Genomic DNA, 60,519 nt, shown 5'->3' with positions numbered 1-60,519 from the left:
TTCACCGTTGAGTAAATTTGCACTTTACAACTTGTATCTGTTTAAAAAAAAAACGTTTATTGTGAAGCTACAACTACAGTTTCTCAGTCTTTGTATATTTAAACATCTATATCAGCTTTTTTATTGTACTAAAAATAAATGTGGCCAATATTTTATACTTTACCTGTGCTGCGTTACTGGGTTTTATTATAGATTTTAAACTGGCCCTTGTTCACCACCATCATCATCATGTAGCCAAAACCTCAGCGCTGTCCCTTCCACTGAGACACTTCACCTCCCTAGTCCATTTCCCTTCTGCCTCCCCAGCAGTGGTATCGGGGTCCCGCAGCTGAGATCCATTTAAATTTAGCAGCTCACTGTTACATGAAGGTGGATATGAGCTGTGGACTGAAATGCCAAATAACATGCATGACCCTGCTACTCCCCACCTATTGATACTGGTTGCCAGCTTTATGGCCGCCGATCATGGCTCTGCTAGGCTGGAAATTCTGGAGCTGGGAAATCTCACCTTGTTGCTCACCTGCCCCGAAGACTGGGCTGTTGATCTTGTTGTCCAAGCTCAACCCCAGCTTGTCCATCTCGAGCTTGTGCTGTTGATGATGTGCTTCTGGATGTTCTTCAGGTCACATGCCACCATTAATGGGTAGGAGAAAGTGAGCCATGGGACCCACAATGAACCCTATCACGAAGAACTGTGGAATCCCAAGGAGAAGGCTCACGAGGGCCAGCTGGTAGCATAGGGGTTAGGGGTGCTGCCTTTGGATGCAAAGGTTACAGGTGTGAATCTCACCTCTGGCTGTGGTACCCATGAGCATGGTACTTATCCTAAATTGCTCCACCAAAAGTTACCCACCTCTATAAACTGGTAAATAATTGTACACTAGGTTAACACTGGAAGTTGCTTTGGGGAAAAGTGTCAGCTCAATGAATAAACATAACTGGGTGGGGCTACCAGTTACCCTTCAAGCACAATCATTTACCATCCTAATACAACAATCACCCATTACACAAATGTCCCTCAGAGAGACACTTATCTGTACTTGAAGAACGTGTACGATTCACCATTACCTGTGTCAAGACGGACCATGCTTAGACCCCGGCTCAGCTCAAGTTTGATGAAATGCTGCGCTATGGTTTAATGTGCAAACCCTTACTGTTGGAGCTAAAGCACATCGAGAGAAACAAAGTTATGAAAATACTATGATTGCCATAAGAAGGAGGGTGGAACCCGTTTTTTTCTTGTTTCCATCGTAGACAAAGCCCTCGCCGCAGAGATTGATAAACAGCTGTTACCTCTGTTGTGTTGTGCTGTTCTTGACTTTTATGTATCAGTGTATCTGAAACCAGTGTAAAAGCGTTTTGTTAATAAAACATTTGTTTTGTTTTGAAGGCACAATGAGAGGAACAAGTGAAGAATTGTGTTTCTATGTTAATATGAATTTCCCTTCGGGGACTCGTATTATCCTACCCTTCCCTTAAAGGTACCACCCATTAGTTTACTGGGTTTCAGTCCAGTCAAACCACTTTTAGGGATTTTAATAGTCGGGCAGGAGAGGAGAAAAAAAAAACTGAAATTTCCCCTGGCAAAATCCCCTGTTAAAACGTTATTCTTAAAAAAAAAAAAGAAAATTGTAGGAAGGTTATCAGGATTCATCTATCCTGTGGTTTGTACACCCACTCGAGCGATGAACATCGGTGTATCAAGTGGAAGGTAACAAACTAGGTTTACTTAAGAATCACATGTCTGCAGCCATGTCTCTTTCTCTTAATGTAATGCATAAATTGTATTTTTGCTGAGATGTACGTCGCTTTGGACAAAAGCGTCAGCTAAATGAATACACGTAAATGTAAAATCACTGTCAAGACCCAAGGAAGGCTCCAAAATTTCATAATTTCTGTTTAAATCATAGCTATGTAAATGAAAAACGCCATCAACTCAAAATGCCAAGATACATTTATCTCTTAATTAATACCCGTTGTAGAAAAAGTACCCATAAATAATGCGGAATAAGTCTAAAAATAGACTGCATCACGCTAGGAAATCGAAATGTACCCTCAGCCTTTGGCAAAAGGGGTCCTGCACAATAAGAAAAAGACAACTTATACATAAAATATAGAATCTTTTTTTTTTATATATAATGAGCCTATTATTCACTGCAGTGATATTTTTGCCTGATTTCATGGTCATTTTACTCCCACAACAAGTATTTTTTACTTTCTGCTATGTCTCGCTGCAAAGTATGCAGACACAGCGCGTCTGCTGTAACAAAAGCAACTACTGCATATAATTTTTTTAAAAGACAACATAGCACCTTGGTGATGCGAGAGGACGTGGGTTTAATACTCACTCAGTCTGTGTGGAGTTTGCATTTTTTCCCTGTGTGTGTGTGTGTGTGTGTGTTTCCTCTGGGTGCTCTGGTTTCCTCCCACAGTCCAAAGAGATGCTGTTCAGGTTCACCCATAGTGTGTGAATGACACAGAGAGAGTGTGTTTCACTGATGCGTGAATGAGTGACCCAGTGTAAGTAGTGTATCTAGCAGGGTAAGTCACCTTGGTGAATAAGGTGTGTGGGCTGATAACACTACATAGAGTTCATTGGAAGTTGCTTTGGAGAAAAGCATCTGCTAAATAAATAAATGGAAAAGTATAAACATAAACTTCTGATCACTCTGATAACCTTAGCCAATCATAACTATTGATTAAGGTAAATATAAATCACAACTGAAATTGCAATTAGGATATTATTATCCATCCACATACCCTGGGCAGGATGTCAGTGCATTATAAGGGACCCTAAGCAGGGCTCGAACCGCAGAACCTCCACACAGGAGGCACTGGCTGAACCTGCTGCACCACCATGCCCCAACCATTATTATTATTATTATTATTGTTGTTTTATTATTTAATTTATTATTTAATTATTGTTATTGTTGTTGATGATGATGATGATGATAATAATAATAATAATAATAATAAATATCTCCATCAGAGAAGTTCCCATTTATGTGGATCACCTCAACTATGAGTCCATGTAAAATATGAAGGCAAGACTGATAGCACTGAGTCCAATGTAAGGACTATTTAGAAGCCAAGAATGAATTGAGTCATATTCACGTACTGCAAGGAATTTTTCTGTTTCACTCACTAGTCCTCATGAGAGTTCATTTTCAACGTCACATTTGAGTCCTCAGTCTTGGCCAAACACATCAAATATGACGAATTTCTTGTCTGGGGCTTTTCTATTCTTTTGTTTATTTAGTTTAAATGGAGATACATTCTGGACATTTAGGTCATGAATTTTGGTTTCGTACTTGAGTTTGTGATTGTTCTGGTGGTCTCAGGATTTTTTTATGTGGGTGGGGAATGTCCTTAGCCAGTTCATCAAAAATTTTTGGCCTAAGGGACTCTGACAGTACAGCTACTGCCATGCTGCCTCCCACGATGATCAGGTGTGATGATCAAGCATCTTTGTTCAGTTCTCCCCAAACTGAGAGCTTGAGGTTTGGGCAAGAGATGTATAGAGTCTGATCCTTCTGACGACATTGACGTTCCACCTCCCTTTTCCTAAGGCTGTTCATAATGATCAAAGCCCCACCTTCCAGTACTTCCAAAGTTAGTTTACAATCACAACTCCACACTTAAATTCCACTTCAGTTCAATACTCCATCTGCTAGATACTTCAGACTTTGAATTACATTCCTTCAGTTTTCACATAGCCACCATCACTCCAGTGAAGCGCAATGGTTAAGGCTCTTGTCTTGCGCTCTGAAGGCTTCTGCTTGGAATCCCACACGTGCTGTTGTACTCGAGTCCGGCACATACCCTGAATTGAACCACCGGTATGAACAAGTAAAGATCTGTAAGCTGCTTCATATACAAAACAAACCTTAGAAGATGTCTTGAGCAAAGGTGTTGACTAAAATGAAGAATAATAATCAGTTTAAGAGCAGTTTGCACCACAGCCACCAGTACCGCGATCTAGTTGATGCATCAGAACCAAGTTGTGACAATGAGTTTGGTTCTGTTTTTTCACTGCTTTCTGTGGCAGCGCTGAGTGAACTTGCCGATTTTAAGAACTCGGTACGTATTTGCGTCTTGTCTCTAGTTAAGCGTTACTGACCCGCATGCAGCTGGCAGTCAATTGCTCTTGTCGACCAACTTGATTGCTGCATAGTCTCCACAGGACATTAAAATTTCACTAGTTCCTCCCATCCCAGCAAACACTTGAGATTTTGTCAGTCATCTGAGAAAAAAAGAGCTGCAGACAGCAAACACTAATTCCTTGTCATAAATCACAAGCATTTGTAGTTATATTGCTGCATAGCTAAGTCGTAGATGACAGATGACTAGATAGTAACACAAGATGACTCAACTGGGATGAACATACATTCTCATACATTGTGTTTATCTCCAAGTTGTTCTCATTCTATCAGAGTGATTAAATGTTAAACAGCTGAAAAATACGCTGGCTGGTTCTCTTCGAATTCATGGGGCGGCTAAAAGAACGAGGGCAACACCATGCTCTGCTGGATCAGTGGTTCTCACCTGGTGGGGGATGGGATGCAAACCCCTAGTGGTACCTCTGGGCCTGGATATAGTAAAGCACTTTTTTGATTAACTCAATTTACATTTACACAATGTAAATGTTTAAAAAATAAAAATCAATCAATCAATCAATTAATTAATTAATTAATTAATTAAGTGATTACACCATATTTGACTTGCAACAGAGTACTTTGGACCAAAAATTGAAGAACCACAAAGACAGGCATCTGAGATGCTCTGTGCAAAGTAACGGCAAGACATTTCGGTGCATTTTGACATTTGTGCTGCTGCTCCGTGCAAAATCGCACTAAAATCTTGGAAAAAAAAAAACCTTAAACTTCGACTTTATCGATTTAACTGGAAAAGATTAACAGCCCATAAGTAGCCAACAAATCTTACTGTTGACTGTATGTGCAACTTAACTCTTCTAAATGTTTATAAATGATAATTTCTAAGTTGAACATTTAGTGCAGTTCTCGGTTTATTGAATATGTTATTTAAAAAAAAAAAAAAAACATTGTCTGCTATCTACAAAGTTGAAGGCCTAGAACTCCACTAGGTACCGTTATAGCACAGCAGTCAATATAGTCAACCCCATACAATAATACACAAGGTAAGATGTTAAAACCCTTGTGCTAAGATTATGGGGGCTCAACACAAACTGGTAACCAAACCAACAGTCCTTCTCAATACCTATTCCAACTACCTCAATTCACCAAAAATCAAATTTAACCTTAACTAACTATCCTTACTACCCAAACCTCTGCAAAATACCTATACACACCTGCACACTAGCACATAGTAGCCATGGACGCTACCCATCTCACCATGGTTCACCATGAGGACGTCGCCGAGGTTGTCAAGCGGGCACCTTCGTCGGTGTTTCGTTGAATTGAGTCTACGACACTTTCAGAAGGCTCAACAGCGAGATCTAGCGTCCCAGACCCACTCCCTTCCATGTTTGCAGCGCAGTCCTAGTGTCAAAAGCCTCACTGGTCCCGCCCCAGGTGATTCAGTGCCTCTGGTTCCTTATAAGATCCAACTAAACTTCAACCAACTTACATTTAAATCACCCACTGACCACCCTCCAACATGCATACAACCAACCCACAACATAAGTGCATGGAGGTGACAATAAGATCTAACATTCAAAATTCGCATAAGCGAACACCCACAAACTTAGGTCTGCTTCCCCCAAGCATTCTGCTGCCTCCTGAGCCACAACCACTGGCTAGATTTTTCCGCTCCCTCAGACAAGTCTTTTAACTTTATCCTTAATGACCGATCCCTAAAACTGAATTCCAGCAATAGCGATGTGGTTGATTTAGCAACAAACGTTCTTGCACCTGCCTCCACCGGTCTAATAAAGGACCGCCAACCTCACTTTCTCACCTCAGCAGCTAAGTCAGCAACTTCTTCCTCTCGAAGGCATCTTCCACTGCGTCTTCAAAAGGTATCGTTAACTCGATGAAATATACTACTCGCGCGCTCTTGGTGTACAGTACAAGATTGGGTCTCAGTGCCATAATTGCAATGCACTGAGGCACCCACCTGAAGCTGTTTTCCCACGTCCGCTACCGTCTTCCGATCTCGCACTTCACCCCATTTAGAACCCAAACCACCGCATCCACGCACTTGGCACGTAGAACTCCTCCGCCTGCATGAAAGAAATTGCACCGTTTCTCTCGCACTGCAGGAAAGAGTAAATCTCAACTCGCTTTGCTTGCTCGCACCCGTGATTCAAATTTTTCACTCAGAGATTCAGAGAAATTACATACCTTTAAGCTAATATGTTTTTCATATTTCACTATGGTGTGTGAGTGACAGAGAGTGTGTTCCGCTGATGTGTGGATGAGTGACCCATTGTAAGTAGTGTATCTAGCAGCGTAAGTCTTTGGGTGCTCTGGTTTCCTCCCATAGTCCAAAGGCATGCTGTTCAGGTCCCCCATAGTGTGTGAGTGACAGAGAGAGCGTGTTTCACTGATTTATGGATGAGTGACTCAGTGTAAGTAAGTGTATCTAGCAGTGTAAGTCACCACGGTGAATAACGTGTGTGAGCAGATAACACTAGAGTTCAACGGAAGCCGCTTTGGGGAAAAGCATCTGCTAAATAAATATATGTACATATAATAAAAATTGCTCATAAACTAATTCTTTTAGTTCCAAGGATATGGGGCGAAATTACTGACACCCTCCAAAAAAAAAAAACTGAAAGTAAAGAAACTGGTACCCTTGACAAAATTCATGATTACCTGCACTGTACAGTGTTCCATGTTTGGCGCTTCTACCGGATCAGCACCAGGTTTCATCTCAGCCATTTCCATGACATGAGCAAGTGTGATACAGGCTTGGTCTTTTCCGAGGAGGGGAGAATGATTCCTCGGACACACCCGGACTGGGAACTGTGCTGACAGCTTTTTAGTTCTTGTGCAAATACAGATCTCAGTTGCATCACTTGGTTTTTTCATAACAAAAGGCTTAGGCAGAAGTAGTTTCTGCAATAGAAAAGGTCCAACAATTAAACAGCTGGATTTGGGGCATGATGGTATGGGGAAGGAACATCTTCCTTCTGTGGGTGACAAGTTACTAATGCCCGATCACTCGCTCTGCCAATGTTAGCCACACACACACATCATGGGGCTCAAAGTGGGTCCATAGGGACATGTTCAAAGGTTCCTTCCCACACTTGAGAACTGTGCTTCAGGTGACCCTGTGACTAAGTTGTCTGCAGTGTGTATGTGTGAGTAAATGTGTGTGGGACTGCCTTGCGCTGCAGTGGTATCCTGTAATTTCAGGATAGGGTCTCTACCACTGGGACCCTGTACTGGATGGATTGATGGGACTCTTCAGGACTGAACCAGAGAGCTCTAAAGTAGAGGACAGAGTCTCCTATGAGGTGTTTCAAATTTGAAAGAAGCCTCACAACCACAACTGGTACTTTTCCCAATGGTACAAACATACTTTAATATACAATTAAATAGTTGGCAAAAAAAAAAAAAAAAAAAAAAAACGACCACCAAAATAATTTAAAAAATAAAATTGAGCAACTGTTCACTTTTTTTTGCTTCCTTTCAGCAAGCACCAGAATGTCCACAAAAGACGTGGCCAAGATGAACTTTCAAAAACACACAAAAAAGTTTTTTTTTTTTTTTTTTTTTTTGTTCCAGTCTGTGAGTCCATTGCTCTCTTTAGGGAAAGAAAAAACAGTTTGAGTTGCCACAGTCTGTACAGTGATTCATTATTTATATACTCATATGTGCATGTACACCACCTGGATCTTCAGATTATCAACATTTACTCAGCGGTCCCATGTGGAACATGAACAAATGCAGTATCATTTTGCATCACCGTTACATCTTCAGTTAAATTAAAAAAAAAAAAAAAAAAAAAAGAAAAAAAGAAAAAAAAAATTGTTCAACTGCTGTAGTTTCAAGTTTTATTTTCAAAAATAAAATTAAATAATATATCTATATATAAAAGTTTTTTCGTTTAGAAAATAAGTCTCAAGCCATATTGCCACTGTTTTCATCGTGTGGTGCTCGCCACCCCAAGCTATAGGCTGAACCTGTAGTGTGTGTCTGTTCCCGTTTGTGCCGACAGACCGGAACCTTCCACCGAGAGCCACCTTTGTTGGTCTGCACTCTTCTGGAACTCAAACTCATCAACCCCCCCACCTTTTTATTGAGAATTTATTCATTACTTTCAAGGGAGAGGGCTAAACCAAAATAATCTCTCTCTTGTCTTTCTTAACGCCTCTACGAATTGAGATCTTAAGATTCATTTGATTACGACAAAAAGGCATTCGTAAGTCCGTTGTTTGTTTTTTTTGAAACTCTAAAATAGTTGCAATGTTCTGGGCCTTGGAAAAACCGAGTCGTGGGTGCAGGGGGCACAACTGCATCTTTGCAGGGTTCCGCTTTTCAGAAGCCCCACGCGTAGTGAGGGCCTGCGATTTTGGGGGGGGGGGCTCATCTTTAGCACACATCCCATTTTCTCTGGGGGCTACGGAGAGCACGGCCCATGCCAGAGCTCCAACAGCACAGCCTGCTGATCTTAAAACTCCCAGAATGCAGTGGGAGGACCCTGGTTCTGTAAGTCCACAGTCACATGACAGAAAAAGACATTCATAGGGACGCTGTCCACTCTGGGGAGTGCTGAAGGAAAACCAACATCCAATTATCTACCAACACTGTTTTATTTGAATCCCCTTCTAGCAAAACTCTAATATTTCATTTTAAAAAAAAAACCTCCCCTTGCAACCCTCCCATTCCATTTTAACGGCAATTTAAAAATATATATAATCTTCTGTGAGTTATAGCAGTCTCAAATTATACATGCCAAGAAACCACTGGAAAAAAAAATAAAGCAAACTAATTTTAAAGGAAGAAATGCAGTGATGTTCAGAATAATAAAAAAAACTAATAATATCAACCTCACGCTTTAAATCAGATACAATCGTGACTGGTTCAAAGATGAAAAAAGAAAATATAATTAAGTCCTTTGTGTTAATTAACTCTGTCCTTTAATTTATTTGCCACATTTAAAATCTTAAAAATATGTATTAAAAAGGTAAATACCCACCCCACACCCCAAAAATACTACCTGTGTGTCATTCTCTGAAGGAGTGATACACTGCCTTATTCTCCCCACCCACCTCTGTACACAATTTGCAAAAAAATATATTAACAGCAATAACTTACCATTCATGTACTTTATTCATTCATTCATTCATTGACTTATGTATTAGTGCATCTCCCATAGGAAGTGCAGTTCTTAATTATATCGAAAACAGTTTTAAATAGTAAATGAGAGATCGGAACTAGGCATCCTTCTGTGCTACATCATGCCTAAGGTACTGTGATTCATGTTGGGCCGAAGCTCCTCTGAGCTCCCTGACATCAGGTCCGACCCCCCAGCGCCATGCAGCCCCCCCATCCCGGTCAGCTGGGACAGCATGGCGCTCGGGTCAGCCCCGAAAGTGCCTGGGTCCATGGAGTTTTGTTGTTGGGGCGGGGGCACCGTCAGGCCTGGGTGGTGCTGGGCAAGGTGCCCTGGGTGTGGGGAACCTGTCTGGGTCTGGGGCGAGATGTGGTGGGGTGAAGGCTGGGGCTGCATGCGAGGCGAGGGGCTGGAGTGGGGCGGCTGCGACTGGGGCCGTGGCGATGGCTGCGGAGAGCGCACCTGGCTGCTCAGCGATGTAAGCGCTGGGCCCTGCAGGAGGGGCGATGGCGCCATCGGCTGCTGCTGCTGTTGTGTCTGCGGCTGCTGAGGGCTCATGGGGCTGCTGTGTTGGGCTGGCGAGCCGCCACCCAGATGTTGCTGCTGCTGTTGCTGCTGCTGCTGCTGCTGCTGCTGCTGCTGGAGAATGCGCTGGTGCAGGGCCTGCTGGAACAAAGCCTGGGACTGCGGAGGCTGGGGACCGCTCTGCGGAGGGGGCTGCTGTTGCGGCTGCTGCTGGAGAGGACCTCCATTGCCTCCTGCTGGACCTGGGTCAACCCCCGGGAGGGCAGCCATGGCGTTCTGCTGCTGCTGCATCTGCTGCTGCTGCATCTGCTGCTGCTGCTGCATCTGCTGCTGCTGCATCTGGAGGTGGTGCTGGTGCTGCTGGAGCCTCTGCTGGAGGGCGGCAGCGACCTTCTGATGGGACACAGGCCCTTGGTAGACTTGATGCTGTCCCGGCTGGCCTCCCTGCTGCTGCACTTGCTGCTGCTGCGGTGATGGGCCACCTGCCTGGGGCTGGCCGAGATAGCCTTGCTGCTGGGGGGGCTGGGGCTGTTGGAACTGGGTGTGGTTACCCATTTGTTGCTGCTGCTGCTGCTGTTGTTGTTGCTGCTGCTGCTGCTGCTGTTGCTGGAGTTGTCTCCTCAGCAGAATCTCTCGGAACTGGTTGCTGATATTGGGCTGCTGCTGCAAGGCCGCTATTTGCTGCTGTGGAGCCATGGAAGGCACACCCCCTCCCTGGCCCACCTGCATGCCTGCTGAAGGCACTGCCCCAGGGTTCACGCTGACTGCCTGGCCGTCTGAACCTGCCAGGGGCGCACCTGGGGCTCCACTCGCTGAAGCGCCCTGGTATTTGGCAGCTCGTTGCTTGATGAAGGCAGCCATGAGCTGTGGGTGGAGCCGCAGGATGTTAAGCACCTGCTGCTGCTGCATGGGAGAGGTGGGAGAGCGCAGGGTGCGGAGGAGCTCTTGAAGGGCGGCTTGAGGCAGGTTGCCCCCACCTGTAGGTGGTGCTGGGCCCCCGGGCATGCCCATGACCCCACCGCGGCTCACCTGCTGCTGCTGCTGCTGGCTGCCAGCCATTCCTGGGTGGCCCATTTGGCCCATCATGCCCGGCCTGGGCTGGGGCTGCATGCCTGGGCCTCCCCACCCCTGCTGTTGCTGCTGCTGGGGATGCTGAAGTTGGGGCATCTGGGACTGCTGCTGCAAACCTGGACCCCCCACCATGCCCTGCTGTGGCTGTTCCAGGTGAGTGCAGGCCGCTGCTGTCGCCTGAGGGGGGAGCCCTTGGGCCCCCATAATCCCTCCGACAGGATGGCTCATGCCCATGCCCTGTGGTGGTGGGGGCTGATGGTGCGGGTTGGGAGGCATCATGCCGGCTGCTTGAACCGCTTGGCGCTGCAGCATCTGCGGATGTGCCATTTGCCTCTGAGTTTCTGCCACGCGCTGGATCTTCATGGCAATCTCCACAGCCGCTGGCGGGGGCCCCGAAGGTGGTTGCTGCTGGGGTTGTTGAGGGGGCGCTGCTGGAAAGAGGCTTGGTTTCCCCAAGTAGGTGCGGGGAGAGGAACTTGGGGGCCGGGGGCCATACTGGTGCAAGCCGTTGCCTTGCGGGGGATGTTGGTCAGAGCCCTGCTGAGGAAGCTGCTGCTGTGGGGGCTGTTGGACCTGGGGAACCATCTGTTGCTGCTGCTGCTGCTGTTGTTGCTGATGATGCTGATGCTGATGCTGAGGTGAGCTCATCATGCCCCCTCCTGACATTGGCTGGAGGTGTGGGTGAAGCTGCTGAGGTGGGATGCTCCCTGCCCCGGCCTGGGGCACTGGGGGCAGGCTGCCTTGGGTAGGCGTTTGTGGTGTCGGAGGCTGGGTACCACCAGATGTGGGCGTGCTGGGAGCAGTGGTGCTATTATTACCTGGGGAGGGCAGGCCCCCACCCGCTCCACCGATGGCAGGCTGGCCCGTTCGCTGCATGCTAGCCACCCGGCGCCGTAGTAAATGTGCCTGCTGTAGGCGGTGCTGCAACTGCTGCTGCCGTAGCTTGTGCTTGATGTTGAGGCAGAAGGGCACAGGACACTTGTTCTCCTGGCAGTGCTTGGCGTGGTAACAGCAGAGTGCAATCAGCTGCTTGCAGATGGGGCAGCCTCCGTTGGTCTTGCGCTTGCAGCCCTTGGTGTGCTGCACCACACGCTTCATCTTCTGGCAGGAAGGCAGCGAGCAGTTGGCATTACGGCACTGGCAGGCGTGCACCAGAGACTGGATGCAGCGCTGGATGCTCAGGCGCCGCGAATCTCCAGGGCTTTGAGTGGCTGCTCCTGCCTGGCTATTGCTCTCGTCATCCAGGCCCAGACCCAGCTTCTCCATCTTGTGCTCGTGACCTTTGGTGTTGTAACAGCTGATGCACAGATCGTAGTCCTGCAGACAAGAAAACATAAAGTTAGACTGGCCTGGGTGGATTAGTTTAATTATTAAATGAACGCCGATGACGGCACTTTCTTTGTCAATGTTTTGTCACCAATCATGGCGACACCATTTTTGGAACGCTGATGATGTCACCTTGATTAGTTAGAAACCGTTCACAAAGAAAATGCCAAGCTCAGAACCTAATGCCCTCTAAACCCCAGCAGAGCTTGCCTCGCAGACGGTACAGTGCCAGCGTGTCTCCACGTGGTGCTTGCACTCATTGCAAGTGTAGACAAAGCGGTCTTGGCTCTGGTTGTGAAGCTCTACCAACATGCACATGGAGCTCCACTTAGCACGCCGCAGCGAAGAAAACTCCCAGTGTTTGTCTCGCGCCAGTGTCAGGAAGGCATCCCTCCCATCCATCAGGTCACAGGCCATCAGGGGATCCAGCTCCAGAATGGGTGGCAGAGAGTTGGCTGTGGGGCCCGCGATGAGTCGAATCACAAAGAACACCTGCAGAGTCGCAAAAGAAGGAAACACACAGGAGAGGTTGGAAATGACCCATAATGACTTTCATTTACTATACACCAACACAAGTAAAGGGCATCCCTGCACACAGCCTCCGTGACCTGGTGCCGATGCTACAGCTACAGCATTCTTAAATCTCACTTTACAGAACAATGGAAAACACGTTCCACCACAAACCCAGCAGACATCATTAGCTTGTTGGTTTGAGCAAGCCTTCCCAGCTCATGTTACAGCCTCAAGAGATAAGAAAGGAAGTTGAGACTGATTTAGACCACTGTTCTACCCAGAAAAAAAAGTCAGCACCTCAGCATCATAACTGAACAGCCCTGGATTAAAGGCTAACAGACAACAAGTGTTCTCAGTATTTAATGAGTAATTCCTACAAAGTGCTACATCACTATTCAGAGCGTATCAATGCCCATCTCTACTACAGCGGATAGTGTGATTGCATGTGCTACAGCACTTTTTTTTAGATCTTGAAGCAAAACACCAACATTAACAAGGGTCCCCAAAGTCAGGACAAGGTTTAAAAAAAGCAGCGTCCCAAGAACAGCTGTGAACCCTGACCTCCTTGTGCTTCTCCATGGTGGCGTACAGCTTCTGCGACAGATCATTAGACACACTGGGCATGCCCGGCTTCTTTTTGTTGGCTCGACTCAGGCTGCTCTTGTTCTTGCTTGTCTTCTTGTTGTTCTTCTTTTTGGCATTCTTGCTGTCACCTTTTGAGGCCTATGGGGAGACAGAAGATCTGAGTACAATGCTTGTCAATTTAACAATTAGTCCCTTTAGACACTTCCTACATTTAGTAAAAATGGAATTTAAATGGCATCAGGTTCACCATAATAGCCACTGGTTCTTATTTTACCCTGAAGCAGTTCAAGTTCAGGTTCACTGTAGAAAAAGATTAAACAAAAAACAGGACTGGAACATGAAACGTTCTTGAAATATCCAATATCCCCTCCTTTCTCGCATTTGTATTTATTCATTTAGCAGACACTTTTTTACAAAGCGACGTACAACTCAGAACAATAACAGTGAGTGCATTACATCAACAGAATAAGAGACTTGGATGCAGACAGGTGATTCCTGAGTACAGTCAGTTTGTCAAATTCCGCCATATGATGCAGTGCATGTTACATGAGCAGCTGCATAAAAGTTTAGCCATTATCCAACAATTTCTTGTAGAGAAAAATTAAACATGTACAAGTTTATCGTGCACTTAAGAGATCAGCGAAGAACTGAGCCCAAAAGAGTTGAATTCTGAGACCTTTCTTAAATGTAAAGAGAGATTCAGCAGTGAGAGGAGGAAGTGTTCCACCACACTGGGGGACTAGCAAGGAGGCAGAGGTTGAGGAATGTAGCGGTCTAGTTGGGGAGTGGCGAGTGATCAGGTTCCTGACACTTACATCAATGCTCTCACTTGAGGTGTTGTTCTCCTCCCGCTTGCGTTCTTCTTCTTCCTGCTCCAGCTCCTTGATGCTCTCCTCCAGCACATTGGGCCAGAAGTCCCCCTCAAAGTAGGGTAGCTCCTTGGCACTGGTCAGCCGGTCCTCCGTTGCTTGCTTGAAGATATCCTACAAGGTTTGGGGGGATAAAAACATTTAAACATAGAAAGCAGAAGGGGACAACTACAATGGAGCAAGTGTTCAATTACAATGACTTAGGGACACTCCATAAAACATCTTCCCCTTTGTTCTGGAGGTACAATGCAGGCTGACCTCCAAAGGATACTCTGCTACCCACCTTGTAGTCGTGAACAATGCGTTCTGCTACTGCCTTGTCAAGCATTTTCTTGTACCACTCCTGCAGTCTCTTGGGTTTAGGGATCTTCTGGTCTGCCGGGTGGCAGTGGAAAATATAGTCATCCCCCTCACTGGGTGGACAGGCCCAGATGTGGCCAGTTGTAAACCTGGAGTGCAGCAGCACAGACGCAAGATTGTTAGGAACACATACAATTCAGTCAGGAACAAGAGAAGACGACGACACAAATGCAAACTCACAATGAATAGAGGGGAAAGCCACATACAATTAATAACTTGAAGATCTTTAGCATGATAAATACTGACACCACAGTAACAATGCTTGAACAAAACTGTGTGCTATATCCCTCGTTTGCTTGATTATTTTGTTATTAGCCAACATCCTCATGGATCACAACCTTGCTGCTGTGAAGAGGCTTTAGAGCTAAGCTGTCTAAAGTACTGTGCCTGTGTTGTACAGTAGGAGCTGGACAAGACGTCCTCATGGACAGGAGCGGCCTCAAACCAGCTGCAAGTCATACCGTGGAGAACTCTGGACAGTTGGGCACTTATACACTAAACAGTTGTGCAGAGTATAGAGTCTTCCTGGACAATGAGGACGACATTGTGTTAGAGCATACGAACTCAAGGGACATCCAACTGGAAGAAGGTGTACATGCTGGAGAGACTATAGGTTGAGGTCAACATGCTGGTATTTTGTATAGTGTGATGAAGGACCTTACCCTAGTTTCTTGACGTACTCCAGGTATCCAATGAGGATCTCGTGGTACACGGCTGTCCGAAGGCATCTTGGCTGGAAAAAGTGAACACTATCCAGGTAGGAGATGTACACGCGTCTGGAGTGGGACAGCAGAGAAACAGTCATACAAAGGAATACTGAGTGGAAAATAAGTGATAGCATAACACTGTTTTAAAAGAGACAGAAGAGGAAGGTTGTTGTCTAGGAGTTTGAAACCACAGGCCACAAGAGAGGCTCTACAGCTGTATCAAAGTACCAGTCATGAATTTAACCTTTAATCAGACCGATTAAATGAGTCAGATGGTATGAGCAAGTCACTTTTAAACATCTGTAGAGCACATGTATTAAAGCAACACAGATGAGAACTTCAACTAAACAGTAAATGAAAATTAAAGAAGTTGCTCATTAAGGAAAAGGCTAATTAAAGAAAAATATTATGCAGAGAAAGGGTTCTTTTCCTCACCTCTGATTGGGCGGCGGGCAGTCTGAGCCGTACTCCTGCACGTGCATCCCAAAAAAGCAGACATCAGCCCCATCGATGTCCTCAAAGGCAAAGAGAGCCTTGGTCCGATACGGGAAGGAATCTGCCATCTCACCACTGTCCACAAACCTGCAAGCACAGGACAGCACGGGAATGAGCACATCCTTACACCGCGGATCTGCTGTTATAGCAACATTCACCATGTAGTGGGCACATACCATACATGGTCCCGGGGAATTCTGAGCCTCTCAAAACACACATCTCCTGAAATATCTCCACAAACATCAAGAACTGTCCTGTATTTACACTCATCTTGTTTGCAGCACACTGCAGAACATGTTATATGTGGCACGGGAGTCCAAAGAGAAACAAAATTTTGTTCTCCTGTATGTGTGTCTCACCTATAGGTGGAATGACAAAGCTGACTTTGAAGAACACAGAAACAAACTCATGGTTTGTTACTGGTTACTCTGTAACTGTTGTTAGCCTGCATGTGACAAAACCCCACTTCTTCACTTCACATTGCAATTTCCCCTTCAAACCACTGACCCCTCTCACAGGGAATCTCACCTGGCCTTCATGCCTGGCTTGACCTCCACCACCTTGTCAGAGACGTGGACCACGCGGATGGTGACCTCTCCGGACTCTGGGTGGTCCTGCCGTCTCAGGAAGTCATTGACTCTTGTTTCCAGGAAGCTGCCCAGCTTGGTCTGGGGAAGCCCTATGAAAGTGGCAGGAGAGTGGTATATAAGGTATAGGAGAACTGCGAATGGGCAGAACAGGTTACAGAAGGTAGAAGGTAGATTGGGGTGCCAGAAATAGTAGTAACTGGTTAGAGCTGAAGGGGGTGTAATATACTCCAGCTCAATCTCAGGGCCATTGGCCGCTAAAAAAGTCATAGAGCAGAAAACCAATGATCAAAGCTTGTACTGTATTTGCGCCAAAAGAAAAGGAATGATATCTGCAGCATTGCACTAATGCTGCCCCTGCTCAGAGGATGCTTATGTCACTAACGATAGCCCCCTGCATCACTTCAACCCAGACTGCATTTCCTAAAGTAACCTAAAACAACAAATAGACTTCCTTCATCTGCACCTTGTCTACCCGAAGCAGTTAAGACCTCACACAACAACCACTGCATCTGCAAAGCCACTAGCATTGTGGACGACCCCCCTCACCCTTCTCATTGACTCTTCGCCCTTTTGCCATCTGGCAGAAGGTACAGGAGCATCCGTGCCACCACCGGCAGACTCCGCAAAAGTTTCTTCCCTGAGGCAGTCAGATTACCCAACACTCTGCTGGCTCCAAACGCTTACCTGGCAGAGTCAAACAGCTAACCCAGCATGGCTCCATACACTACAAACTGCCTTCAGAACAGCCCTTTTTTGTTTTGACCTGTGCATTTATTGTCCTGTACTCCTGCTCTGTGTTGCACCACGGCATCTCCCATCCATCCATTCATCCATTTTCTTTCCCGTTTGTCCTAGTAGGGATATACGTTACCTTTAAAACATATCTGCCCTACATTCCCTAAAGTTATGCATCTTGGGGAGAGAGAAAATAATTAATAGGATAATTCTTTGTCCATTTAGCAAATGTGCCCGTTGTTGGTTAAAATGAATATCAATGTATATGGAGCTGACATAAAATGTTGACAAAGCTATAGAAACTGATGTTTTTTTAAAATGTGTACCTGATTAATAGCTGATTTACATATCACTATATGTGCACGTCTGTCTGAAAGTTAGAAGAAGTGTATCCCCAGTCCCAGTGCTAGAACTTAATGAACCTAACAGGTTGTCCCTTAGCTGTGAATAACTATACTTACTTTTAGCTGCATATTTATTCTCCTTACGTGACTTATTGGCTTTCTTCAGACAGCCATCGCACACAAACCTGCAGAAAGAGGAGAAGGCACAGTTGTGAAAGTAGGTGGGATAAAAAGGGCAGAGATGCTGCTTGAACAAAATCAAAGGAAGCAAAAAGGTAGTCCAAAAAGACCTTTATAATTCAGATGGCCAGGTCAGAGTTTAGTTGTCTCCATATATGGAGAGTGTTTTATTTTTATTTTTTTAATACAAAGTAGCCCATGCCAACAGACAAAACAAACATGGAACCCTAGAGATTTGAAAAAGATGTCACATTTTTCTCAGTTCAGACAGAGTGGGACAGAGAATAAAAAAGAATGACAGAAAACAAAAATGTACACTGGCTCACCCTGATGGCCATATGGTTTCATTGTGCAGCACACAGATCTGATGCATCTTGCGACCACAGTCAATACATTCCACAAACCTGCAGGATGGAAGGAAGTTGATAAACAGTTAATTTCCATTTTCTTGCACTGAATTTTTCCGCTTTTTAAGCTCTTCTTTCCAATTGATTGAGCCTGATTAACCAATTCCTTTATCTCCCCCTCAAAGCACATCACTGTCAACTCAGGAGGCACATATCTCATCCCATGTGACTACAATATCACCTCCTGTTCACACTGTTACAAGCCCTTGGTGATACTGGTAGATGGAGCAGACTTTGAGGAGAGCACTATTTAATTCCACTGCAGCCCCGAAGGCACTCAACCAACTAGAGATGTTACTATGAGTAACAAGGAAGACAGGATGCCAACCAATGTAACCCATGCAGTGGACCACAGGGCAATTTCTCATCCCCAGACTATTTACCACATATTGCTACTGTAGCTCAGCAAGGGACTCTGTAACATGTATAAGGTCTGCAGATTTACTACCATGGGTAAAAGGTGCGGCAGTCTTTACATTCCAAAATACCAGACAAGACGTTGTTAATCTATGGTCCAATATTAACTTGTACAGGTTTAAATCACTTCTGCACAACTCATATCAACCTTGGCTCCCCACCCAGCTCTGGACAGAGTAATCATAAAAATGGCTTCAGAGTCCCCTTTTTGGGGCAAAAGTACTGAAAGAATAAAGAAATCTGAAAAGGCAACGTACAGTTCAGGGTCTAGCATGTCATTCTTTTTCTTCTCAAACTGATCTTTACTGATGGACCTGAAATGAAAGAAAACGGGTTCAGCGGAAACAGATGAGGGGTTCTGGTCATTACTCCATGTCAACAATCCCTGAGCTCAGCTTACTACATCACCTTTCTGTCTCAGGGTTAGCATTCTAAAGACAAGCTATTGTAATGATGGATGACCTAATGATCTAGTGATTCTCCTCAAGCCATCCAGTCTTTTCCAAAAACGAGTTCAACCCCACTCGTGATGACATACAAAAACTTTTTGTTCTCTCTTAAAATTTCATGGGTGACAAAGTAGAACAGACTTTTAGTTAATCAAAAATAGTTTGAAGGCTGACAATAAACCAAGGAAGGTAGACTAATTTCAGCAATAGAGGGAAAACCAAAGGACGTGGACAGAAATAAAGACATTTCAAAGAAAATGTTGAAATAAAGCAGATAGCACTCGCAAAAAAGGAAACATTAATTTATCCAAAACACCAGTAGAAAAGATGTGACAAGAAGGAAAGTGGATGGAAATAATTTAGTCTGACACATCAAGAGGATGCAATTTTTTGACTGGTTATAAGTTCCAACTTCCATCAGACAGACATCCAGACGCGTAGACGGGAATAATGCTAAGGCGTGTCAACGCCAACGTATACTTACGTCTGTGGCTGGGAGGGGTCATCCCCCAGGGACACACTCTCGCCCTGGATTTCGTTGAAACACTTCTCACAGAAGTGGTACCTGTCAGCAAGAAGCCCATATTGTGGTGAACTACACCGTTCCGCACAGCACAGCCAATCACAGAGAGGGCACGATGGAGCAGCCACCAATCAGGGCAGGCCAAGGGAGGGAGCAGGCACACGGGAGGAGCAGAGGGCAGGGTCGTCGTCGTGCAGCCAATCGTGATGCAGCATTATTTTGGTTTGGGGATTTTTGGATTGGTCAGGCGAAAGCAGGCCAATGCAGACACCACAAGCGTTAAAAAAGGGAGAGAGAGGGAGAAGGGGTAATGGGGGCAGGGATAAATTAATATTAAAAAGTGCAAAAATAAACTGTACAGACAAAGACAAGCATGAGTCAGATGGCAAAGACTTGAGGGTTACGACAAAGATGACCAAAGCACAAAGCCAAAGCAAAGCACAGATCATCCTCCAGCAAGTCACAACATGGCTACACAACAGGAGGCTTAGTTTGCAATTAGGGGACATGGGGAGGGGTGTCTTGTACAAAGATGATCGATTATTATTCTCTGCATCCATTCAAAGCAAGAAGAATGTTAATTCTGGGTGGGGGGGGGGGGAAACACAGTAAAAACAAACCCAATAAAGCTGTGCAGTACCAGTGAAAAGTCTGAGTACACTTGGAGGAAACTGGCGTTTGTTCATGAGCCATTCTGGTAACAAGTTGGATAGGAAATAAGGCGCCATGTGTTCTTCAGCTGCTGAGTTGTAGGACACTTGGGTGTTGCTTTGCTTTCACTCTTCTGTCCAGTTCTTCTCATACAAGTATTGGCCAGGTGGGCTTACACTTTTCAGTGGTACTGTACACATCCCCAGCAGAACTACATAAGATACTATATCTGATGAATGTGCAAAAATCTGATAAATGCTAATGAGGTGGTAAGGATATAAAAATGTGCTCAAAGTTATTTTAGTGCTATCCGGTACGGCATACTGTGGCATTCAGAACATAAAAATGGACCTACTTCAAGCTTTAGAAAACTGTTACAATTAATCCAAGAATAACTGCAGTGTAAAATTCTCATTCTCAGAATTCTCCATCATTCATGTATTTGTGTTAATAATACACATTAGTCATTATTTTAAAGTTCAAAAACTACCCTGAAGTCTTGCTAGGGCATGAAGGTGGTGAAAATGAGCACTCAAATTTGAGAGTTACAGAAGCACATATCCTTTGTCAGCACACACAAGCTCAGTGATGTCTTCCAACAATCTCAGACATACACACATACGCAATCATTAATATTGCCTAGTTCCAGTTTGAGAATGAAAAAATTGTTACGTTTTTACATTGAATTGTGGACACTCCAGTGTTTTGTGTGTGTGTCTGTACATGCATACACCTGAACAGACTGATAAATGCCACTACGTTACAGTAGTTGTTAGGTGCCGTCGAGTCAATGTCGACTCACGATGACTCTATGGATAGTTGTCCTTTGCTACTACTACACTAGTAGTGTTAGCTTTACTATAGGCCCCAGTTTTCAGTCTTAGCAGTAACAGTGGTTCTGGATCAAACAGGATACTAGGAAGTTGAGCAGTTTAGACTAATAATCTGATGACTGCTAGTCAACTCCCGCAAAGTCACAATGGATGAAAGCATCATTTGAGCAACCCTGTACATTCAAGTTTAAGAGTCTGTGCCCCAGACAGAGCCAAGCACAGATTATGTCATGGGACACGTGGAGTCTCTGCTTCTCTCCCAATCCAGAAGATCCCTCATGGGTTGGGTGGCCCCTTCCTTACCTGTTCTGGTAACTGAAGTAGGCTGCATCACGAGGTATTGTACACAGCTGCTTTCCATAGCAGCAAAGTGTTTGGGGGGAGAATTCCAGCTGTTGGACAAAACATACACAAAATAAATTATCTATAAAAAGACAATCATGGCAAACAAATGGTGAAAAAAACACAGAATTGTGTGAGTTAAGTCACACCTTGCAACTATACTCCACTGAATTAAACAATTCTCTTTAGCAGTGCAGAGATAACGTGATACATTAATAAAATTCACTTCAGAAACCCTCCTCGAGCTATAAAGTGATAAGCAGAACTTTTTACAAAGAGAACTTTATTCAAAAAGCACCATCTGATTCAAACTGCCAAACTGTTTCCAGGGCACACTAGGGCTGCTCTACACATACACACAGGCATCACCTTTGGTCCCAGTCACCCACCTTCCTGCCACAGCAGTAGCCCAGGGTTCGCATGACTGGATCAATCTCCTGCTCAAACACCTCGGCCAGCTTGGAGCAGTACTTGTAGACACGCGAGGTTTTGCGGTTGTAGAGCCAGGCGTTGTTAAACATGAGCCAAATGTCGTCCACATACTGCCAGGGCTCTTGGTACTGGCCCGTGTCCAGTTTCCGCTTGATGGTGGACAAATCCATGGGGTTCTTCACAATGTCAAAATAGTCCTAGGAAAAGGAGAACATGGTTTGGAAAGCCATCAAGAACCTTACAGAATTTTTTGCAAATTTTGGCTCTTTCCAGAAGAGTCCCAAGGCTGATAACACAGATCGAACGAGCATGACAAAAAGCACACTTTAAAGCTTTGCCCATTGGACTGGTGTTACACTTTGTGTAGTGTATGGATAGATGGAAGCGCTACAGTGTTGAGTGACTTACAGTGACCACTCGCATGGTTTCTAAGGTAAGAGGAGAACAGAAGTGGTCTACCAGATAGTGTATGGACAAACTAAAATAATATCAGAATTCTAAGATTGAGACCAAGTTCAACTGGTTCCAGTTTAATTATGAAAAAAAATGCTAATTATGATTTAAAAAAAAATCTCTGTGGAACATAGCACTAACTATTTCTGGGTTCAAACCCCTCCATGGGTCTCTGCAACTGCAAGTCTGCTGTGAGGAAGGCTTCATCCGGACCTACACTTCTTACCTCTCACTGGACCTCCTGGCCCTGACAGAAACCTGGATTAACCCTGAAAAAATACAGCCACACCTGTAGCCCTCTCCACCAACTACTCCTTCTCCCACCCTTCACGTCCCTCTGGCAGAGATGGAGGCACATACCTGTTCATCCTTCCCCAGTGGGAGTATTCGGTTCTCCCTCTAAACCTGCCTGGTCCATCTTCCTTTGAATTCTATGCTGTCTGTATCACTACTTCAACCACACTTGATGTGGTTATTCTCTATTACCCTCCTGGCCCTCCCAACTGCTTCCTGGGTGACCTTAACATTTTGTTGAGCTCTCTCCCAGGGGACAACACTGTTGATTCTCCTGGGTGACTTCAACCTCCATGGTGAGGACATTCAAGCAGCCTTGTGTCACTCCTGTAGTCCTTCAACCTCTCTATGCCCAAGTCCTCTGCTACTCACAAAGCTGGCAATCATCTCGACCTTGTCCTCTCTTAAAATTGTGGCTCTTCTGTCCTCTCCGTTATTCTGCTGCATGTCTCCGATCATTTCTTCATCTCCTTCTAGCCCTGCATCACTACTACTAACCTCTCTCCTGCTTCTGCACCCTCTGCCACTTTCTGCAGCAACCTAAAATCCCTTTTGCCCTCCTCCTTCTACTCTGCTGCACTATCCTCTCTCCCTTCTGTTGCACACTTCTCAAAGCTGTCCACAGACAATGTTACCAATGCCTTCCACTCAGCCCTATCCTTCTCTCTAGACTATCTCTGTCCTCTAGCATCCAGACCAGCACACTCCAGTTCCACCCCATGGCTATTAGATGTACTATGTGCAACAGGACCAAACTCCAGGCTGAAGAACAACAATGGCAAAAATCAAATATTTCAACTTCCTGGAAGTTTACAAGGAACTCCTAGCAACCTTCCACGCTGCTGTTGCCTTGGATAAAACCACCTTCTTCAACAACAAATTGCAGTCTGCAATTAACAATCCATACAAACTATTCTCCACCTTCTCATCCCCTCTCTGCCCTCCTCCTCTTCCTCCATCCTCCCTCATCGCTGTCGATATTGCCTTGTTCTTCAGAGACAAAGTAAACTCCGTTATGGACAAGTTCTCCATATCCACCCTCACCGATCATGCCAGATCTCCCTGCAAAGTCACAAATTCTCTGTTTCAACCCGTCAGAAACTGAAACCTCCAACCTTCTGCTGCCACAGAGAGCCACCTGCTCCCCTGATGCAATCGCTTCAACTCTCCTCCAGGAGATTTCCCCGGAGCTTATGTTCTTTACCTCCAGGATAATGCACTCCTCCTTCTCTTGTAGTTGTTTCGCATTCACAAAACTGCCCTCATTTCACCGCTGTTAAAGAAACTCTCTCTGGATCCTGACTCAGTCCAGAACTACAGGCCAGTCTCCCTTCTCCTTTTCTGTCAATAACCCTTAAACGGGCAACCTGCAATCAGCTCTCTGCATTCCTTGCCCAGAATGATCTCCTCGACCGGTATCAGTCTGGATTCAAAGTTGGACATTCCACTGAGATAGCGCTCCTCGCAGTATCAGATGTCCTCCAGTCGGCTACAGCGGCTTCCCTCTCCTTGGTCCTCATCCTCCTTGACCTGTCTGAAGCATTTGACACGGTCATCCAATGGATTCTACTCTCCTCTCTTGGACAACTTGGCAAAGGAACTGCACTGGAATGGTTTGAGTCCTACCTATCAGACAGATCCTGCCAAGTGACTCGGCAAGGCTCCTAATCATCCCCTCTCAACTGCTGTTCCACAGGGCTCAGTACTGGGTCCCCTAGTGTTTTCAATCTGCACTTCTTCCCACAGTCTTGTTATTGCCTCCCACACATTCTTCTACCACTGCTATGCCAATGACATCCAGCTCTTCCTCTCCTTTCCCCCTGAGCTACAGACATTTCCTCCCACATTGCCACCTGCCTGTTGGACATCACTCCCTGGATGACTGATCATCACCTGCAACTCAACCTCTCCAAAATAGATCTTCACCTCCGACCTGACCCACTGCCTGTCCAGGACTCTTATCAAACTGGACAACTCACTCACCTCATTAGCTAGGAGCCTGGGTGTAATGATAAACTCAAGTCTGTCTTTCTATTAACATATCAAAGCCACACCCTGGTCCAGTAGATACATCCTGCATGACATCTGTAGGATCTGCCCCTGTCTCACAATAAACTCTACACAACTCCCAGTCCAGGCCATGGTGATATCCTGTCTTGCCTTCCAACCTCCACCGTCAAACCACTCAAGCCGACACAGAATGCTGCTGTACATGTCATGTTTGACCTGACAAAACATTCTCATGTATCCCCCCTCCGCCTCTCTCTGCACTGGCTTCCTATAGCTGCTCAGATAAACAGATCTGCCCCCCATTATCTACAAGAGCTGATCACTTGCTACTAGGGATGAGTATCGAGAACCGGTACTAAATTGGTACCGATTCCTGACTGGTCAGTACCGAAATATTGATAAGCTCCTGGACAAACGGTGCTGCTATCGGTTTTTATGCAACATTAATTCACTACCTTCTAGGCAGGACCACATACCAGGTGTTTTGACATTCCTAAGCCCCTAATGACAACGAAACTGCCGGCATCAGACAATTACATTTGACGTTGTGTAACTGCGTGTTTACATTCTGTGCTCTCCAGTCATGGTTGACAGAGCAAAACGTTTGAAAGTGTGGGCTCACTTTATTAAATTTAATGAAAATGCAGCTAAATGCAATATATTCAATTCATTTTTATACATACTTTATATATGTGGAAAGCTAGTTGCATGTAAACAGGGTAACACCAGCAATCATGAAACACAAATACAACATTCTATGAATCTGAAGCAGTGCAGAGTACTTGAACTGCTTTAGCAAAGCGGCTGCTGCACCCAACTCCTCGGTGCGGCCTCCCGGCTCCGATGCTGATGGGATTTTCCAAACTAAAAATGCAAGTGCCTCGACCTCGTCAAGTCAAGGTAACGCTCATTATCGTTATAAAAATAAGTCTGTAGTTATTAACTCAGTCAGGACAGTTAATAGCATTGGTTTTAAGCACTCTATATATATAATCTCTATATTGTTCTGTTTACATATCTTTACACTTCATTAACGTTATTTTCTTTATCTATTTCTGTTAGCTTATGAGAAGCTCAAGGACTATAGTTCTTTGGTAATTGTAACATTGTTTAAGTTTAGCTTCTGGTAGAGAAGCAGTATTACAACACATCACTACCAGACATTTGTTGACCAGACATTTGTAGCAGTTGCTCCTCCCTCATACACAGGAAACAATTTAACTTATTTCTGCAAAAAAGTAATAATAAAGTAACTGCTGAATCTTTTCATATCTTTTTATGTCATCATTACTCTAAATTATGCCCAGTAGTATCAATAAGAGTATCGATAAGTATCGGAATAGATAAGCAGTATCGGTATCGATATCGCTATTGATAAAATCCTAACGATAGCTATCCCTACTCGCTACACCTCAATCAGGCTGCTAGGCTGCTATGCTCCTCCACCTCTATTCACTTGGTGGTCCCCTGCACAAAAGGTCCACAATCAAAAGCAGAAAGGTTTTTGGTTCTGGCTCCGATGTGGTGGAAAGACCTTCTCCTCTCACTCAGAACTGCTGAATCTCCCTCTACATTTAAGAAGGGTCTCAAAACTCATCTCTTTCCGACTCACTTCTCCCCTGATCTCGTAAGTGCTTGAAAAAATAATAATTTTAATAATTTAAAAATATTAGTTTATTTAATAATGGAAAAACCTTTATGCATGTAATGTGTACTGGTTTATATGGTGGTTTGTGACAAATGGACGGTAGTCAAGAATCACGTCTGTATCCAAATTTCTCCTCCTGTTGATGTAATGGACTTTTTGTATTTTTCTCTAAGATGTACGCCACTTTGGAGAAAAGCATCTGCTAACTAAATAAATCTAAACCTAATAACTAGTCATAACCTTTGAATCAGACTTGGGGGCTTCCAGCAGTTGGCACAAAGCCAGCAGGGGAGAGCACTGTAAATGTGTCTCCGTCAAAAGGATCCAGATTATGACAGTCAGTTTAACCAGAGGACAGAAGTACAAAGTCACTGGTCACATGTAGCTGGGCTACGACCTTGAATACATACAGGTATTCCCAGGAGCTGGGGGTCCACTGGCTGTCGGAAGGGGAGGGACTCAGGGTCCTGGCGGTACAGTGCCTCCAGGGTTGGCATTAGGGTTTGTCGCAGCTCCTCAGGCTTGAATACTAGCATAAGGGTATAGGCGGGAGGGGGTTAGGGCAGGATTAAAGCATCACTGCAAGCTCTCTCCAGAAATGTGCAAACCCAGCAGAACCAGTGATCTCCTAAACCAGGCATAGAGCGCCCTGCTGTATGAGAATACTGAAAGAGAACAGGAATAGGAATGCAAGAGGAAAAGAACCAGGCCCTCTTACTTTTCCTCTTGCTCTGTGCGTTTGCTTGAGTGCTGTGCGTTCCTGTGGAACCCAAAACCCCGTCCTCCTCCTTCACTTCTGTCTTTACTTCTGCTTTGCAGTCTTCACTCACCACCCCTACTGATGCTTCCATTGGCTCAGCTTTGTATCCATCATCTTTAGACTCCTCCTTCTTTACCTGTGATATAGCAAAGAGAAAGGACAAAAATGGTAGCCAAAACCCAAGGTGAAACTTAAATATCAAGAAACAGTCAGTATTTGTTGCTGTGGAACTATTTAAGAGGACTTTCAGTTTCAAAAGCAACTAAAGCAGAATCAAGCTGGTAAAACCCTGTTCCTGTGCCCTCTTCTCTGTGCTCACCTCCCCCATGTCCGGCTTTTCCTCAGTTTTGACGTCTGACTGCTTCCCGCGTACACCTCCCCCTGCTGCTGCCAACCCTTCAACCTCCGCATCCTCCTCCTCCTGCTGCTTCACCTCTGGCCGTAAATCTGAAGGAATGGGAGCATCAGAGGAGGCCAGCTGGGAGCCAACATCTGCACTGCCCGTGGAGGCCGGTGTGGAGGCTTGACCATCAGGCGCTAGCGAGGATTTCTGGGATAGCTGGTGGAGGGAAGAAAGATAATAGTGAAAAGTTTATAAGAGAGGGAACCATTGTGGAAAAGGCATATAAAGAAGTGCATACAAATTAACACACACACAAGTACCCAAGACAAGGGACATCAAAAGCCTTCTATTGGAGGAAGGGGGAGGCAAGCCATAAATCTGTAAAGTATCCTGATATACAGTTTCTCCTATTATTTATACAGAGACACGGACTATTCACATATGGAGAGTAAAAATTTTGGGAGTAAAGGTGCCCAATTCCCCTTATTATGTACTCACAGGAGTGCGTGGATGCTGTAGTGCCAACTGGGCACTTGGCGTGGGCCCTGAGGGAGCCAGCCCTGACTGGGTGGGCAGTGTGGACTTGTCCAAGCTCATGCTCTGCCCCACTGGTGGAACCAACTGCTGCTGAGTCTGAGGGGTTGGCAGGGCCAGTTGAGGTGGGTTAGGGGTATGGGGCTGGGGTGTCTGTGCGCCGAGCACTCCAGGGGGCGTGGGGTGTGGGGTGGGTGTACGACTGCGAGCAGGTGAAGGGGAGCTTTGACGGACTGGAGGACAGTGCGGGTGGGAGTTGGGCTGCGAGAGGCCGGAGGCTTGAGGCAAGCTGGAAGGGGGGCCTCCACCAATGCTGCCAGGTGCCATGGACCCAACTGGGGGCACAGTGCCTGATCCTCCTCCCGAGCCAGGGGGTGCTGCAGGACTGCTGACCGGAAGAGAAGGGGGCGTGGATATCTGGGCCTGCCACAGGGAGAAGGTAGAAAGAAGAAAGGGAGGAGGATTCCGCACAGACATTACATCAGTAATTCAGGCCCAAGTGTGAAGAGCGCACAACATACTGGTTACACTGACTCTACATTTTAACTCAGTGCAAGCGTTCTTAAATCCACCAACACCCATACTGCTGATGTTCAAACCCACACTCACATCTTCTCTGCCATCCTTGGTGCAGTCTTGCATAATTCAGTTTAAGCCTTCCACTTAGCAGTGATCCCCTCCCCCACCCACAGCAGCACTGCCACTTTACTGTGGCAATGAAGGAAGGTCGGGCACTCCCCACCTGTGCTATGCTGCCTTGCGTCATAGGCTGTGTCATTCCAACGGGGCCACTCCCATGCACTGGTCCTGACCCAGGGAACTGGCTTGGAGTCAGATACTGGTTCTGGAGCTGAGTCACATTGGGTTGGCCCATTCTTGCTGGCCCCATGCCCAACTGAGGGGGAAAAAGTGGAATGTCATTAAGAAGCAATATGGGGGGAAACAATGGAATGGGGTGGGCCCTGAGGGAGCCTTACCAATAATGCTAAAAGAGCACATGGAGGAGCCCCCCCTCCAATATGAGGGGGACTTTTCCATGTGCTCTATTAGCATTACTGGTAAGGCTATAAACCCAACATGAAAAATGATGATCTTCATAAAAAAAAAGTACTACTAACCTGGTTCATGGGTAAACCTAGCTGGACTCCAGGGGCTGGTTTCTGGCCCAGGGACTGCATTGGCCCAATCTGGTTGAACTGAGTCATACCTGCCACCACAGCAAAAGCAGATGTATCAAACATGCATGGGTGCAGCATACAGTAGTGAAGAAGGGGGTTAAGAGGAAAATGCTGTTCCAAATTTTTGAGCATAGGCAAAACAAAAAACCACATGCTCAGGTCAACACAACGATCAGAGAAAGTCCAACTAATAGCCAATACCAGCCTTTCCATGTTGCAATCCTTTTCCGAATGGATGAGTGCTCACCTGAAGGATTTATCATCCGGTTTGCCATCTGACTAGGGACAGGTGCCCGAAGGGCTGGATCTGAGTGGGGTCCATCTAGAGAATGGCAGGGTGTGGGCAAAAAAGTGAGAAAATGCCACAAAAATGTCAGAAAGCCAATTTCTGGTCCTTGCCTAGCCAAAGGCATGGAGAAAAACCCCTAGGTATTGCTCCCCACCCTGCAGAATTGTACTAGAGTACTTACTAGGGGGTATTGCAGATGGGGGTGGGGTCTGCCCCATGCCAGGTGGGCCCTGTGTCAGTGCCGAGGTGGGCATCATGCCCTGCTTCTGTAGCCGTGTTCTTCGTTTCTCCTCCAGCTCCTTCTGGATTTTATAGATCTTCTCTGCCAGGAGGTGATAGTACTCCGGCTACATAGAGTAAGAGGAAATGCACAGTCACTGAAACAGAGCGAACACTCCAACACAATGTCCAGGTGAAACCATATGTACAGCAGCAGTGCCAGGAAGACAGGGACAGCAGTGTCTCACCCTGCTGTTGGCTGACTCGTACATGTCTCCCTCCACCTTGCGGGCGTAGGCCACCAGGTTCTCCATCCGCCGGTCCTTCAGCGCTGCCGGGTCAGGAGTTGGAAAAATGGCTTGCACACTGTTGAGGAAGGGTAATATGATATTGATGTAACATGGAAGAACAGCTCTGATATACTTTAATCAATTGTAATTGACAAGTGGGTCTCAGTGCACCTTTGTTTCAGACCCACTTCTCTCCTGATCTCCTGACAGCTTCATGAACTTGCATCACATATCAAGTCATGATCATCTTCATATTTTCTGACTCAATTCTATGATCAGTTACTCATGTAAGTCACAGGAAAAAAAAATCTGTCTAGATGTGCTTTGACAATCACTTCTGCATCTATAACTCTGTTTTGTGAAATGTACTTTTTTAGAGTGACTTAAATAATGATTCTGATAAATTAATGAATGTAAGTCAGTGGTTGGTCTCTCCAGACCAACTGTTTCAAGGTCTGCGTCAGTTCTCATAACAGAAGAAGATTATTTCAATCAGAATCAAGACAAACCATGTCTGACATGAAATTTCTAGTTCAATAATTCAACGACCACAGAATATTAGAGTCACAGCCTTTATAATTCAACTTTGCAGAATAGTCCTGAAGACATCCACTTTCAGGGTGTCACATGTAGTGCATACTTACAGTTTGTGCACCAGGTGGTTGCGCAGGTCTTGTGTAATGTCCTCGTGCCAGCTTTTACGGACACCAGTGGAAGAGGGTGGGGTTGCCGTGGGCATGGACCCAAGATTACCAATGGTGCTGCTGTCATTCATCAAACTTAGGGAATTGGGAATGGAGGAGACAAAAACACAGATTGTTTGACCAACCATTATCTGCTAGTTTTGGCAAAAGCAACTCGGAATAAACAAATATTTCAAACATTCCAAGACCCTCTGAGCCAACGGGGTGACAGAGAGACCACAAAGGTGACACTGATGGGCTGAGCAAGAGCGCTGCAATTCTGCACATACCTCTGTGAGTTTATGTTGGTGTGCAACATAGGATCCTGCAGTAGGTTGGGCTGCTGGCTGGTGGACTGAACACCAACACCTCCATTTACGCCCATGGGGTTTCCTCCTGCAGTTGCCAAGGACAGAAAGGGATTAGTATTAGACCTCAGAACAACACAGCCTGCTAAAGGTATTTGTCTGTCTCTTTCTCTCACACACACACACACACACACACACACACACACACACACACAGTCTGAAATCACTTGTCCCGAGCAGGGTCGTGGCAAGCCGGAGCCTAACCCGGCAACACAGCGCACAAGGCTGGAGGGGGAGGGGACGCACCCAGGACAGGATGCCAGTCCGTCGCATGGCACCCCAAGCAGGACTCGAACCCCAGACCCGCCAGAGAGCAGAACTCAGCCAAACCCGCTGCACAGCCCTTGTTAACATACTAATTTCTATTGTTATTGCAATTAACAACAAAACCAGATTGGGTCACAACACAAGATTGGTATTCTGAGGAAAACAGAACTCCTGACACAAATACGACAGCATAAGGGCAGAGGGCACAATAGTTGGTAGAGTGGTCATGTAGCACTGAGAAGCTCCGAAAAGATGACTAAATCTTTAAAAATTCATTTGAATTATTATACCAGTCAAACCTGAATTTCTCTAGGACAAAACTAATTTTTTTCTTATTTATATCCAAAAAATGGTAAAACAAAATTAAATATCTAGTGCCCGCAGAACTTATCCTCATTGTCCTCAAACCCAGTGACCACTTCACGAAGCCTAGAACTCCTGCAGCCTCTCAGCATGTGGCCGCAGGTTGCCTAATTGTTAAGGGACTTTACTATTGATTAGAAGATTTACCTAGGACTTAAAGGACCTACTTCGTTAAATTAAAATAACCAAGAATGCGATTTATCACCTGGGGAGACCCACCTGGGTCTGGCTTAAAGGTATACACAGGTGCAATGTATACATGTCAATTTGGCTGAAAATAATCTTCTAACCAGCAATGAGTACATGAATGAATGAAAGATGCACCGAACCCATTCCTCTCACCCATGGTGCCTAGTGGCCGCAATGTTGGCTGACTCTGCATACCCGAAGTGGGCAGCTGTGGCTGAGGTGGCTGAGGCTGGATCTGGGTGCCCTGATAGGTGAGGCCCAGAGCAGCATAGGCCCGTTCGATGGAGCTGGGGTCAATCTGACTGGGTGGGTTGATGCTGGGGGCAGTTGGCTGCCCACCCTGCACAGCCCCCAGGGAACCGCCAAGGCCAACAGCAGTAGTGCCAAGAAGAGCTGCAATGGGTAGTGAGGAGGGGGAAAAAGAGGGAAGAGAAAAAGTTGGTAAAATAAAAATTAATATCTTTGGAAGCACTATATATTACATTAACTCAGTCATTGAGCCCTTTATCAATTATCACTTGTCCAATGCAGGGTCAGATTCATCCGACGTGTATCCCAGAAGTATAGGGCCTGAGACAGGATTCACCCAGGGCATGATGCCACTCCACTGCAGGGCAATCACACACACTCATTCACTAGCACATATAAACATTAAAGAGAATATAGAGCCAGTCATTTATTCTGAAACATGTTGCAGGACTGTGGGAGGACACCAGAGTACCTATAGGAAATGCACATGCAAACTGTGCACAGACTCTTGGAGACTGGAACCTGCAACTGAACCTATAGCCCAAGAATTGTGCGATACCAGCTGTACCTCTATTAGTACATTTATTATAAATCAGAGAAGGGGGCGAGAAGAGATTTAAGAACACCTGCATTGAGTTAAACGTACAGCCAGTGTAACCAGTAGGTTGTGCACTATTCACACTTGGGCCTGTATTATGAGAAAAATAATGGTAAAATTTTTTACCTTGGCTTCCACATCAGACAAACTAGCATCCTTGTGCACATTTTATGAAGTGAAGCATACTATGCCTACAGATTTGTTATCTACAGATCACCATTATGACGTACAGGATTTAAACCCCGTTCATAGAAATGTGACCTAAACACTCACTCTGCTGACTCCTCTTGTCCCCAGCATTCTTCAGGGGCAGGCAGACAGGGCAGTCGTGTCTTGTGCAGTTCTTCCAGTGGGAGATGATCTGTCGCGATGAGGCACAGTGTGCAACTGGAACGGAGAGTTCGAAGGACTCAGTGAAAAGTTCAGCTCAGAAAGCTCAGACAGTCAAAAATCACATACACACAAGACGACCGCGTTCGCCCCTCATTTCTCACCCTGGCACGACTTGCCAGCCTGGCAGTGGGTCATGTGGTTGAGGACGTTCTTCATGGTGCGGCAGTGGGGCAGGTTGCACTGGCGCACCTCGCCATTGGCCTGCTCACGCCTCTGGCACTTGTGAGCATGTAACAGAAGCACCAGCTGCTGCTGGATCAGCTTGCGCTTCTCTGGGTCAGCCGTGGGGGTCGTAGCCGCTGCTGTTCCTGTGGAGGCAGATGCCAGGCTGCCCTGGGTACCAGACACTATTCCACCAGCCCCTGAGGCTCCAGGTGCCCCTGTGACAACAGCAGAGGACTGGGGAGTGGCCTAGTAAGAAAAGAAGAAAGAATGTGAGTTGTCAGGGCCAAGATCTGTGCCACAGAAGCTACCATGATTCAACCAGGCACATTATTATACAGTTTCAAAGTATTTCAGGGTCGACATCTAAAGAAAGTTTTACAAAACTGAGAAAAAAAACTTGAGAAAATGGAAAAATTACTCCTCATATTGTTAACAGTAGGGGTTGCATGACTTCAGATTTTTTAAAGTCGACAGTTATGTGATGAACGTCGAGTTGATGTCGACTAATGGCTGATGATGTAATGAATAAAAACACAGGAGAAGGGAATGCTTTGCAACAACCGACAATCTGTATTCTCAAACTGATTGCATATGCTCAGAACAGACAGCTCATACAGTACATAGGTTATATATAAAATATACACACAAACACACACACATATCTATATAACAGGTTGCAACTCAGCAGCAACAGTAACCCTTATATGGTTACGCTACATCTCCCATTTAAGTGCAAAAGTAAAATGAGTGATGAAAAATAAATAACGCTATAAAACTTGGGCCGTGTACGTTGCGTTTATGCGTTTTTTAATTTGAAATTGAAACAAAATGGGAATTACGATGCCTTAGCTTTTGTTGAAAATTGAAAAACAAATTATGAATTAACTACTGTATGTTAAAAACCATTTTTTGCTCAAAATGTAAAATACTTAAAATATGCCTCATTTATAGCTTCTTGCCATTTATTTTTTGACTTTGAGTTATTTCGTTTTGTGGTATTCTTGAACAACCCACATGTAAACGAATTGGGTGCTTTTCCAAAGCAGCAAGAGTGTCCTCTTATTACAATGTTGCCCCGCGCACAAAATTTTCAGACACTCATTGTAGAACAACCCCGAGCATCACCATGTTGTACTAGATTGTCTGCGATCTCTGCATATGTTGCTCTAGTTTTTATCATATTATTTATCATTTGCGCAAATGGTTCCAGAGTGGACATTTTTTCCAAGAAAAGAACGCCAATGAAGCTCACTTTTACGTCCAAGTTAAGCTACTTGTTAGACATTTATGTTACTTTGTTTAGCAGATGCTTTTCTCCAAAGTGACTTCCAACAAACTCTATGTAGTGTTATCAGCCCACACACCTTATTCACCAAGGTGACTTACACTGCTAGATACACTACTTACAGTGGGTCACTCATCCATACATCAGTTCAACACACACACTGTCACTCACACACTATGGGGGAAGCTGAACCATGTCTTTGGACTGTGGGAGGAAACCAGAGCACCCAGAGAAAACCCACACAAACACGGGGAGAACAAGCAAACTCCACACAGACTGAGCGGGGATCGAACCCATGCCCTCTCGCACCACCCAGGTGTTGTGAGACCGCAGCACTACTCGATGTGCCGGAAACATTGCGCATTTTAGGGTATTCATCATAATTGGTATTGTGAGATTTTTATTTCTACACTTTGTATGATTAAACAAAATGAGAAAAATAACCAAGTCTTTTTATTTTTTGTGTGTGCTCAGAAACAATAAAATGCTGTTTTTCTCATTTTTCTGCTAGTCAATTTTTAAAATAAAAAAAAAAACGAATGAACGCAACGTACACAGACCGATTTGGATCATTAGTGTTAGCAGCCTGTGTGCATTGCACTTGTACTTGTACTTTTGTTGTACTTCAGGACGGACTTGCATTACTTGCAAGTGACAGTAGCACAGGCTTCATCTTTAGTGAAGTATTTCCACACGCTTGATGAACCGCTGCTGGTTTGCTGCAGTGACCCACCAGGCTCCTCACCTGTTGCTTTCTCGAAGGCGTCCGTGTTGTTAGTGTCATAATCACGTGATCAGCAACTGACTAGTCAACGTCAAGCTTAAAGTGTCATCGCAGAGCATTACAGTCGACTAAGTCTGTGCAACCCCTAGTTAACACTCGAACGTAACTACTCTGACAGCAGTATACATCTGAAATTTAAACATTCACCATGCTGGAAATTCCCTGCACAGGCTGGATCTTCTTGTCTTGGGGGAATTGGGCCAGGCTGTTGGGAAGAGCGGTCTTATTCTGGAGCTGTGGTCCCAGCCCTGCACCTCCCAGGCCCTGGCTGGCTGACTGACCATAGGGGCCGCCATAGGGTCCTGGGTTTCCAATCATACTCATCTGAGAGCAAAGAATGAAAGAGACGATTATGGTAAACATGGAGAGAAAGGGAATGGGAGAATGGGAAAGTAAGAAGAGAACAATTATGAGCTTGCTGATGAAACTGAGCTTTAGAATGCTGGAATTCACATGTAATGATCATAACAAACCAGCAGACAAACGAAGACAGCTCAGAAAAAGAATGAGCAACAGCAGAAGGGGAACCAGACACTGGTTTCATACAATCTGAATACCTTGAAATCTCTACACCTGAGGCTGTCAGACAGACACACAGGCATTCAACTGTAATATTACACACAATGAGTACATTAGTGCTGTGTGCCTCCTGTCAGATTGCTAGCATGTTATGGCCCATTTCACCTGTCACTTCAGTAGAGATTGGCTGCCTGACAAGTCGTCCCCTTCGACCACGCAAACACTTGGCTAATAGATGAGTTTCTGTGGGACACTCTGTAAGTGACAACGGAGGACACTGGGCCTGGGAATGAACATGAAGGGTACTACCAGTACTGTCATGTGTGCATTGCATCTAATTAAAGAGTGGGCAATGCCTTAATCAGCTATTTTACAGAACAAAACAAAAAACAAATGCAGGTGCAGACAACAGTGAATTGTCCAATAGTGAGCTTTTTCCCCAACTACTCCTCTGCAAAAATGTTTTTTAGCATCATGAGCCAAGCTCGTACTCTTTTTGTAACTTCCACTTTGTAAATGACAATGGAAAATACACCACCAGATAAGTTTTAGTGCAACACAGATGTTCTTTAATTCTTTGTTGCACTTCTGTCAAGATTTTTAACTTGTTTGCTCAAAAACATGACTAGCAGAAAACGGACATCTGACTACCTACTCCTGTCCAGACACTTACGTGGACATTGTGTTTTCTTAGTATCGGCGAGCTACTTGATTTACAAATTACAGATAATTACTATAAAATAGCAAACGTGCTGCTGTACTGAGGATTTTAACTCAGCAGGGTACACCAAGCCCACAAGACAACTATCAAGAAGCACAAGTATCTGTGTCAATTTCTTTAAATTTAAATATTTGCTCATAATGGTTATTTAAATGTTTACATCACATCTGAATTACATCTCGCATCTGAATGAAGTGTTAAAGCCGTAATACATCACAGAAACAGCATATTTCACGCAGGTATAATCAGAGATGACAATCTCAAAGTTGGTAATAAGACAAGCTGAATCCTGCTTAAAAGTTCCAAAACAAAAGAGCCCCCTCACTGCAGATTGGGAGATTCAAACTCAATCCACACAGGGCTGTGTGGATGCCTGCTTTGATTTCTACCCATTCCCCGAAGGAACAAATTAACACTGGCAAAAAATAACAACAACCTAAAGTACCACTTATCCAAAAACACAATGCTCATATTAAAAAATAACCGAATGGAACTAAATGATTCCACAGACAACCCTTGTCAATTAAAGCTCCAGAAATTGCCAATATACAAAGACAATTCTACAGGGAAATGAGAATCATTGCAAATTATAAATTGCATTAACCCTGCCCACAGTCACCTGGTATGTTTGTTCATGGCACTATTCTTCCAAAGGTTTCCATCTACACCTTTCCACCACACTCAGACAGTTATTACTGGCAGGCAAATATACAGAGCATTGTTTCATATTTTACCATTGGCATTAACCAATAACAACAAAAGGTAGACATAATTACGGACCAAGAAATAGAAAAACTAACAACTGCAGTGAGCAAATTTTCCGTGACAGTCATGAGCATTCGTAGCAAATTTGCAGTGATTGGTACGACAAAACTCTGCTACGAGTTTACCGGACAGAGTAACAAAATGACTAAATTGGGAATGTACAGTCTCATTCACGTTTATAACTTACATTGTTCTCATTCTTTCAGATAACAAATTTAAAGCAAAAAAAAAATACTGGAAGCAGTAAAAAGAATGAAGGAAAAACCTTGTTCTGCTTCACTAGGGTATTTTTAAGTAAATGTATAATATTTACTAAATCTTAAATCTAAGGTGAGTGTTTGTAGAATTTAATTCTGTAGCATTAAGTAAATTACTCAATTTACAATTAGTAAAATTGTCTCCCCTTTCCATCCTCTACTTAGCAGCTGCAACCTGCTAAGAGCAGACAGTCGGTACAATTACAACACTGCTGGCAACGTTACTACTGCAAAGACATCACAGGATGATTGTACATGCTGTACAGACTCCATTACGGCTGTTTCTGAACTGCATTGTACCTTGTTCTGATTTATACAGGACCATTTGCAAAGCGTACCTTGTTTGTGGCACCTGGCTGCTGTGATGCCCTCATTCCAGACTGTGGTCCTCCTCCAAGTTGCTGCTGCTGCTGCTGTTGTTGTTGTGGCTGCTGCTGCTGCTGTTGTTGTTGTAGTAGAGTTTCTGCCAGCAGGTTACTATTACTCCCCATTGGAGGGTTCGAGTAGGCCATCCTGGGGGAGCCATTCATGACCTGACCTGGCATCATGGCCTGCTGCTGCTGGGGCTGTCCGCTGACCTTCTGAGATCCCATCATGGCTCTGTTCATACTGCTCACCATTCCCTGCTGCTGCTGCATCATACCAGCATGCTGGGGTGAAACATGTTGCTGCTGCTGCTGTCCCATGCCTGGTGTGCCTGGAGATCCCTTCATACTGCCCAGAAGTCCAATGGAACCCCCACTGGGGCTGCCAGCCAATGTTGGCTGCTGGGCTGTGGCAGGGGGGCCCCCTGAGCGCAAGAGCTCCGAAAGCTGTTTGTGCTTGGCTGCAGCATCCTGACCCCCACCTGGCCCAGATCCCACACCCAGACCACTGTGCAGCTGGCTGAGGTCCCCACCATTGGCAAGGCTCAGCTCAGAGGAGCTGATCAGCTCATCGGGGAGGTCATGCTCCAGGTCAAAGAGTGAGCCGAAATCTGTGGACAGCAGATGAAGGGGCGGGTGGGGGAAAGCACTTAGAGATTTGTCCTGACACTGTGATGCAAGGAGATACAAGATGCAGTAGAGCACAGGTTGTACACACGTCTCTTCTGAGGAGAAACCATATCACCCCGGTCCCGGCACCACAAAAAAAAACCTGACAAGTAAAACTGAACATTTATCCAGACCTTAGCAAACTGGGACAAGGGTGATGGAACTGTGGCATTTTCTGAAACACTGGCAGTAGGCCGCCTTCACCGTACCCAAACGAAGAGGAGTCAAGGCAGGTTTCGCTCGGGGATTAACCTCAGGACATTCGCGTTACTGTGCACTAAATACAATATGAAGAATATAAATTTGACACAGCATGATCAAATTCCTCTATGAATGGATTACATGATAAGTTTGTACATCATCTGAAAGGAAGCTCTACTGATGACAAGTAAAAACTGAAAGCAGGTCCATTCGTAATCTCACATTAGAAAAAAACTACACTGAGGACCCAGACAGACGACAGATGAAATAATAATCCAGAGACCCCTGCAATGCGAGGCACCGATGCACAAATAAAAAGTTGATAGTAGAGCATCTTTGTGATAAAGTACAATCGCAAAGGCATCACACAAGGGTGAAAATCTTACTTTCACTAACGCATGCAGATCAGAAATTACATTTTCTGAACTCTGCAGTCAGTTTAACTGTCCCCAAAGCTGGTTCTAAGCATGAAACACAAAGCATAACAGTCCTTTTAGTTCTTGACAGATATGCTCTGTGCCATGTGAGGGACTGACTGCACAGGATGCATTTCTGCTGTACTGTGCCGTAAAGTAAAACACACACACACATACACACACGCACACAAAGTAGATGTCTGATGCAGTAGGTGCACCCGCAGCTACTCACGGACCGGACTTCATGTGATCTCTGATCTTGAAACTCTCACACTGCATTCCTTTCTAACAAAATCACTTCACACTTTTTCCATCAGCTGCACTTAAGTATTCCCTTCCTAAGACAGACTTTGTTTCAGCTTTACCCAATATATGAAACTGAGTGAGTGTCCAATTTCAATGGCTACAAGGGAAGAATTTGTACACACAATACAGTGCTTACGTTGATTCCATTTTACTGAGAAATTGAGAGCGCGACATGAATTTGCACCTCTACGTGTCCCCTGATATCTGAGGACACAATTTCTGATTTACTTCCACAGCCAGCGAGCAGATAATGAAAGCATAAAGCTTGAAAATGTTGCATTTGGACTTTTAAGAGCAGCACAACCATTAGAATCATAAGGGCAGCATGCTCAAACACACAAATCCCATGAAACCAAGAGTATCAAACACAGAGGCTTCACAGCAGGACCGGTGAAAAGTGCAAAGTTTCATAAACACTACATCAACGATGGAAGCCAGTGCTAAACTTGAGAAAACTAAGGAAAACTTCAATACAAGGGAAACAAAACTGACCTGACACAATGACAATCTCAAATTCATCTACCAGATGAAATGAAAAGCTATATTGAGATGTACGTCGCTTTGGACAAAAGCGTCTGATAAATGAATAAATGTAAATATTGCACGCTTTCAGATACAGTCATTACCAGATCTATGCAAAAGCAAACTGCAATACTTTAAGAGCAGCAAGAACTTAAAATCATTATTAAAAATGTTACAGCAATATGAATTCCAGTCTGATACTGAAATATGAGAGAATAGCAACAATAATAATAAATTCATGCACAAATGCAGAGGCCTCTACTGCATCAGTACACAAACACACACAGTAGTTATACTGATATTAGGGGAAAACATTCTCACTACTCACACACCGACTTTAAGAGGAATGAATTATAACAAAATTTCTCACACAAATGTTAGATCTGATTCCTAGATAAGGGTATAACCACTTTTAACTAATGCTTTTTTTTTTTTTAAACTAGCCACACTATGTTTAGCCCACTCGTACATAGTCAGCAGCATACAACTCATTGACCTTAATATTAAGCACTTCAGATGCTCCAAATGTAAACAGCTTTTTCCACGAAAACAGGACATTATGGGACCACTATGCATTACGGACTCACTGTCATTTCAACACACACATATACCTAACGCACTATGATGTGCAATTCGATTCGCCTAAAAAAATTTAAAAGTGGCATAGCTGGTGGGTGTGTCAGATCCCCTCTTTCGACAAACTAACAGTAAGTCACCTCACTTTAGTTTATAGACAGATTACAGATGTTTGAGAAATTTCTACCATGTATATGATCTTTAGTTTGGGTTCAGAGCATGGTTGAGGCCAACTGTAAATGTTGATTTGCACCCTTCTAGTGTACATCTATGACTTTTCACCCTTTAACAGTTTTCAGTTCACCACGAGCAAGGAAAACTACATTTAGTCAGCATGGTTTTAAACGTTTCTGGCAACAGTTAACTACACTAAAATGAGAGCTCAGATGAGATTAAACCTTGTTGTGAAATATGTATCTGATAAAAATCAAAACTAGTCAAGTCAGCCGACTTGTTATTGTTTACAGTAATTTGGCCACTTTGAAAACATAAACCTCAGAGAGTTGTTTCTGTATATTTTAGTGTTATTCTATTTTGGATCTCATTTCTGTTTAGCAACATCTTCAATGTAAGTAATTGCAAAATATCAAGTCAACAAGTTTTGGTATGAATTACTGGCTGCAGACTCACCAGCTTTAAGAAATATACGCTAGAAGGGTGCACGTCAACATTTACAGTTGGCCTCAACCGTGCGCCAAGCCCAAACTAAAGATCATATAGATGGGAGAAATTTCTCAAACATCTGCAGTGATTTAACTGCTACACAACAATTTTGGAATGAGCTTTGGACTTTTGCATATATATTTGGAATCTATCATTGCAAGATTTTTCAGATACATATACTGGAAAGCAGTTACTGTGCCGCTCAAAGTTTCTGATTATTTATGTTACTTTCTTGTGTAGTCATGCTAAGTTTCATTGCTTGTGCAAAAACTGTGTGCACTTCAGGCTTTTAGTCTACTTAAAATGATCCCATTTGTTGAAAACCCAGGGTATTATGCCAGGACACAGGAAAAGGAAATAGTTTATTTTATGTTCCAACCTCTGGATAGTTGTACATCTACCAAGTGTAAATTTACATTTGAAACTATAAATATGATACGGTTCAACAGCTCTTCAGTTTTATTCAGAACCAGGTTATTTGTTACATGATTTGTTTTCATTTTAAAAGCGCCCAGTACAGACCCATTTAAAACTTTATATCATACCACATGAATGACGACACAAGCAGAAAACGTAAACTAAGCATACTCACAAAAATTTGTTCTGGTTATGAAAAGTTCCAGGGGAAAACAAAAAAGCTGATATTCCGCAAGATGTCTCAGCATTTTAATAGCGCTGCTCACCCATAAAACAATCACAGACTGTTTAAGGACACATTTGAGGAATGTGACATTAACTGAGTGGGCAAAACCCATAACAACAGACACATGACACTGGAGCAATAAACAATAAAAGTAATGGGGGGGCAAAAATCAGTGCTTTAAGACACAGGTATGCGTGCAGCCGCCTGACAGGAACATTCTCAACAGTTTGTTGATTCTTTTTTTACTGAAAAGTTTCTCATTATGTCATTAAAAACAGAGCAAACAACAAGCATGCAACCACAGGCACTGAACAAAGAATGAAACGAGAGCGAAAGAGATTTGTGGTTAAGTATGAAAAGCATCAAAAAACATGTATGCAACCTAACCACTGCAAAGTCATCCATCCATCCATCAATAACCGCTTGTCCAGGGTAGCATCACAGCAGTCCGGAACGTCTCCCGGAAACACAGGGTCCGAGACAGGGTAGAGCCTGGACAGAATGCTCATTCGCTTGCAAGGAAATAACACAATTTCACACACTATGGACAATTTACATTTACTCATTGAACTGACGCTTTTCTCTGCAGTGACTTACGATATTAAGACGATTATTTACCCACTTATAAAAGCGGGTATTTTACTGGAGCCCTGTAGGGTAATTACTTGCTGAAGGCTGATGCAGCTGGAAGTGGGATTTGAACCTACAACCTTCACATCCAAAGGCAGCAGCTCTACCCGCTAGGGGCCACCTAATTTCAAGTCACCAATCCACCCAAAACACATGTGTTTGGGTGGCAGGAAGAAACGCACAGCACAAAATGAAGAAAGTCCATTAACATCGCACTTTACGGCAAGGGTCCATCTTCCCTCCATCCCGGAGTACGGATCACCGTTCCACAAGCACCCCGAAAAAAGCGTCGCCTTTCGTGCACGGCTTCCGAGAACGGCACGGCGATACGGTGGCCGCCACCACGACACGCCGGACTCTCCTGGAGGGGTTTTCAGGCGTGCGGAGCTGGTCAGCAAGCCGGGAAGAGCGAACAATGGAGAGGGGCGACAATGGGGAAGGGGGAAGATGTCCGAAGCCCTCCAGGCTCACAGTCCACAATAAGGACCTGCAGGGGGGCCTGTCGCGCAGAGCAGAACCAGGCCTTCGGAGGGTCCAAACTCGGAACAACTTCTCCAAAGGGTGCAGAGAAGGCTAGTGCAGGACACACACACACACACACACACCACAGTACAGGCCTCCCCGCTGCAAATACACACCTAGTACAGCGGCCTTAGTATTTTTCAACACACCGGTTCCGCTGCAAAGCAAAGGCAAAAAAAAAAACAAAACCAAAAAAAAAAGGGGGGGGGGGGTGAAAAACACGGCGCATCGCATATTTACACAGCGAATATGGCCTTTAATGTGCTTTTTGGTGCATCGAAATGCGAGACTGACACGCAAGATATTCGTCGCCTGCGTTTCGTTTCCATTTCAGTTTTTTCGGCTCGTCGCTGTTATTTACCGTCCCGGGTGGTTTAAGGCCCACACCGTTCGGGAAACGAACTCGAGAAATATTTAGTGTTGTTGTGTCGGGTTTAAAGACGAGACCGATGGCGGGCAGAGCGGCCACCCCCGACAAAGACGAGCTGACGAACTGCTGCTGCTGCTTCTTCTTCTTCTCTCTTCAGCGCACGAAACACGGACCGACACAGCGCTCGCCATTAGTCCAAACTTACTGCGAGCGTAGCTACGCGACACTGCAGAGCTCGTCAGAAAGCAAACTCCTAAAGAGACGTATAATAAAATCACTTTACGAAGCCAGGCGCGAGGAAATGATTTGGGGTAAAAGAGAGAGGCGCCCGACTGCCAGCCAGGCTCGCGAACGAAGCTTAGCAAGTCGGAGTCCGTAACGGCGAACGGAGAGAGGCGCTCGCTCGGCGCTCTCCTTCGCTTCGGCCTTAAAGCCGCAAAATAACATGTTTTAACACCAAAACGCAGCCGAGTGTGCGTGAAATGAGACAAAAGCGCATATTTACCGTTCCCATCACTGGCGGAGACCGAGAGCGCTGGGGAGGACAATTTAGGCCTCTTGGCTGAAGACGGGCCGGAGTCCGGAACGTTCTCGGCCATATTTTTCGCCGATAAATATGAATAAATCCAGCAAAAGAGGGACACGTTCCCGTCGTCGGGTCCTTTCCGAGCGTCGCTGGGCCTTCGTCGCGCTCGAAGCGCCGACTCTTCCCCCTCCTTGGTCGAGGAGCGAGAGGGGGGAAGTCCCGCGACACAGAGCGCTGCTTCGCTGCTCGGCTCGGCTGTGGGCTCGGCTGCGGCGCTCAGCCCCGGCGTGCGGACCCCCCTCCCCGGGCCGATTTTTTGTTCTTCACGGGCTTCTGGGAGTCGGGGGGGGTCGCCGAGTGAGGAGAAAAGAGTCGCGCGCGACACACACACACACTTGCTTAACACACGCTCGTCACACACACGAAAACAGGCCCTTGAACACGACTCATGGAGCCTCTTCGGAGACGGGGCCGGAGAGACCGTCCCGGTGGGCGCCGTCCTGCTCGACCGCGGCCGTCGTGTCCGCCATTGTGGACGGGGGATGTGCGCGACGGGCTCGAAGGAGCCGCGAGGGAGGATGGAAGGGAAAGAAAAAAAAAAAAACAAAATACACCCCACCGCATGAAAGTGTTGTATTATTATTATTATTATTATTATTATTATTATTACCGCCCCAAAATATTCAAGGAACACCTTAATTCATACATGGATGGACGTATTTCCATAACAGAAATCACTACTGGATTGGATCTAATTCCGAAAGACCACACCAAATGTTCAAGATTAAATGCGAAATAGTACAGCGGGATGCACTCGTACTGGCAAACGCCACGTTTCCATTCATATGTTCTGAGAAAGAACTCAAAAGCAATCATTTATTGTCCCTTAAGGCGTTACGCAGTGAAAAACGAGGAGTTGTTTAAGTGTTGAAAGTTCAGTGTGCGAGTTGAACAGGTAGAGAATGACGCGGCTGATCTTGTCACCATTCCCTGATACGACACACTGTACACAAGACAAAGTCGAGTTAATTAATCACTTCAGTTTACTAAAAAGCAAAAGATTTTGTGTAGTATTTGTGCTTTGTAACGGAACACACTTCACAAGAAACGTGTAAAACGACGCTCGGTGTGATCTCACTAAAACACTGAGATGAAACCATTCGTGCTTAGAATACCTCAGTGCCCATCCAACCTTTTCAGCCTACAGTCCTGTGCATGTGGTCTGCAAATAGCTACACACGGATTCATATCTTCGTAAGATGCATATTCTGAGCCCTGTTATGGGGTTTTATAAGGGAAACGTACCTTAAAAGTTCTAAAAAATGGGAAACTACAGTTAAAAAAAAATTCTTTAATCACTCCTTTAAATACACTCTCTACTTCGGGGCCATTCAATCGATGAGCAGATGTTTTAATTTCCAGCAGTGTCATTGTTTCTGTTAATGGCTTATAAGTGATAACGAAACGGGTCAACAATTCGTGTCCCTTGAAAATCATCAAGGTGCACGTGGGAAAACATACTGTTTGGAAAAGTGTTAATTATTACAACTATTTAAGTAGAAGAGAAGAGGGTGCGCTGGATGAGATAAAAGCTGGAGCAGTTCGATACTGAGGGATTATATATTAGGTTTAGGTCCTTCCATTCTCTCAGATATTCCTGCTTCTTTAAATTCTTTGGTTCTCCCGTGTATTGCCCCTCAACGCAACCTTTATTTCTGTTTAAATAATACATATTGTGATAGCTTTCCTTCCTTATGGGCTAATGAATTCAACTTTGCTATTTCATTTATGTTTGGTCACGTCACGAGATGTCCTAAGATGACGGTTGGATAAATCCTTCGTTCTTGCTCTATTAATGGGTCTTTTCCTCTGATGCTGAGGAGCACTACTAGAAATTTCCATCACCGTCAAGACGAGATGCCGCTCTGCCACACAGGAGCCCGGCGGCCGCTACGACGAACTGAGAGCTCCGGTCCTGCACAATAATAATACACAGTAAATAAAAAATAAACAAAATGGCGGATTGTTGTTGCGGCTTCCCGGCGGGTCGGTGGGTTGAGGGGCTTATATACGGGTCCACTTGGGACCTAAGGATTTCTGCCTGTCCTCTCACCAAAACGGACAGCGTCACAAAACTAAATGACATGTTTTCTGTACTTTTGTTCTGTTTTTGCTTTTTAAAACATGAAAAGAAACCTGCATCTGACATGAACGAAAAGGCGAACTGTTTTCCAGCTGACTTCCGATAAAAGTGATTAAGTCAATTCATATTTAATTTTTATATGTACTCTAAAGCCACAATTATAAGTTACATCAATGCAATAAACAGCCAATTAGTGAAGGGACGTTTCAGATTTTCTGTTTCCAAAGGTCACTGACAGCATTCTTTGGACATGCCCTGTGTGTATGGACCGCTTCTGAAATGGAGACATGTAGGCTTTGCTTCATAAATAAAAACATATTAAAGTCATAACTGAGGTAGTAGGCATTAGTAGTAGTAGTATGTACAGGGGGCTTTTAGGACAGTGGTGCAGTGGGTAGCAGTGGTGCCTCACAACACCTGGGCTGTGGTTAGACATAGGTTTGAACCCAGCTCAGTCTGTGTACACTGTGTAACCTGTCCTCTCCATATTCACATGGGTTTCCTCCGTGTGCTCTGGTTTCCCAACTCCGCCCAAAGACTTGTGTTTTAAGTGAACCGATGTCTCTGAATTGCACTGTGTGTGTTTGAGTGAATAGTGTGTGCGATTGCCATGTGATAGACTGGGTGTCCATCCAGGGTGTATCCTACTTCATGCCTCAAGTTTCTGGAATAGGCTCTGGACCACGGCACCCCTGTCTTTGGATAAGTGCCTGTGGATAGTGAGCGAACAAGTACACAAGTGTGGGTGCCACCGCCACATATCCATGTGCAACAGTCTTCTTCTTCTGTCTTCCACCCCTCCTGGGACATAGGCTGCCAACAGTGATACTCCAGGTGTCCGTAAGAGCTGAGATATCATGAAGTTTCCTTGTTGGTGTTTCTGTAGCTGACAAGGATTGTACGGTGTGGGGTAGCTAACCCCACGCCCAGTCCTCCTCCTTTCTCAGCCGGGCTTGGGACCATCCATGGTGGAGTTCCCAGAAGCTTCAGTAACAATTTTATTGCTTTCCTTCGCTGACTGCCTGTGACACCCAGCACACTACAGGCCCAATACGGTGGCATCAACCTCCTTTGATGGACACACACCTTGCTCTCCAGCCTTTTGAGTGTCACTGTTCCTCATAAGTAAAGAAGAGTATTTAAAGGACAGATTAAAGAATTTTTTAAACTGTAGTTTCACATATTTACTTAACTTTTAAGGCACGTTTGCCATATGAAACCTCGTATCAGAGCTCAGGATATGCATCTTATGAAGGTATCGACCAATTCTTTGCATTTAATCTTGAACATTTGGTGTGTTCTTTAGGAATTAGATCCAGCAGTGATTGCTGTTATGGAAATACATCCATCCATGTATGAGTTAAAGTGTTCTTTGAATATTTTATGGGGGTAATAATAATAATACGCACACACACACACACACACATTTTCTGAACCGCCTGTCCCATACGGGGTCTTGGATAATAATACACTTTCATGAAGTGGGGTGTATTTTTTTCCTTCCATCCTTCCTCGCAGCTCCTTCGAGGCCACCATGCACATCCCCCATCCACAATGGAGGACAGGACGGCCGCGGTCCAGCAGGACGGCGCCCGCCAGGGCAGTTTCTCCAGCCCTATCTCTGAAGAGGCTCCATGAGTCATGTTCAAGGGCCTGTTTTCATGTGTGTGACATGTTCATCGCAATTCACCATCTTTCTCTCCGCACCCTCTTCCACCTGCTCTTTGCAAGAGTTTTCAGACAGCAGTGTGATGTTTGTCCACAGGGCTCAATGTGTGTCTCAATAGAGTCCTAAACTGCCTTCTTAAGTCAACCATGAACCTCAAGGTACAACCGAGCCACCTGCAGTGAAAACAGCTCCTCATTCAGATGTTCAGGTGTTCGCCGAGCATAGCATTCAGACTGCAAATGTTTCATTACCAGTCAATCACTGATCACTAATCACCTCACCTCAACTGGTGATGAAACGTTTCCAGTCTGAATGCCAACCTCGGCGAACACCTGAACCTCTGAATAAACAACCCAAGCTACGAACACCATCAATCTTCTCTACCATTTCTAAGAGCTCCTCATTCTCTGAATTGCCACAAACTGACAATAAAGGGACTTAATAAACTAGATTACTTTTACATTGCCTTACAGTTCTTATGACTTCAATGCTGTGCTTACAGTTTTCCTCCTGCTCCCGGTCTCCCTTTTGAAACCACTAACCTTTTAAGTCCAGATCTCACATCTCTCATATTTTTCAGCTTTACTCACAAATCACCCAGGCTAAATAGAGCATTTAAGTCCTCACAAGCAAGCACACACCAAGGAATATGCAGAAGAAATGATCAGCAGTGCTGCAGTCATTAAACTTCAAACTCAAATCACTGATTTGAGTTCAATCATCAGACTGTAACTCCAACTCAAGTTAAAAGTCGCTGGTACAGAAATATTACACCTAAGTTTCTTAAGTCAAAGATATTTAACTCTAAGTTGAGATCTACATGTAAGACAACATTTTCAGGTAAATCCAAAGTGTGACATGACAAAATGAGAAGAGTGCAGGCACTTTCAGTATTGGGAACATATTTCATACATGTTGAGAGCAAAAAAATGCAAACTCCACAGGGACTAAGCAGGGTTCAAACCCACCCCGGAGCTGTGAGGTAGCAGCACCACCGTGCCACACTACTTTGTTATCCCAAATATGCAAAATTATCACAGAATTTCTAAGAACAACATTAGACTTATATCAGTACTAGTGCTGATTATAACACCACCTCAGAAGTCTTATAAGCTGCTATTTCATTAAATACAATTTACATTCATCTGATGCTTTTCTTCAAAACAACTTAATGTTAAGGTCACAATTTTTTACCCGTTTGTATAGCTGGGTAATTTTACTGGAGCAATTTTGAGTAAGTACCTTGCTCAAGAGTACTACAACCAGAGGTGGGGAATCAAACCTACAACTTTTGTTTTGGGGCCAAAGGCAGTAGCTCTAACCAATACACTGCCTGTTGATTTGCAGTATAATTCTTAGAGCATAAAAAACCACAAGTGCACAACGTTATTGTGTGTTTAACAAAAATCAAAGGCATCAAGTAACGAAAGCGGATAACGTAAATCAGTCAGTGAAGGGAAGTTAATGTGTTCCGTGAGCTTTGTGACAGTAGAAATGTGATGTCATGTGGTGGCTCTGATGTGGCTGGTGGTGTGATCTCTGCCTCTCTAACCTCTACTGTTATTGAACTCCTTGTGTGCTCCTCAACACCATAAAAGAGGCTCATTTTCAGTTTTAATTCCTTGCCTTCATGACATCCCCTGTAACTGTGGGCATGGTACTTTCACGGTAAATCAAGATTCTAATTTCATTTACAGGCAAATCAGATTCTCATAAAGTGGGCTGAGGATGTATTATGAAAGGAATCTCATTTCAAAAAAGACTTTAATCAAACAATATAATTGCATATAATACAGGCATAAAACACAAAACATCTTTAACACATATTCCAAAATGTTGGATAACTCATTATGTCTCTTTTTCAGGATAATAGCAGAACACATTACTTCCAATGAATGCAAATCGATTAACTGGATGGTTCACATTCACACATTTTTTAAAAACTTTATATATATAATGAATAAAATATATATTTATATACTGTATGTACAAAATATATACAGTAAATTTAAATAAATCCTTCAACGGACGTTATACTGTTGAACCTATTTACCTATTAAATACTGTATGTACTACTTCGCCTCTCAACTAGTTAAAGAAGTCGCTTGCACTTTAAGATCGCCAGACATCGAAAAGGGACTCTACGTTGTGATTGGCGAGTCGTCCATCTGACGCCATCATTACGCGACTGTATTGGTTGAAATATGTTAGGGCCAGTTGTGGGTCGTAAAATTTTCGCTTTCTAACCCAGTGCCTGATAAAAAAAAAAAAAAAAGAAAAAAAAAAAAAAAAGGGCTTGCGTCAACGTGAAGGAGTGGGTCGAGCTTTAGGAGCTGTTCATACACTGCTTGGGAACGCACATCAGGATCTGGTTCCTGTCTGTTCCAGAGCAGCTGCAAGGTATTCGTTGCTTATGTATTTTTATTTAACGTCCGCGAAGTTCTATCTGGCAATGGACGCGCGAGGTCGCACGACGTGCTGTACTTGACTTAGTTTATTCTCGAATTTTCCACACGCGGGTATTTATTTACTCACGACACGTGTTCATTTTACCCGACTTGTCGAAAAGCCTGATTCTTCGTTGTTTCTAATACAATTTTGACTCATTGTGAATTGCCGCGGGTTTTCAAGTATGAAATTCTTCTTGAATGCTTTTCCACACACTATGAGTATGAACAAAAACAATAAATACTGCACAAAACAATAGTGAGTAAATGGTAATAGCAAATACGGTAACAATAACAATAAATAACGATAGACAGCTAGATAACTTCAAAACAGAGAATACTTAAGTGACAGTGTAACGTGCCAATGTGCTTGGAGGGAACAGTCCAACTAGAGTCTCTACTAGAGTCTCTAGGTGGCACATTGGTGAGTGTTGTATACTCTTACAGCACTGGGGTAAAAGCTCTTCCTGTACCTGGCAGTGTGGGTTCGAATAGACCTAAGCTGCTTTCCAGATAGCAGAAAAGAGAAAAGTGCCCGTGTGGGGTGACTGTGATCTTCCATGATGTGCATCGTCTTTCGGCGTGTGGTGCAGGTGTCCTGGACTGCTGGTAGCTGTGTGTGTCGAAGCAAGGAGCTGGTGGAAAGTGTGTATCCTGTGTCCTTGCAGCCTCGTCCGAGTCTGGAGAGATGGACTTCCGCAAAGTCGTAGAACTGAAGGCCTTCGTGCAGCTCTGCTGTGACAATCCCAGTGTGTTGCACCTTCCCGAGCTGAGCTTCTTCCGCGACTGGCTGCAAGGGTGCGTGTCCGTGGGTCCATCCGTCTGTCCCCTTTCACCTGCCACTGGGTGCTTTAACGCATATGCCATGAGTGACACCTGGCATGTCTTTGTGTCACCCACAGCACAGCAACACTCCTTAATTCCACTGTGGAGACCTGCCCACTAGTGCCATGTCAACATATTTGTCACTTGATCGCTGATCTAAGATTACTGCTTGTTTTTACATGTCGCTAGTCATCTTGGGGGGAAAAATTCTGGATTTTAATGGAACTTTATGGATTCTGATGCTTCTTTACTGTCACTTACAGCATGGGAGCTACGATCCCTCCGCCAGCCCAGAAGGAAGAAGCACCTACATCACCTAAAGTACAAAATTTAATTTCTTATAACTAGCATTTTGCTTGCTTGCTTGCTTAATTTATATTACAGCCTGTAACACTTAAGTTTGTAGCCGAGCTCCACGTTTTCTTTCATTTGCTGCATTTGTGAAATATGCTATAATACAAAGAGTGGGAAGGCGGAGCGATGGTGCAGCGGGTTTGGCCGGGTCCTGCTCTCTGGCGGGATTGGGGTTCAAGTCCCGCTTGGGGTGCCTTGTGATGGACTGGCATCCTGTCCTGGGTGTGTCCCTTCCCCCTCCAGCCTTACGCCCTGTGTTGCTGGGTTAGGCTCCGGCTTGCCGTGACCCTGCTCTGGACAAGCGGCTTCAGCAAATTGCGTGTGTGTGCAAAGAGTAACTTTACTTTTTAATACCTCAGTGACTTCTCGGTTGCATCAGTGTGGGGATCTGTTCTCTGTTCAGGAGGAGGAGGCCTCATCTTCAGCAGCCCCAGAGCCCCCGTTGTTGGAGAGCGAGGAGAGTGAGCTGGGTACGTCTGTCTGCACATCCCTATTCTTGTATGAGACGTTCCAGGGTAGAAATGGTCTGTTGCAGGTCAAGGATCAGCTCTGACAGCAGAGTTCTTAACTGGGTTTAGCCTAGTTCTGATGGGTACCTGTGCTTAATAGTTCTCGTTAGTGGCCATGTTACTGAGCAAGATTGACCGTTTCTCTTTTTGTTGCATCTGTGCTGCTCTCCTTACAGATAAGGAGTTGAGTGCTTCTCCCTTCTGTTTCCTGTTTATAGAAATCGATATGGATGGTGTGATTGAACCTGACAACGATGAACCTCAAGAGATAGGAGAGCCAGAGGACATAGAGGTAAATTTGACCTGCGTAAGGGGTTGAAGAACAGTCTATTTGTGTAAGTCAAGGGGTGTCTATGAACTTATTTAAACCCCTTTTCTGTGGCTTTTGTCCCATCGTCTCTCCCCCCTTGTTTTCTAGGTGACTGAGGAAATGATGGACAAGGCTAATGAGAAGAAAATGGAGGCCATTGTTGCTCTTGGGGAAGGTTAGTACCCAGGCTTGTTGCTCTGCAATAAGTAATAGAATGTGTCCCACATTTGCCTGGCTTCAGAACAGGAGTCCCAGGAACCAAAAATTCTACATGGGATTTTATTACATTTGAAACTGGGTATTTTTTTTTCTTTCTCATATTCTTCCAGTAATTGTTAATTGTGCCATCTGTGGCTTCTCCTGTGGTCACTGTGTATATTTCATGTGGTGCAGGAGAGCTTGATAAAGCCTTGGCTCTGTTCACTGAAGCCATTAAGCTAAACCCGAGACTGGCCATTCTGTTTGCCAAGAGAGCCAGGTGAGTGTGAGTGAAATACCTACAAACTGTGGAGTCCATCTGTCTGTGCAGTCTGCTAACAGAACCCTGCGTCGATGTCTAGTGTGTATATTCAGATGCAGAAGCCCAACGCTGCAATTAGAGACTGTAACAGGGCCATTGCCATCAACCCAGATTCTGCACAGCCCTACAAATGGAGAGGCAAGGCACACAGGTTTGAAGTCTCGTTTCCCTTCAAACAAATTTATGAACAAAGGAGAATGGGGGGGGGAAATGGCATCTGAGATTAAATACTTTTGACAGGTATCAGTCTGCGTGAACTAATGGTTATAAACTCACGTTATCCCTCTTGGGCTTCTATCAGGTTGCTTGGACACTGGGAAGAGGCCTCAAAGGATCTTGCCATGGCCTGCAAGCTGGACTATGACGAAGACACTAGTGCTATACTCAAGGAGGTCCAGCCCAAGGTGCTCGGGTGATTTCACCCCAGACTTCTCTCCTGATCTTGTTTTTCCTTGAAGTCTGGTGCACATGCTTCCTTATAGTGCTGTTGGCACAACTTACACGTGGAGCCATCTTCTTGGCAGGCCAATAAGATCATAGAGCATCGGCGGAAATATGAAAGGAAGAGGGAGGAGCGAGAGATCCGTGAGAAGAAGGAGCGGGTGAAGAAGGCTAGGGAGGAACACGAGAGAGCACGGCAGGTAAGGGGGCAGCCTTGGGTCCTGAATGAGGGGAGAGGTGCCACGGTGAATGCTGTCATTTCACGTCACTTCATTCTTGTTTGTGTTCACAGGAGGAGGAGGCTCGGCAACAGGCTAGAGGCGCCCATGGAGGATTCCCAGGTGGGAAGGAGAATGTAGCTCTACAGACAGAGCAATGCCACAAGCACACAAGGGCTTCAAAATGCAGTCTGGTTGGGGTGGCTGATGCAACTTTGTCCACACCACAGGTGGAGCCGGAGCGTTCCCTGGAGGAGCCCCACCATTTGGCATGCCTGGGCTGGGTGACCTTTTCAATGACCCTGAAGTGCTTACAGCTTTGAAGGTACAGCAGTGTGCGCTCACTTCTGCTCCATCCCTGTGAGCCCAACTCATGCTAGAAGCCACACAAGGAGGATGCCAGATAATTCAATTTCACCTTCGGTATTCATGCTCTTATCTTCTCCCGTCCACAGGACCCAGAGGTGATGGCAGCTTTCCAGGATGTGGCTCAGAATCCTGCCAACATCGCCAAGTACCAGAACAACCCCAAGATCATGGCTCTCATCAACCAACTGAGTGCTAAATTTGGGGGCCCTCAGGCTTAGGTGGCAGGGCAGGTGCCGTTACTGCTTAGCGTTCAAAAGTAAGGGCTCAAACTTAGATCTGAGGTGCGGAGTGACAGGAGTCAAGTGCTTTCGGATTAGGTGAGGGGTAGCAGACAGCAGGATGAGAGAAGGAACAAAGATTCTACAAATCAGGGGAAAGTAAAGCTGGGATTTGCTGGCAATTATGGAGGACTTGGGGTTAGGTTTTCAGACAGACTTACAAATCGGGACAAAATCTTACAAGCACTTAATTTGGGGGCTAGGAGATGGGGAGGTTCTATAGCCAGTTACCAATGCTACCCTATGGCTAGCTTTCACACTAAAGGTTTCTTTAGCCCTCGAACAGGGTTAACTGAGTTGTGAGTAAGTAAACACTGGTGTCCACCATTATAGGCCACCTGTGCTACCTTCCAGCTTTGCTCACCACCAGTGCATCACTAATAAATGGGGCTCTTGATTTAACCAGCTACTGCTATTCTATAGATAGGGTGGCAGTCCAGTTTTGGCAGGTGCAGCAATTCTCTCATTAGGGTTCTGTCCCACTAACTGCTGTTTTTTGGAAATTAACATTCATCACACTGTTCATTTCTTTAAACGAAATCACCTGTGTATAATTGTTCTAATTTGTTTGCCATTTGCACTGGAGCATTGTGAATTAAAGTGCAGTTCTTTGTTTCACCTACACTGGTAGCTGATTGTCTATATTTGTATACAAGCACATAAGAACAATTTAGCCTTAACTATACAAGTTTAGACGAATGCAGGGCAGAGAGGAGTGTGGTGCAGTGCTGTTATGTGTTTTGAAAGATTACTTGTATATATTGAGATTTAAGAACCAAAACATACTTTCTTTCCTGTGGCAGCAGTAAAGTTAACTGATTCAGATAGAATTTGTTTGCGTTTGGATTAACTCCCCCATTCTTTAACTGCTTTTATATTACACTTGAGTTGGCAGTGGGTTGTGAAAAGTCATCACCATGAACTTGGAAGAATGCATTTGACTTCCAAGAAAAAGTACATTTTAGCAGCACAACCGGTCCTTTTCTCCTGTCAGTTAATTCCTTGTTTTGTTGACACTAAGTAAAGTCAACTTGAAGTATTTGATTCAAACACCTGGGTGGGATATTTAACACCTGCAGCTAAAGCGCTTTACAAGTTTACATCTATTCACTTGTACGCTTTCCTCCAAAGCGACTTAGAGCGGATACTATGTAGTGTTACTACCCCACACACCTTATTCACCAAGGTGACTTACACTGCTAGATACATCAGTGAAACACACTCTCTCTGGGTCATTATAGTTAATGTTTGGACGGGTGGGTTCAGAAAACCAGTTTTACTACAACTTTCAGAAATCACATTTATTCATTAAGCTGATTTTCCCCCTAAAGCAACTTAGAATGTTAAGCCACTTATATTGATTTACACAGCTGAAAAAACAACCTTTAAAGTCTACATTGTAGTTCAGTATCAGTTTAAATAACGTGCCATAATTTATTCCAATTTTCTACTTTGATCTGATGTTGCTTCAATTATAAAAAAAAGGTTTCCTTAGAGAACCTGCACCTAATCTCTGTATAAGACCTTTCTCTAATTTCATTCAAAATTGTCTTGTAAATTATGGGCACAAAGTAACACTTATTCATATTTTGCAATGACTACAAATATTACATTTTTGAAATAAACCATAGAATGAAAGTAGTACCCACCCCCATATGAGCACAGTTGCTCTAAAAATGAAGACCATCTGTGTGTAAATAAATAAGATACAGGAAGGTTCCCAAGTTATTGAACTCCAGGGGAAGAACAGAGTCCAGTCTTCCACATCTAGTGCCCATACCTGCACAAAGCAAGGAAGATACACCTTTTAAGCCATGCCAAGAAAAACGGTCTTCAACAGAGGCACATTTCTCCAGAGGTGTCTAGTTCCTGTCTTCACTTAACATGCAGTTTCATAAAGGATTTGGATATAATACATGTGTCTGCTCTTAGGATCTGAAAAGCAAATGAATATGAAGAGCTCACAAAGACATCATGTTACTTAATTTCTTGGCTAATGCTTTCATGCAGTCACAGCACTGACATCCTTGCTTTGTTTAACAAACATCAGTAGACATGTTTCTTTGTCCTAAACACCACTAAAAATACATGTGACACCTTGAACTGGAAAAACATTTTGCATTTTTACACACTGCACATTAAAATGTCAGTGTTCCCCTGTAGAAGATTTTTAACACGTACTGTCACATCCATGTAGGTTCTATGAAGGGCCAGATGGGGGAGGGGGCAAACTTTTTTGCAATCAATGATTTACGATGGAACTGAGGATATGTTCCACCTACATACTGTAAAGCAGGTGTACAACGTCTGAATATCTGCCAAATGCCTTTTATTAAGGGAAGTTTTTGTCTAAAGAAATACAATTTAAGCTGAAAGGAAGGAGATCTCATGAAATTCCAAGCATCCATGATAAAGCAAATGCAGTATTTAGGGATCACAGTTGAACACTTCAAGTATAGCTTGCAAACATGACAGGAATGCTGGGACAAACATACTGTGTGGAGAAGATTACTGTGACAGAGAACATAAAAGTGATGGATGTACACGATTTTCTGGAATAAGTCTTAGATCTTTTTGTATCATCATATATTGGTACCTGGTCTATATGATCAAGCAGTTCAAGTTGAACACCCTCTTCTACACAAGTTTCCCCTAGTAGTTTGAACCTGCTAATCTCAGTCACAAGTGGCGTGTCCTCATTCCTCACACCTACACCACCTGCAGCCTTACAGGTGCTCTAACTTCACCCCAGAAATGTACAGGAAAGGAGATACTCACTTCTGAAACTCCCATTCTCTGTTGTCCAGTGGACACACTTGCCTGGTTTTCAGCCAGCGAGAGATGCAGTGGAAATGAAAAGCATGCTGAGACAGGGGAAAGAAAAAATAAATAAATAAATAAATAAATAAAAGCATGTTAGTGACAGATTTACATGGTTTATCTTCTGAATTGTTAACATAATCACCACAAGTGTTGAACAGTTCAGTAGATACACCTGAATTCAATTAATTTTGTGACAAAGACATCAACAATCTGACACAGACACTAACAAAAGAGCACATGTGATTGACAAGAGACAATGAAGAAAACCAAAGAAAACAGAAACAAAGGGCAATATCTAATTTGGCAATGTGTTTCTGATATGCTGTTTTCTTCCTTTTATTTTCAAAGCCTTGAGGATTTTCCATGAATCATATCTATTTTCTCCTTGTTATGGTTTGAATCAGTGCTGTGTTTTAGGGTTTTCAGAAACCCTTTGTGCAAAATTTGTAACCAAGCTGCTCCGGGGTCAATGAAACAAGCTGCAGCCTCCTATTTTGTTGCAACTCCTTTAAGCGTGACGCTCAATCTGCACGTAACCTTGGACAAAGGTTTCGGCTAAACAGACAGAAAATCGTGGCCGATAACAGATTTGAGCAATGTCTTCCAGTAAAATCAAACAAGCAAGCTGTGATCCAGTAATCATGTTTTATATGCAAAGATCTTTGTCAGTGAATGCACTTTAGTTTACTCAGAGCTGTTCTTCGCTTAGGAGAAAACCATCTGCCTCACAAAAATGTGAACACCACAAAAAGCCTAATAAAGCTGGAGGCAACAGTACACAGTGGTCACACTCACATTGCACACTCCCCACGCTACGGTGCATTCCTCACTTGTGGCTGAGGCTTGATTGGCTTGACACTCAATGCCTGTGGAGAGATACCAGTATCTTATAGACACATGCAGGTATGTTCCTGCAGCTTTGTACTGTATCACATGGGTACATGCTTAAAAAGAGCTTTACGCAGCTACTGGTGTGACGTGGGCGGCACGGTGGCACAGTGAGTAGCGCTGCTGTCTCACAGTGCCCGAGTGGTGCGAGAGGACTAAGTTCGATCTCCGCTCAGTCTGTGTGGAGTTTGCATGTTCTCCCCGTGTCTGTGTGGGTTTCCTCCCACAGTCCAAAGACATGCTGCTGAGGTTCCCCCGTAGTGAGTGAGTGACAGAGAGTGTGTGTTCCACTGATGTATGGATGAGTGACCCACTGTAAGTAGTGTATCTAGCAGTGTAAGTCACCTTGGTGAATAAGCTGTGTGGGCTCATAACACTACATAGAGTTCATTGGAAGTCGCTTTGGGGAAAAGCATCAGTGAAATGAATAAGTTCACATTACATGTATTCATTCAGCAGACGCTTCTCTCCAAAGCGACGTGCATCTCATAGAAAATACAATGTGTAGATTAGCAGAAAGAGACACTTAGATGCAGACGTGTGATTCTTAAGTGAAACTTGTTTCTTTCCACCATATGAACCAATGTTCATCACATGAGCAGCTGCATAAAACTTTATCAAGATAAATCAACAATTCTTAATCATGTTTTTATAAAACATTTACATTACAGGAGTAGTTATGTGAAGGTTTATTTTTCATTCAACAGTTATGATCTCAAAAGTTATTGGAACATTTACACATAAGATGAGGCGTACTAAAAGAATGGGGAACTGTAGGTAGATGTGGATGTAAAGAAGGGGCCAAAGGCAGGAGGAGAGCGCTGCTCCCGGCACTCACAGAGGTCCATGATGTGGTTCCGGCAAATGGCACAGTTGTCAACGACGATGTCCCAGGCCCAGAGCGCCACGGCGTTCCACTGTTTCCCAATGGGCAGGAGCACAAAGTGACAAACGGCCCAGGAACTGGGCCAGCTGTCTTGACCTTAAACACCGCCTGCTGTTCTCCATCCCATCCCCATCGGGGCCACATTGTTTACTCTTTCACTCCACTCATATCACAGTTTACTACTCCTGCGACTCTCATTTCACTGCACTCACTCATCACCTTCTGTTTGAATCTTCTAATTCAGAGTGAGTCGCTGTCACCGGTTCTCCGGACTCACTAAGTCCTAAGACAGTATTTTATTCTCAGTATTCTAAGATACACTGATTCTGGTAAATCATGATTATCACATATGTAGATTTAGACGTCACTACAGCAGCGTTGTCATTCATTGACATCATCGGTGACTAAAATTATTTAGATGAATGATTCAATCAATTCCACGAGTACGTACGGTGTACAGGACTAGGGAGTGGTTTAGATAAGAAAACACGGTATTTTGAACGTGTGTTGAACGGGATCATGATCATTCATGTGTAGCGTCGAACACGAGATTACAGTGTTATATATTGATATTTATTCTGCTGCTGTGTTAACTCGATGCAGCGGCACGCGAATTCGTCAGCAACCGTACAAACAAAGTATATTTGATTTTTTTTTTTAAATCTGTTTATTTCTCGTTACCTTCTTAACTTCAAAGCGCTTTTTGCTTGAGCCACTGTTGGCTCCGCTCGGGGAGTCCACATCCATCGCCGCGGCCATTGCCGACCGCCGGTTTGCGTTGCGGGTCGCCTAGTGTGCAGGAAATTACTGCAGCGCATAACGTCTTCAACGCGCTGTTAAAGGTTTTCGTACTCTTGACAATAGGCCCGCTGTAGGGTTTTGAAGAGTCATTCGGAGCAGTAAGATTGCTGCTCGGGAAAGCCGAGGCCCGTGTATTTGTTCCTTTTGAACAGAGGTGAAATGCGTATTTGCTTCTGGTTGTTTATTTGTTTTTTAATAATCAATTGTTCCATCCATTTTCTTTCCCATTTATCCTAGGGTAGCAGTGGCAACAGGGAGAGAAGAGAGGCCCAGCCGCCCCTGTCCGCCGCAATTTTCCTCCAGCTCAGCCTGGGAGATCCCCAGCCATTCCCAGGCCAACTGTGAGATCATAATCCCTCCAGCGGGTCATGGGCCGACCTCAGGGCCTCATCCCAGTTGGCCGTGCCTGGTATACTTCCAAAGGGAAGCGCCCAGGGGGCATCCTTATCAGATGCCCAAACCACCTCAACTGGCTCCTTTCAATGTGGAGGAGTAGCGGCTCCACTCTGAGTTCCTCCTGGATGTCCAAACACCTCACCCTATCACAGAGAGTGAGTCCCAACACCCTGCGGAGAAAACTCATTTCAGCCGCTTGTATCTACGCTCTTATTCTTTCGGTCATTACAGAATCAGAATGAATCAGAATCAGAATGAGCTTTATTGCCAAGTATGTTCACAACATTCAAGGAATTTGTCTTGGTGACAAAAACTTCCACAGCACAGACAGAATGACAGTGACAAGACACAGATAATAAAAATAGAATAAATGAATAAAAAATAAAAATATAGAAAAATATAAAAAAATATACAAAATAGACACTAGACAGTATATGTGTGTACAGGTATGTTATACACAAATGTAGGGGAATGTAAAAAAGGGGTATGGTGTGTTAAATAAATATAAGTAGAAATAGTGTTGTGTATTGCACATGTTTATTGCCCAGTGGGGGCATTTAATAGTTCATGAGGTAAATGGCCTGAGGAAAGAAACTTTTCTTGTGCCTGGCTGTTCTGGTGCTCAGTGCTCTGTAGCGCTGGCCAGACGGCAAAAGTTCAAAGTTCATGACCATAGGTGAGGATAGGGCTATAGATCGACCAGTAAACAGAGAGCTTTGCCTTATGGCTCAGTTCCCCCTTCACCACTACAGTCCGGTACAACAGCCGCATTACTGCTGCCGCTGCTCCCAGTATGCGGTCGATCTCATGCTCCCTTCTCCCCTCACTCATGAACAAGACCCCAGAATACTGAAACTCCTCCACCTGGGGCAAATTCTCTCCCCTTTCCTGGAGGGGGCATACCATTCTTTTCCGTGAGAGAACCATGGACTCAGACTTTGAGGTGCTGATCCTCATCCCAGCCGCTTCACACTCGGCTGCAAACTGTTCC

The 60,519-nt window shown here is 44.5% G+C and overlaps 3 protein-coding genes across 5 annotated transcripts; 1 reads left to right on the top strand and 2 right to left on the bottom strand.

Moving 5' to 3' along the window:
* Positions 1-8,002: 8,002 nt before the first annotated feature.
* ep300a (EP300 lysine acetyltransferase a) lies at positions 8,003-44,266 on the bottom strand. Of its 2 annotated transcripts, none has more exons than XM_029246614.1 (31): positions 43,631-44,266; positions 37,581-38,218; positions 35,128-35,304; positions 32,848-33,157; positions 32,627-32,740; positions 31,660-31,899; positions 30,610-30,715; positions 30,281-30,415; positions 29,595-29,712; positions 29,309-29,474; positions 29,086-29,160; positions 28,779-28,867; positions 28,403-28,555; positions 27,625-28,083; positions 27,103-27,342; positions 26,742-26,919; positions 26,434-26,552; positions 21,576-21,815; positions 21,148-21,236; positions 19,322-19,402; positions 18,646-18,702; positions 17,891-17,968; positions 17,502-17,569; positions 16,244-16,394; positions 15,656-15,802; positions 15,176-15,289; positions 14,437-14,602; positions 14,100-14,267; positions 13,261-13,422; positions 12,397-12,678; positions 8,003-12,177 (listed from the first exon to the last, which is right to left on the bottom strand). In XM_029246614.1, exons 1-31 carry the CDS (start codon positions 43,722-43,724, stop codon positions 9,382-9,384), a joined length of 8,010 nt encoding a protein of 2,669 aa, XP_029102447.1. In that variant the 5' UTR covers positions 43,725-44,266; the 3' UTR covers positions 8,003-9,381. The 2 variants fall into 2 exon arrangements, with proteins under 2 accessions (XP_029102447.1, XP_029102448.1); XM_029246615.1 differs by having other exon boundaries at positions 31,702-31,899.
* A 5,481-nt stretch (positions 44,267-49,747) lies between these two features.
* On the top strand, positions 49,748-54,374 carry LOC108939912 (hsc70-interacting protein-like). Of its 2 annotated transcripts, none has more exons than XM_018761581.2 (13): positions 49,748-49,863; positions 50,579-50,708; positions 50,999-51,056; positions 51,493-51,559; positions 51,817-51,890; positions 52,017-52,083; positions 52,302-52,386; positions 52,469-52,579; positions 52,730-52,832; positions 52,953-53,069; positions 53,162-53,210; positions 53,318-53,412; positions 53,543-54,374. In XM_018761581.2, exons 2-13 carry the CDS (start codon positions 50,599-50,601, stop codon positions 53,672-53,674), a joined length of 1,068 nt encoding a protein of 355 aa, XP_018617097.1. In that variant the 5' UTR covers positions 49,748-49,863; positions 50,579-50,598; the 3' UTR covers positions 53,675-54,374. The 2 variants fall into 2 exon arrangements, with proteins under 2 accessions (XP_018617097.1, XP_018617098.1); XM_018761582.2 differs by lacking the exon at positions 49,748-49,863 and adding an exon at positions 50,010-50,093.
* Positions 54,375-54,950: 576 nt separating this feature from the next.
* Positions 54,951-59,130, bottom strand: LOC108939944 (E3 ubiquitin-protein ligase RBX1-like). Its single transcript, XM_018761638.2, has 5 exons — positions 59,013-59,130; positions 58,284-58,362; positions 57,353-57,423; positions 56,513-56,598; positions 54,951-55,514 (listed from the first exon to the last, which is right to left on the bottom strand). The coding sequence occupies exons 1-5, from the start codon at positions 59,088-59,090 to the stop codon at positions 55,502-55,504; spliced, it is 327 nt and encodes a 108-aa protein (XP_018617154.2). The 5' UTR covers positions 59,091-59,130; the 3' UTR covers positions 54,951-55,501.
* Between the last annotated feature and the right edge of the window lie 1,389 nt (positions 59,131-60,519).

Source organism: Scleropages formosus, chromosome 20 (genome assembly GCF_900964775.1).
Source record: "Scleropages formosus chromosome 20, fSclFor1.1, whole genome shotgun sequence".
NCBI classification, from domain to species: Eukaryota; Metazoa; Chordata; class Actinopteri; order Osteoglossiformes; family Osteoglossidae; genus Scleropages; species Scleropages formosus.
This window is presented reverse-complemented; position numbering and strand designations above follow the sequence as displayed.

Coding starts and splice junctions, on each gene's coding strand:
- ep300a (XM_029246614.1), bottom strand. CDS start 43,724: ATGGCCGAGAACGTTCCGGACTCCGGCCCGTCTTCAGCCAAGAGGCCT. Junction 28,868..29,085: donor CCGGATGATAAATCCTTCAG/GTGAGCACTCAT, acceptor CTGTGGTGGCAG/GTATGACTCAGTTCAACCAG. Junction 17,969..18,645: donor GACATGCTAGACCCTGAACT/GTACGTTGCCTT, acceptor TCCATCCTGCAG/GTTTGTGGAATGTATTGACT.
- LOC108939944 (XM_018761638.2), bottom strand. CDS start 59,090: ATGGCCGCGGCGATGGATGTGGACTCCCCGAGCGGAGCCAACAGTGGC. Junction 58,363..59,012: donor AGCGCTTTGAAGTTAAGAAG/GTAACGAGAAAT, acceptor ATTGGGAAACAG/TGGAACGCCGTGGCGCTCTG. Junction 57,424..58,283: donor GAACCACATCATGGACCTCT/GTGAGTGCCGGG, acceptor ATCTCTCCACAG/GCATTGAGTGTCAAGCCAAT.
- LOC108939912 (XM_018761581.2), top strand. CDS start 50,599: ATGGACTTCCGCAAAGTCGTAGAACTGAAGGCCTTCGTGCAGCTCTGC. Junction 51,560..51,816: donor GAGCGAGGAGAGTGAGCTGG/GTACGTCTGTCT, acceptor TCCTGTTTATAG/AAATCGATATGGATGGTGTG. Junction 53,070..53,161: donor AACACGAGAGAGCACGGCAG/GTAAGGGGGCAG, acceptor TTGTGTTCACAG/GAGGAGGAGGCTCGGCAACA.